The sequence below is a fragment of the Triticum urartu genome, chromosome 5, assembly GCF_003073215.2.
Source record: "Triticum urartu cultivar G1812 chromosome 5, Tu2.1, whole genome shotgun sequence".
NCBI lineage: Eukaryota > Viridiplantae > Streptophyta > Magnoliopsida > Poales > Poaceae > Triticum > Triticum urartu.
The window spans coordinates 453754522-453826610 of NC_053026.1; the positions used below are offsets into that span (position 1 = coordinate 453754522).

The 72089-nt window shown below is 46.3% G+C and overlaps 2 protein-coding genes, 2 long non-coding RNA genes and 1 pseudogene across 6 annotated transcripts; 2 read left to right on the plus strand and 3 right to left on the minus strand.

Annotated features, from left to right (window-relative positions):
- Positions 1-8587: 8587 nt before the first annotated feature.
- On the minus strand, positions 8588-12048 carry LOC125509756 (plant UBX domain-containing protein 10-like). Its single transcript, XM_048674792.1, has 4 exons — positions 11006-12048; positions 10642-10851; positions 10384-10554; positions 8588-8915 (listed from the first exon to the last, which is right to left on the minus strand). Exons 1-4 carry the CDS (start codon positions 11585-11587, stop codon positions 8688-8690), a joined length of 1191 nt encoding a protein of 396 aa, XP_048530749.1. The 5' UTR covers positions 11588-12048; the 3' UTR covers positions 8588-8687.
- Positions 12049-19901: 7853 nt separating this feature from the next.
- LOC125507131 lies at positions 19902-26086 on the plus strand (annotated as a pseudogene).
- Positions 26087-36906: 10820 nt separating this feature from the next.
- LOC125509757 lies at positions 36907-46568 on the minus strand. 3 transcript variants are annotated; one of them, XR_007284214.1, is made up of 4 exons: positions 45191-46562; positions 44998-45102; positions 43321-43512; positions 36907-37803 (listed from the first exon to the last, which is right to left on the minus strand). It is a non-coding gene; the product is annotated as an uncharacterized LOC125509757 (long non-coding RNA). The 3 variants fall into 3 exon arrangements; XR_007284213.1 differs by lacking the exon at positions 36907-37803 and adding an exon at positions 40277-41158 and having other exon boundaries at positions 45191-46560; XR_007284212.1 differs by lacking the exons at positions 36907-37803; positions 43321-43512 and having other exon boundaries at positions 44794-45102; positions 45191-46568.
- A 19609-nt stretch (positions 46569-66177) lies between these two features.
- Positions 66178-66817, plus strand: LOC125556246. The gene has a single exon (XM_048719018.1). It carries the CDS (start codon positions 66263-66265, stop codon positions 66623-66625), a length of 363 nt encoding a protein of 120 aa, XP_048574975.1. The 5' UTR covers positions 66178-66262; the 3' UTR covers positions 66626-66817.
- Positions 66818-70463: 3646 nt separating this feature from the next.
- On the minus strand, positions 70464-71979 carry LOC125509760. Its single transcript, XR_007284215.1, has 2 exons — positions 71510-71979; positions 70464-70956 (listed from the first exon to the last, which is right to left on the minus strand). It is a non-coding gene; the product is annotated as an uncharacterized LOC125509760 (long non-coding RNA).
- Between the last annotated feature and the right edge of the window lie 110 nt (positions 71980-72089).

Here is a 72089-nt window from a genome sequence, read left to right on the forward strand (position 1 = left end):
CAAGGGCACCAGCCCTACTAGGCCCATGCGCCTAGGGTTTCCATGGGGAGGAGTCCCACTAGTGGAAGGCACCCCTAAGTGCCTTGGGGGGAAGGGAAACCTCCCCTGGCCGCCGCACCTAGGAGATTGGATCTCCTAGGCTGCGCACCACCCCCTCCTTGGCCCTCCTATATATAGTGGGGGAGAGGAGGGATTTCATAGACCAGCCCCTGGCGCCTCCCTCTCTCCCCGTTATGTCTCTCTCTCGTAGTATAGGCGAAGCCCTGCTACTGTGACGCCCTGCATCCACCACCACGCCGTCGTGCTGCTGGATCTTCATCAACCTCTCCTCCCCCCTTGCTGGATCAAGAAAGGAGGAGACGTCATCTGTTCCGTACGTGTGTTGAACGCGGAGGTGCCGTCCGTTCGGCACTAGGATCATCGGTGATTTGAATCACGACGAGTACGACTCCATCAACCCCGTTCACTTGAACGCTTCCGCTTAGCGATCTACAAGGGTATGTAGATGCACTCTCCTTCCCCTCGTTGCTGGTTTCTCCATAGATAGATCTTGGTGATACGTAGGAAAATTTTGAATTTCTGCTACGTTCCCCAACAAAGGGACCATGGGGAGATATCACATACAAAGGTCTTCAGCCCAAATCACAGTCCGAAGCTATTGCTCAAGGCTTTTACCCATGCATGCTTCGTGGACCTCAGCCTGCTAATGCCGACCCATCCTCTCTGTTATGGTGTCGCGAAGACAATCTCTTCAAGTGCAACTATCAGTTTGCACAAAACTCTGCCAAGGAAAACAAGAAGTCATTGGGATTAGACTTCAACCCAGGCCCCTCTGCGCCACGTGCTGATGGCACACGAGAAGCTGAACCCAATCTGGTTGGGCCCTTCTACAACCTAGAAGGTCTCATCACTCATATTATGGTTCAAGGGGCAGTCGTGGCTCAACCTGCAGATGATGCTGAATCTGACGAAGCACCTGCACCACCGAAGCCGCAGAAGCAGAAGAAGGCTAAAGCTTCAAAGTCTGCCTCAGCACCAAAAATCTTACGGGCGAAGCCACTGGCTACTGCACCTCCTGAAGACAGTGTGCAGTCTGAAGATCTCTCACGTATCTCTAAGAAGATTGAGATGAGAAAGGATACTGATCAGGCACTGACTGCTGCTGCTATTCTGCGCAATGACGCCATTGATCTGTCCAGCAATGAAGAGCTTGCAGATGACGCTCTTACGCAACTGATCAAGAGCAAGGAAGAAGCAGAGATCTTCAATGATTTGCCTCTCTTTGATGTGGCAATCATCCATAACTTCATTGATGAGTGGTTTGACACGCCCAACCTCAGCTTTGAAGATCTGCAACTTCCAATTGGCCTCAGTGTCGCCTTCACTGGCGCCATTGCTTCAGAGCTAGCTCTAGCTCAGCGCATCGTTGAACTGAAGCAAAAGATCGACTTTGAGAAATCTCAGTTCAAGAAGCACATGGCCAAGCTCAGCGTGCAAGATGTGAAAAACTTCAAGATTATGCTGCACGAGCTCAAGGAAGCCTTTCTCAAGAAGCGTGAAGAAGCTAAAGGTTCTCGTGAGCGCAAGAAGAGCCTGGCTGACAAGTGTGTGCAAGCCTACAATGAGGCTGAGAAGCGCAAGGCTCTTGGTCATCCTGGCATCGACCCAAGAATGGCTCCAAAGAAGAAGAAGCCATCAATAGACCAATCTGCACCTTCAAGGCGGGAAGAGCCACGCATAGTCTTTCCAAGCAGCATGACTGGCTCGAAGCCAAAGGTCCGGTCAATCGCTTCAGAACTGAAGAAGACGAGGACTGCTGAGGCTGAAGCCAGAAAAAGGAAATATCCTAATGCTTGTGATGTTGCTCCCTCCAAGAAGAAGCGCAGAACCAAGAAAGATCGGGCTGCTCCCACAGAACCTCTTGTTGTAGAACCCATCTCTGTTGCTCGCCCTGATTCCTCGCATCAAGAATGACGGATAGTAGTTCATGAGCCTGCTTCCACAGAGGCTCCTGAAGCTGAAGACATTCCAGCAGCTGACCTCACCGCTGCTGAAGACATTGGTCACCATGACAATGTTGAAGATAATGAAGTCCTTCCTCAGATCGACCACCAACTGGTATCATCGCCTGTGCTCACGCACAGCGAACTCATCAACATTGGTCGTCCTTTGACGCCAACTGCTCAGGATGCATCGTGGGCTGATCACCCACAGAGACAAGACACTCCAAGCTCTCCCCAACTGCAAGCTACCCCGACAGTGCAAGATGATGATGACTATGAGGCCCAGCACACTCCATCTCCACAAGCGTCGCCCGTGTTACGCAGGCTTCGCAAAGGATCAAGGCCCCAAGTCACTCCCACAATGCATGTATCTGAATCCGAAGCCAACATGGCTGAAGATGTTCCGGCTGCATCAGCCGATGAAGAAGAAGCCCCAAGAGTTGCTACACCCCCGTCTCACCAAGATGTTGTTCTCGAGGAGAACGTGACCGACCCTCCAGCTTCTGCAGTGGAGGTTGAGAATCGTGAGGCTGCCACCACTGACACCACTGAAGCCAATGATGTGGTCATGGCTGAAGACACTGTGGAGCCTGCACCTAACACTGTGCCAGAGGCCAATGAAGCCAATAATGCACCAGCAACAGATGTGCAGCCTGACGCCTCTGTTGATGCCACTGCTCCTATTCCACCACCAAGGTCACACACTATCGAGCAAGCATTCAACTATGGCCAACTTCTCACTGTCAAATGGCCTTTTCTGACTCCTCCGCCTGCTGCTGGTCCTCAGTTTGACTATCACGTTGAGCACAAGCCTCAAGTACAGAAGCCAATGCCAAGGTTGCCCAGGTTTCCAGGTCCTGCATCGGCACCCGGATCTTTTAATATCAATGGCTTCAAAGCACACAACACCTTCTTCAATAGAGCCAAGAACCCCTACTCAAGGGCAAGAATATCTTCTGATCGGTTCTGGAGCTATCAGCAGCGCAGTTATTACTCATGCATTCTGTACAATCAAGGTCGCATTTTCCCACATATGCGTCTTGACACTGAAGCCATAACTGGTCTGCCTTGCTTGGAAGAAGCTCTGGATTGCTTCAAAGAGTCTGGATTGTTGCCGTTCGTCACCGACAAAGAGCACTGGAACAAAGAATTGCTGCTCCAATTCTATGCCACTCTTCATATTCGTGGCTACAACAGAGATCCGAAGACGTGGGTCCTTGAGTGGATGACCGGCAATGTTCATCACGAAGCCAAAGCCTTTGATATCATTGAGCTCACTGGTCTGCCCACTCCAGGAGATCTTTATGAACCTAGTTGTCAGCTTCATAGTGCAGCTATGGAGAGCATTTTTCAGAAGCCTGAACCAAACATGAGTCAGATGCTCAGCGTGATGAAGCCTTTTCCTCCAGATGCTGCATATCCTAAGGAGTTCTTTGTTGAAGACCTTGAGTATCTGCCACGCACTATTTATCACATTATAAGGCAAACTCTCTGGCCCATCAAAGGACATTCTCCACATGCAAAGCTGGAAGGTGCAATGAAGACTTTGGTCTTCCATATTCTTCATGGCAAATGCTTCAATGCACAAGACTTCTTCATCCGCCTGCTGCATCAGGATCTGATCTCTTTGGCTTGAAGTTTTACGCTCCATGGATTATGCGGCTGATCAAACTACACTCAGCTGTCACCTATCAGCCCTCTGCTCGCAATCATCGGATCTTTATGCCTGACGTCGATATGTTAGTTGAAGCCATCTATCCAGAGCCTGCCAAGGAGCCCCTTAGTCTTCAAAATGTTGAGAATCAAAGCTTCTCTCAAAACATTGAAGGAGTTCAAGCAGTCACTCGTGTTTATCCTCTGGCTGGTACTACACGTGCACCTCATCGTGCCCTCACTGAAGCCACTGAAAGCACCATTGCCCAACGGCCCAAGAAGCGATCTCGTGTTCTCAACGACCGAGAAATTCTGGTTGCCCTTCATCAGAAACAGGATAAGCATCATGACTGGCTGAAGCGCCAAATGCAAAGCCTCTTGGTGGACGTAAACATGATTCGCAACCTTGCCACCAAGAATGCCTTTGTTGCCCATGAAACCTGTCGGCATACATGGAAAGGGCTGACGCTTATGTGTTCTGAAGATGATCTTCAAGAGGATGGCTTCTCTGAACGCTTCAAGTTTGACTCAACACCTCCAAGAAGGACTGTGCTGCGACATACTCTGTCTCTTGAAGACTCTGAGTTCTCCTCCTCTGCTGCAACAGTGAATGCACGTGTCATCGATGATGAAGATGATGCTACTTCACCACCTTCAGCACGAATCAACACTGCACCGAGTTCATCTGCACCGCCAACCAACACCGAAGACCTTGCTGCTTCACCAACTCCTCACGGAGATGAGTAGGTGCTCTATGTCTTCAAACCTTTTTGGTCCTTACTGACAAAAGGGGGAGAAGCATATGAGTTTGATAGTCTTCAAGCGGGTTCATATGGGCGGTAGTTTTATATTTTGCCTAGTGTTTACAACTCTCACGTCTTGATACATTTGGTTCTTTGAGTTGTAACACTCAAACTCGATGGTCGTCTGCTACTTATTTGCTATTCTGTGATGCGATGATAAATTCCGCACTTAGATCATTTTGCAGACGTCCATTTTTCATTGTGCATGTCATTATCTTCACATACTTTTTATGCATGATAAATTGTCATCATAAGTTGAAGAGGATCTCCACAAGTACAACCTACCATGTGCATTTGCATACCAAAAGCAACTTACTTATATGCACATCTTCAGGGGGAGCCTTTGCCACTTATGAAGACAATAACCTATCCTTTACAATTTCACATATTTTATTCCCCGTTGAAAAATTCAACTAGTTTGTCATCAATCACCAACAAGGGGGAGATTGTAAGTGCATCTAGTGCCACCCCTAGTTGGTTTTGGAGAATTGACGACAAACCTAGTTGAGGGACTAATGTGTTTGTGAGAATTGCAGGATAACACAGGTAGAAGTCCCTCATTGATTCAGTTTTCCTACCAAAGATGACCCCTAAAAATGAATGAAGACATTGAAGTCAAAGGTGGTATGTGAAGACATTCACATTGAAGACTATGACAAGAGAAGACATCGCATGAAGACTATGGAGCGTGAAGACTTAGTTCTTTCATCGTTCTTTTTCTTATTTGTTGAGTCATAGGAACCACCGTACTGCTAAGTGGGTTCCAAGAGAACCAGTCAGAATGACTGAAGTGATGCTTAACCAAAATCATATGTCTTCGAGTGAAGACTATGAGAGCAAATCTTGTCCAGAGTTGGATAAGTCAGCTTTGCTTGTAGCCCAAGTAAAGTTGACGTGTGTGTTTGAAATCTGACCATTGGAACACGTGTCAGTTCCTTAGTGACCGAGGGTCATTTCGGACAAATAGCCCACCCCCTACAACCATAAACGGTTGGCTGCTCAGAGTTAGAGTATGGCTTTTGTCGTTTGAGAGCAACCCACCTCGAAGCCTTTGAGAGAGAATTCCTTGCGAGGATAAAGCCCTAACCACCCAGAGCCAAAGAGTGTTAGGCATCACTTAAGTCTTCCTGTCTGTGTGATCTGAAGACTTATTACACTTGAGGACTGTGAATCCTCCAGCCGGTTAGGCGTCGCGCTCTGAGCATCCAAGAGTCATTGTGGATCGCCGGTGAACGAAGTCTGTGAAGGTTTGGAAGTCTACCTTGAAGACTTACCAGAGTGATTGGGCGAGGACTGGGTGTCCTTAGCTCAAGGGGAATAAGGTGAAGACGAGGTCTTCTGAGTTGAATCTCAGCCTCCCTAACCAGACGTATAGTTGTCACAGCAACTGGAACTGGTCTAACAAATCATTGTCTTCAACGAGTCACTGGTTTCATCCTTCTCTTCCCTTTACTTACTGTTGGTCCTTGTGAAGTCATTGTACGATTGCATCACCATTTGGCTTCACTGAGTGATTACTTGTTCTGATTGGCTTCACTATATCTTCCTACCTGATCCTTACTGCCTAGCTGCTATTAGTCATTGTGCTTTCACTTCATTGAATACTTGACTATGGTTTGCCTAGTGTAGTCTACCTTCCGCTGCATGGTAATAGGTTTATTTCTATCGTTTGTCTTCGAAACTTCCATGTTTTGAAGACTTTCATAAAAATCGCCTATTCACCCCCCTCTAGTCGATCACTAGCACTTTCACCAACCCACCAATAGATTCCCTCCGGTTCTACCCGACGCGCATGATTCCCCCCTCCAAGTGACGTCGGCTCTGCCGTTCGTAGAGGGGGGCACACCTCGAAGCCCAAGAAGGGCGTCTATGCATGCAACATCACTTTCACACACACGCTTCAGGACCCGGTACGGTGTTTCGGTGGCATTGCTACACCTGGTAGGCCACCACGAAGCCCAGTTGACCCGATGATCTAGCCCTTTGACTTTGTCGGACGGGCTTTGACCAGTGTACTCTTCCACCTGGTTGCGATTGGTCAGCCCATAGGAACATCCTCAAATAGGGTTGGACCGAACCCACCAATAGATTCCCTCCGGTTCTACCCGACGCGCATGATTCCCCTCTCCAAGTGACGGTGGCACTACCGTCCGTGGAGGGGGGCAACACCCCGGAGACCCAAGACGGGCGTCTACGCATGCAACATCACTTTCACACACGCTTCAGGACCCGGTACGGTGTTTCGGTGGCATTGCTACACCTGGAAGGCCACCACGAAGCCCAGTTGACCCGATGATCCAGCCCTTTGACTTTGCCGGGCGGGCTTTGACCAGTGTACTCTTCCACCTGGTTGCGATTGGTCAGCCCATAGGAACATCCCCAAATAGGGATGGACCGAACCCACCAATAGATTCCCTTTGTTCTACCCGACGCGCACGATTCCCCTCTCCAAGTGACGGAGGCACTACCGTCCGTGGAGGGGGGGCAACACCCCGGAGACCCAAGACGGGCGTCTACGCATGCAACATCACTTTCACACACGCATCAGGACCCGTGCGTTGTTTCGGTGGCATTGCTACAAGGCGGTGCGAGATTATGATAAAAAAGGCATTTAAAAGTTGTCCAAATCTATGGAAGTATCAATTATTTGTGATTTTTACTAAGTATAAGGACCTATATGCAAAATTACATGAGGTTACATTTTAAAGTACTCAAAAGTAAAAACAAACCGGATATTCATAATATAGGGAAAATTCTGCCCGAATCCATATATAATTTCTGTATGTTTAAGTCTATATAAATTAGATTTAAATTAATCAAGTCTAAATTTTAAAAATATGAAATGAGAAATAAAAAACATATAACATATATATGCCGACGGTTTGGCCGTCGGCATATATAGACCACAGATATGCCGACGGCCAAGCCGTCGGCGTAGATAGCACACGTGTTTTCTGACAACTAAAAAAAGTGTACTAACTATGCCAACGGCCTCCGTCAAGGCCGTCGGCATAGTGGTGACAGCGTCAACTCCCCATCCGGTCCTGGGTCGGCGGGCCCACATGTGTGCCGATGGTCCCCATAGGTATAGTGGGGGAGATGCCGGCGGCTAATCTACGCCGACGGTGCCCGTCGGCATAGACGAAGATTTGCCGACGGCTTCTGTACGCCTATGGTGTTTCCTCGGTCGTCGGCGTATCTCCATCTATGCCGACGGGGGCCGTCGGCATAGATAACACCGTCGGCAGCGTCATTTATTCTGGTAGTGGAGCTGCAGCAGCGTCCCGGGCTCCCGGCTGGTCGGTTAAAGTGGAAGCCACGCACAAATCCCCCTTTGACGCCTTGCAGGATGCGGCAATGCTAGCGGTTATTAGGATGTGGTTGCATTTCCCATGCGAATTCCAAGACACTCCGTTTATGGTTCTACCCCTGGTGCCTGGGCAGAGGAGCCGACCAGACTATCCCGCAGTCGGCACCGGTGCTGTGGCTGCCACTTCCATGGGGGTTGATTGCAAGGATGTGGTATGTCTTCAGCGGGAGTGTTTCACGTCCTATTTCCGTGAACGTCGTGAGTATTGCGACAGTTTGAGGGAGCATACAACCTGAAGAAACGACAACTGATCGCGCAGATTATTCCAGCCTGGCGGAAGAGTTTATTCTGTGCCCAGCTGGAACGCCGGAGATGAGGCACAGAAAGACGGATCTATCAGAGAGGATTGGCGAGATGTGGGTAGTTCCTGACGATGTTGTGCCGGGAGACTCTGGTTGGTCTGTGTTCGTTTCGGCCAAGGCGCTGCAACAGAGAGAGGCACAAGAGATGAAGCAATTGGAGGATGGGATGCAGCAGCTGACATCTCCAACTGCAGCGTCGTCCAGGGCCAGGCTGTGAGTGAGATGCATGCACCAGTTTCTGTGGATCAATAATAATGGTCACAATCTAACCAAAAACCTGTGTTTTTGTTGTAATTCATGTAGCTTTTGGACTAAGATGGTTTGATTTCAGGACTCGGGGGCATCGCGCCGCGAACTCATGTTGTTGTAATCTGAGACCCCTTGTGTTGTGAACCGATGGATGCGTTGTGACCCTACTATATATGGTGGCTGTTAAGACTTATGGCAAATGGTGAATTGGTGATCATACTGGCTGCACGCCTTCATGTCTTGGCATGTTTGTATTACATGATTTGCATCAAATATACATTCAGTCTCGTAGTTACATCATGTTTTACTAAAGTTGCTCAATGTACAGTGTCACACTCGGATGGAAACCTGCATCTCCAAGATTCATCTCCAGCTGCTGATGCCCGTAGGTTTTCCTTGGGTAGCTCCTTACAAGTTGATACTTTCCTATGCCAGGTATGCCCAAGGAATTAGCATACTTGTAGATTTCCCTTATTGTGTCCGTGTGACGGAAGCTCTGCTGCCTTCTCTCGCCGTTGGGAAATCTTATCATTACCTGCACATAAAAGCAGTGTTCAGTAAACTTCTATGCATAATTTGCAACACTTTCTATATATGTAGGCATCTGAAAAGCAGACATAGATAAACAAAGATAGACCCTCCCCCTCGCGTCGCCTCCCCCTGAGCGACGCCAGGGGCCCCTAAACCCTAGCACCGCAGGTCGCCTCTTGCGCCTCCTTCTGCCTCTGCTGCCGCCGGCGTGGGCCGCGGTGGCGGTGGGCCCGGTGCCGAAGGCACCTAGGTGGGTGGATGCTGCGGGATCTCATTTGAGGCGGCAGGGGCGGCACCTCTCATGGGATCCGAAGGCGGCGGCTGGGGCGGCGATCCCATTCTGTGCGGCGGTGGCCCAAGCACCATAGTCGGCGGAGCGGCGGCCCTGAGATGGACGGCGGCGGTGGCAGCGCCCCATCCGGCGGGGTTGGCTGATCTGTGCGGAGATGGTGACGGCGGTGACTGCGGATCCAACGCCCCGATCTGATCCGTCGCGGGGTGGCCTTCCGCCGACCGGCGGCGCTTGGAGGGACCGGTGAGGAGAGGACGGATCTCCGCCGGATTACCGAAGGCGGCGTTCATCTTCGTGGCGAGGCTCCGCTCGGTTCCAGCCAGTCGCAAGATCGGGACGACGTGGCTTCCGGTGAAAATCGCGCCTGACTGCGGTCATGGCGGCGTCTCAAACGTCGTTCCCTTCTCGAGGCATCGTCGTTGCAGGTCACGTCAACCTGATTGGGAGGTTCCAAGGGAAACCCTAGATCTGGGTCTACCAGATCGGACGATGACGACGTTTTTGATGTCGTTCTCTCTCCTGGGGGCATCGTTTTGGAGTAAGTGCTGGCTGGAGGGGACAAGAGGAGGAGCGGCGTGGAATCTGGCACGTTGACAACAGCGGGTCTCAACGGCATGGAGCAGCGGGGTCTCGTCGGTGGGCGTGTGATGATGGACGAGCGCAGGATGGTGGCACTGTCTGACATCGTGGTGGCCTTGACGGCAGCTAGACCGGACAAGATAGACGCAGCAATACAACACTAAAGATGGATTCGTGGCAGGTGGTTGTGGCGGCCTCATACCCGGCAGGCGTCCTGGTTGAGGAGTGCGTCGGACTCGTGGTTGCCCCATACCCGGCAGGCGTCCTGTTTGGGACCTCGGGTCTTAGATGTTAGGTTTGGCTGCGAGGTCTGTTTGGTATTAAGCCCAGACTATCAGCATCCCTTAATCAACTGGATAGGAGTAGCGACAGATATTGCCTAGACGGTGGCTTTAGTCTTACTATTGTATGACTTTGTAAGGCCTTGTGTGAATAATTAATAAAGTGGATGCATGCATCGTCCAGGGGGTCCTCCTTCATTTCTATAAAAAATAAAAAAAATTAGGCATCCGAAACTCCCCTGCTCATGAGTTTTGATATTATCTTGTTGTTGCTATCTATCTATCGCGAGTGTACCCGAGAATTCGTTTAGTTTTCATACCTTGGTGTTTGCTTCCGTTGTGTGTGAAGGTACAGTTTCCTTATGCGCAGGTGCTCTGATCTGGGTTGTCCTGCTAGTTTCTCTACCTGCCTGGCCAGGATATTTCGTGCTTGGCTTTGGCTTTGGCCTTGCGGTTCCCTCCTGAAGAGTCCTTTTGGATCTTTCTTTTTCCTGCACTGACACAGCCAATTGAGATGTCCAAGTCTGAGCAGGGCATGTACTACATTGTACAGCACAGAGTGAAAATTGCTACTGGACCTGATCCTTCCGAAGTGACTCGAGGTAAGCTGCGTCCTGCTCTTGCCGCAGCCGTAGAGCCGATCTCCTCCTCTCTTCCTCCTCAGCCCTAGAGGCTCTGAATGCCGCAGCATGGTCGTCAGCCATCGAGGCTCGAAAAGCAACGCGTTGCTCGTCGATGGTTCTCTGCAACATCTCCACGAGCTCCGACGGCGTGACCGGCCCTTCTACCTGCGAGGAGACAAGATATACTGTAGTTCTCAATAAAAACATGAAAAATTCAATTGTACTCCCTCTATAACCTAATACTCATACGATGGAACGCTAAGCTCCATCTGTTTCTTGACACTGTGAAGTCCAATACTATCGGCTTCGTAGTTCGTACCCGTTGTAGGACTGTGATGCTTTCGCTGGAGACCGGGGCGACGACGGCGCAGAACGGGAAGCTGCCGGGCTGCAGCGACGCGGCCATGCCCGACCCTTCCCCTCTGCCGGTGACCGCGCCCCAGGACACGAAGTTGGCGTCGAGGAACTCCACCACCACGTCCGAGCAGAGCGTGCCCCGGCAGAAGGGCTCGGTGTACGGGTGGGCCGGGTCGTGGAGGTACACGAACACGTGCTTGCCCTCTCGCCGGGCGATCGCCAGGACCTCGCTGAGCCGGCACCCGTAGAAGAACGGGTGGTGGCCGCCGTACTGCTGCTCGAACGCGCTGAAGAAGAACAGCTCCTCCGGCACGAAGGGCGGAGGAGTAGGAGTGGCAGCTGGAAGAGGAGGCCACTGCGGCGGCGGCTGGTGGTGCTGGGGGACCTGGATGCCCTGCGGGCGGCTCCTCGGAGCCCGGCGGGCTATCGACCTCGACAGCCCTTCCACGATGCTGGACGGGAGCCTCGCGAGGTTCCTGGCGAAGCCGCTGCGGTAGTTCCGCGAGCTCCCGCCTGCGCCATCCCTCGCCGAGCTTGAAGACATGCTGCAGCGACAACTCCTCTGTGGCTACCAGAGGATTGTTCAGGAAGCTGAAGTGAGGCGCTTGCTGAGCGTCTCCACTGTGTGCATTTTGCTCTTGCCAATTAAATTAAAGCGGCTGCGTGCACTCCGGATTAAGAAAATGATATATGCTTTGCTTTGTTAAAGAAGGGAAATAAAGGGAGCACATAGGGTTTGCTTTGTGCTTTGTCTCATGCACTTTGAAACAAAGGACATCGGATTCTTCACAGGTGTGTCGATCCTTTAGAGCAGCAAAGTAGGAGATTTGAGACGTGTACGACAAGCTAGTTGCAATGCCGAAACATGTGTAAGCCGAGATTCATCATCAAGATCCATAATGAAATGGTGTCTTATGGCCAGGTGGATGTGGAAGTTACTACAAGGCCAGGGCAGGCTTTGTAGTAACTTCATGAAGTTCAAAGAAAACTTCATGCATGAAAATCATGTTTGAAAGTTTCAAAAAAATCTGAAAAATAATTCGGGATGTTAAGAGGGTGATGTTCTATGCTAAGTTCAAACACATTACCATTTACGAGCTATGAAAAGAAGAAATTCAGTGATGAATAGTGACGTTTTTTCTCTTCGGCATTATTCAATATTGATTTTGTTTTTTCCTCCCTCGTAAATGGTAATTTGTTTGAACTCATGAATTTCATGTACTAATAGAATATCACACTCTTAAGATCCCTTTTTTAGATTTTTTGAAACTTCAAACGTCGATTCCATGTGGTTTCCACCGAAACTTGATCTCCATGTGATATTCTCTCCCGTTTCAAACGCTCCTTGGGCCCGTTAGACCTGACCGAATGCGGCAAATGGGACAGGTTGGTCGGCCTGCTGGTAGGGAGGCGCATCTTCAACGGACATGATTTCGCCAGCAGGCGCCTAGAGTTGTTGGGCCATTTCTCTATGGGGTCATTATACAAAGAAATCTTCAAGAATTTTGAAGTATGTGACACTATAGTTATTTGGAAGGCGTGTATTCCAGCTAAAATCAAGATTTTCCTTTTGGCGGATCACTCAAGACCGCGTCCCTAGCGGGGATCAGATCCTCAAACAGCATAGGACGGACGATGACAAATGTGTGTTGTGCGGACAGGATGAGACCTGTGACCACATCTTGATTCAGTGTGTAGTGGCACAAGTTGTGTGGAGTGTTGTTCGTGAAGCAATCGAGGCATCATGGCAACCATCCAGCTGTGTGGATTTTCACTCTCTTGTGACGGGAACTCAGGGCAGCAGTTGCAAATTAGCTTGGAATGTGTTCACTGCTCTTGCTTGGTCCTTATGGATAGATAGGAACGAAGGCTCGTGGAGGGGATTGCATTGAACGAAGTCGTGTACGATGTGCCGGGTCTTCAAGGCGGCGCCTTCAAGAAGAAAGCGACACCGAAGCGCCACCACCGCCTGATCCAAGAATTAAGGTTTCTCTCGAAGCAACATAAAGGAAGAAGAGTAACCATGGCGTCGCCTTCAAGAAGGGAATAACACCCACACAGGCGTCGCCGTCGTCGGCCTGGCAGAGCCAGAGCAGGTTTAACCCCGACAAGCACTTCTCCTCTGAGACGTAGTACAACAGGCCACATATGCCCGCTGCGCCAACGCCACCGACCCTAGCACTCTGGCCACCACGTCGCCCACACGACCATGGCACCAAGGCAACACCCGAGTCGCGAGCTCCGCCCCCAATCACTACGGCTCCCACCACCAAAGCCGTCCGCCTCGGTATCCATAGCTCCACCGCCACCCTCGCCCCACGCTTACAACCAAGATGACAAAAGAGAGAGTGATTGACAAAAAGCTACCACTTTAGGGGTTTTTGTCCCACAGAACTGCCACTTTTTAAAAAGTGGTCAAAAACTACCAAAAATTCTTAATTTTGTGACTAAAAACTACCGCTTTCGAAAAATGATCAGTTTAGACGATTTAAACAGGTTTATGACATGCGGGACCCACCCGTCGGAGCTGACGTGGCTGCAAAATCCCCAATCTCAGTCAAAAAAAGTCCACTTGCTGCCCCGTACCTTTGCTCTCGAGCCCGCACCGTCGCTCGATCCGCCCGGCGAGGCAGCCACTGGCCGCCGGAGTCGCGGGATCCGAAGGGCACCTGTCCCTCCATCTTCCTAGCGAGGCAGCCGCCAGCGCCGCGGGGCCGAAGAGCACCCGCCCCTCCATCTCCTGGCGAGGAAGTCACCGTCGCCGGGAGATCCGGCGAGCTTTGGATGCTGCTGCCGTCCCCTGCCTCGACGACCTCGACTCAGATGGCGTCGTCCTCGTCGGCCTCCCTTCGAGCTGGAGCGCGAGCAGCTCCTGCAGCACCACGGCGAGCAACACCACGGCGAGCGGCTCCTGCAGCGCGAGCACCTCGGGTAGGGAAGGCGCGCACCTCGCTGGCAGGAGCGGCTGTTACACGACGGGGTGCTAGAGGCCCGGGGCGACGGCGGCGAGCGCCGGCGTCGGGCGATGGCTAGCAGCGGCAGCCCGGAGCGGCAGCAGCAGGCAGCATCGTGGGCGGAGCGGCGTGGGACGGCTGCGGCGCAAACGCAGGCGGGCGGTGGCGGCGCGGCTCGGCAGGCGTGGCTCGGCGGGCACGCCACCGGAGTTTGACCTCCTTCCCTCCCATGCACAGAAGCTGTTTGTGAAAATGCCAAAGAAAGATAAAGAGAGGAGGAAGAAGAATGACGTGTGGGTCCCACCTGTAATAACAGTCAATTGAACGGTCAACATGTTTAAATCGTTTAAACTGTCTATTACCTAAAAATGGTAGTTTTTAGTCATAAAATTAAGAATTTTTGATAGTTTTCGACCACTTTTTAAAAAGTGGTAGTTCTGTGGGACGGCGACCACTAAAATGATAGGTTTTTGTCAAACACTCCAAAAGAGATGGGTTGGGAAGGGACCTCCTTCCCCACCCCTGCACAGCCCCCAAGTCCATACCCACCCCCGGGTCGGCTAGATTTGGTCACCACCGCCCCGCCATGCCCCTCCCGGGCAAAGCGAGCTCCCCGATAGCACACCGCCACCAAACGGGAGGCCGGGACGATGCCGTGGCACCCCTGCCAATGGATCATCCCTCAACGGCAGGCAAAGCTGGGAAAAGTCCAACCCTTTGGGCATCCTGACACATAGCTTGAGGACGGAGCGGACCTGCTCTCGGATTGGTGCCTCCACCGGAAGACCATGCCATCCACCACCGCTACACATGCCGGAAGCAGCAGGTGCTGCACCGCCCGCGGCAAGGACGACCACGGAGGCAGCAACAGTCTCGCAGCACCCAGATCTGGGCCGCCAGCCCCTGCCGCCACAGCCCCGCCCCGACAGCACCTGGGCCCCTCGGCGTCGCCAGCCCTTGCCAGCCGCCCACCAAGGACCACCACCACACCCCGCCGCCAAAGCCCACAGATTGGGAGCTCGCATCGCCGGGTCGCCGCCATGCCATGGAGGCCGGGAGAACTGGGTGGGGGCTGCCCAGGGAACCGCCCCGCCGCCGCCATCATTGGAGCCCTCCGGGCTTCGCCGGCGGCGGCGCGACGAGAAGGGGGGTGGGGGGAAGCCGCGTGGGAGTCGCCCCAGTGTCGCCAGAGAGGAGGGCATATTTGAGTTCAATGAATTATCATTTAACAGTTTTGCTAAAGTACATCTAGATGTGCCATAAGTATTGCACATCTAAATTATATATCATTAATCTTACATTGAGATTCGTATGAATATTTTCTTTCTCTTTTTCCTTTTTCTCTTTATACTTGATTCACTCACTTAGATGTGCAATAACTAGAGCACATCTAGATGTGCCCTAGACACAAGCTGACCTCGGAAAGGAAAAAATAAAGGAAAAAGGATGATTGATCTTATAGATGGGAACAAAAACTTCACGAAATCATTTTGAAATGATGAAAATAAGCAATAGCTTATTTAGAACCTTAGCTATCTAGACCATGCAAAGTGTTGCTAAATTAAACTGAAACAACCTTACCGCAGTGGATGTTATGGAGAAGTATGGTAGAGATTAATTTAGCAATGGCATGTTGCAAGTGTCCGAGTATTACATGAGTACCGTCTTGTGTCCATATATAGACAATATCGTTCCATCTATACAATAAAAATGAATATGAACCTTGACGTTGGCTAGCAATTAGTGAAACTGGAAAAGCAACAACAGCACTTGATTGCAAAGTTACTTGTATGTACGCTTAAAAACTTCGCTTGATTGATCAAGATGCCGAAGTTTCGTTTGCCCGACCTATATGTTCCTACACGCGCAGAGCAAATTATTTTTCAAATCAAGGAATTAAAGTAGAAAGAAGAATATCATGTTGTTCGTGGCACTTACAAGGTCTGCCATGCTACGGTGGCATCATGAGAAATATTCTTCAGAGATACCCATTACTAACACAATCGCGCACATAATAGTCCTTGGCTGATTGATTTGGCTGGTTGCAAACACAAGCACACAAAACACAACAATTCAGTTGATGGTCACACGTATGCATCGTTCTCATATCAATTCTTTACTATATTCCAATTGAGGTGCAGTTCGTGGCACCTATTCGCCCTGTCCGCTCGGCCGTCGCGGTGATTGCCTGCTCGCCACTGGTGCCGACCGCTCACCACTGGCAGTCTCCGCCGGCTCCCTGTCACCTCTTGCGCGGTCGCACCACTCCGCGTGTTCCCTGGTCGCCGCTCGCCCATCTCGCTCACTGCCCAATGTTGTTGGTTAGAATGCAGGCCTGCAGGTAATCCATGGACAGATTGTAGTTCTGCTTGGGATCAGTGTTTGGTAGGAGTCAATCCATCTAGCACACAGAACATATCCACTCTCGGATAGAAAAGTTACATAAACTCATTTACGAAATACCCTGCTCTAAACTAACTCATGTGAAAAAATGAATCTAGTAGAAGTGCAAATTAGCAGCAGTAAAAATTGTAAGAAGCCCAGTGACGGAGCTTGAGCATAATCCAAGATGGGGCCATCAGCTGAAGGTAGGCAAATTAACAGGAGAGGAGGGGCTAATCTCTAGTTTAAACACTAGCTAGTTGGGCCTAAAATAGAGCATATTCTACAATGGTTGTAAAAGTTAATTTGGGGGGGGGGGGGGGGGGGGGGGGGGGGGGGGGGGCATTGCCCCCGTTGGTCTACACGAAGCTCCGCCACTGAAGAAGCCCTCAGCTCAAACTATAATATAGCTAAAAAAACTAATTAATTTAACAATTGTGTTATATATGAATTAAACAACCACTTGATCGAAGATTCAATAATTGGAACACTGCAATTTTATTTAGGAATAAGTATATTTTTTGTTCCTTAATTCTTTTGGAAGTATAGAGATGGTCCCACAACTCCAAAACCAGTAAATTTTAGTCTCTCAACTTTCAAAACCGGATAAAGTTAGTTCCTGCCTCGGTCAAACCTGGTTTATCTATGACGTGGCATGGCAAAGCGGTATTGAACAGTCCATGTAAAGCACAGCCGGCAACACTGGAGACAGGTACGACACGGAGTGAGGCGCCCCGTGCTTTTCCTGCTGGCTGCACCCTCCTTGGCGCTCCATCCAGTGGCGGAGGAGACGGGCGATTTGTTGCATGACGGCGACGGCGGCGCTCCAGCATGTGGTGAGACGGAGGCGAGTTGTCGCACGTCGACAATTTCCAGCGCAGGCACGACAATGGAGGTCATGGGCGCATCTATGGCAGCAGCCCCGTGGAGGATCCTCGCTTCCTCGGCCCCGCGGAGGCCTGAGGTGCAGAGGCCGTTGCATGGCGCTGGTCTACTCGGCAACAACGGCCGTGTGCTGTAGATGGGCTTGTATCCTGAACCTCATATCCACCCACAAGCATGACCCCCGCTCCTCCACGTTCGTGCAATCATGCCTGGGCTGCTATCAGGAGCATCTTCAACATCTGGAGCTTGTACCAATGTACCATGCATGTACTCGTCAAAAAAAAAAAAGTACCATGCATGCGCGGCCTCATGTACACGTCGCTGAGGTGGCCGGGGAGGTGTGGTGCGGCGAGGCGCGCAGGGCAGCCCAAAATGGGGCGTGGCTTGTCAGTCGTTGGTGATAATCGGTCGTGGCAAGCTGCAGCAAGCACGACTGTGTACATGCAGACATTGCATGCTATGTGCTCGATGAAATGGTACACACTTTAGATAGATGAAAGGAAAGAGAAATATTGCCACATGGACCAAAGACCGGTCAAACATGTATGACGTGTTTGGTTTTAGTCAAAATCATGTGCATGTCGGTAGGAAACCACTTGAAAGCGGTATGAGGGACTAAACTTATCCGATTTTAAAAGTTCAGGGACTAAGCTTTGCTGGTTTTAAAGTTGAGAGACCATTTTTGTACTTTAAAAAAAATTGAGGGACGGGAAATATATTTTTCCCTTTTATTTATATGGACATATACTAAAGACAATTTAGGCATGGAAGAGAAAAGCATCACCTCCAATCATTAACATTGCATTATTCCGACGTAGAATTGGCACTGACTCCTCTAGATGAACAGCGATTCCAATGTACCTCTTACAGGAATAGCAAGTCCAGTGTCAACGGCAATATACAATAGTAAGAAGCATCTGAAATCTCGAGGTCCGTAGCAATTAGAGTCCTTCTTAAGAACTTTTCCTGCTTCGATAACCACATATGAGCTGGCCAGAGAAGCGTGAACAATGAATGCATTACTGGTCACATCTCTCTCTCTCTCTCTCTCTCTCTCTCTCTCTCAAATAGAGCACTACATTCCACACCAATTAATCAGTGATTGCATCACAACACAGTGGATTATCTTGATCAACTCCTAACAGGATTCAAGTCAGCATTGGAATCTGCAGGAGGACCGTGGATCAGCAATCTGAGGAAGGAAATAGTCGTGACAAAAATAATAAAGATGCTGTAATCACTTGATATATAAGCATGCCCATTACATAATAGTGTAAAATAACTGATTAATTAGAACAATACGAACAGAACTGAAAATATCCTGTTAAATTAGGAAATCAGAAACATTGTTCAGCTTACTAAAAATCAAGCTTCATTTAACAACATGAGAGCTCAAACTAAGTTCAGATGGCTTCTGTTCAAGAAAACGTTCAGCAGTGTAGTGCTATTGCTCTATGCTAAAATACAATTCCCAAGCAAGAGGGAATTCACACAACTTTGATGATTCAAGATGCTGCCGTTGAAGCCATTCTTGTCCCGTACTACAAAACAAAGATCAAAGCAATTCATCGCCATAACAAAAGAGGTGCAATGTGTAATTATGCTACCAATAATAGTTCAAACTGTCACCAGATCATGAGCATAGGGTGTAACACAATTTAGGCAGTGTTAAACCCCGATTTTCTCATGGCTTGTGAGAAATTCAAACAATAGCCATCGGCCATTGCCATGGAGTCTGATATCTCCTACCCTGAAAAATCTCATACTAGCAGCTCCAGGTGCGAAAGTGCCTTTCTGTTCCCGAGCTCATTTGAGCTCGGTGAACAGTAAAATCAAAAAATCAAAAAAAATCAAAAAATTCCAATTTTTTTTTGGGAGAAACATTGACAAAAGTTCTAAGTGCTTGCAAAAATTCATCATGAAATCACATTCCTGTAAAGCGTGGCAAAAAAAAACAAATTCAGTGCTCCAAAATGCTTTTGAAAGTAGCTTTTTCAGAGTACTGATTTTGTTTTTTTTTTGCCACGCCTTTTAGAAATGTGATTTCATGGCGAATTTTTGCAAGCACTTAGAACTTTTGTCAATGTTTCTTCAAAAAAAATTGGATTTTTTTAAATTTTTTTGATTTAGTTTTGATTTTACTGTTCACCCGAGCTCATTTGAGCTCAGGTGCAGAAACTCAGGTGATGATTCAACACTTATATTTAAGAAATATTCCTAAGCCAACGCAAATCAAGATGATCGGGCATCGACAGTGTCGCCGTCTCCGAGGCGTTGCAGGTGTGGTTGGTAATGAGGCCCACTATCGCGTCCCCTCGCCGGGCCTCCGGACAATGGCGATGAGGATCTGGCGGGATGAGATTCACGCAGCAGCGAGGAGGATCTAGTGGGATTTCGGTCGCCTGTATGCGGACAGCCGAACCGCGGATCCGGTGGAGGTTGCCCGATTCCCAGCGTCAGATCATCTCCCCACTGCCCTGAGGTCGTCCACAAGCGGCCACCTCTGCCCTGAGATTCATCCATGATTCCATGGGACAGAATCGCCGTTGCACGCGTGGTGCTCGACGCCTTGACAACACCGTGTAGGAGGTCATGACAAAGTGCAGAGGTGCCTCCCGTGTGGCGGCGGTCTCGGAGATGGCGGCGCCAAGGTTCGAGAGGAGGGAATGGCAATTTGGGGGCGGTAGGGGGTCTTGGTCCAGAGGCTGGTAGTCGCTGGCTATGAGGAGAGGACGGCGGCGTGTGGGCGTCGAGGAGGTGCAGGCGACGGCAAGACCCTTATGTCATCGGGATCGAGGTCCAGAGCGTGCGTTGGGTTAACGTGCCGGCCAAAGTTGGATGCTGTGAAAGGTGGGCGTGGAATACAGTCAGGCGAAATATAGGAGCGGTGGGAGGAGGATGGGATGTGAGGCGAAAATACCAACTCCATAGGAGTAGAGAGATATTATAATGTCATGTCATAATATTATATCCTTCTTTCCTTATTTAGTTGTATGTCATCCCATCTAAATTGTCTAGTCGGCATGCATGATACTTCATATGATACTCCAACTACGGGAGGTCTAAAGCATTAAGACCCAATATATTGGGAGTGCCCATATGAGATAAACCCTCGTATGTACCAAGAAACATTTGCTTCGAACAAACCAGTAACCATGGGTAACTTTTGCCTTAAAAACATACGACATACGTTACGCATCCATGATATATATTCAACATCCCACGCTAGGGTCCCTCACATTAAATCTCCCTATAGTACGCCAAGTATATTGGTGTTTATGTGCGTGTATCCTCAATGAAAATGTCAATGGCATGCATTACCAGTCCATACTTAATGGCAAGATATAGAGAGCATATGTTATCGGTGCCAAAACATCATGCCCGTCATTATAATCGCTAGTTTTCATATAATTTACGGTCCACAAGGGTGTTTGCTTATCATCTATTGCTAAGTTTGCAATAGCACGTACCTGTGTGTTCACAAGACTATTGGCTTAGCTTCTTGTTTCTTAATTTGTAGAAGCTTGAGCTCGTAGAGTTACGTGGAATCTTCTCGCCCAGCATTGCGAATTTGACAACACAATAATGCCTGCAAGATCAAGCATTAATTAGTTATGAAATCTATGATTTGTTCCTCATGAAAATGGTGTACAGATAGATCTCCAATAAAAATGGTTTTGTTATCGTTATTGTCACATATCTTCATTTCAGGTTTTTAGATGATAACAATATAATTGAAGGAATACCATAGGAGATTGGGAATCTTTCAAGTCTGACAAATCTTAAACTTGAAAATAATCAATTCAGTGGCTCAATATCCGATTCTCTTGGCCGCTTTTCAGAACTGCAAAATCTATAAGGCAGACTATGACTTGTGTTATCTCTTAGAATTACGGTACACTAACAAACATAAGGGTGTGGTAACTTCAATAAGGATCTGAGCCAAAATCTTCTAAGTGGAAATATTCTAATCTCTTTGTCAAATATTACATTTTTGAATTCCATGTAAGTTTTCCTTTCCATGCTGATATAAGCAGAAAACTGACTAAATGTTATTGTTGTCATTGCAAGCCTTGTATTCATTTTAATAAGCGAATAAGACCATTTGAACTCAATTATGTGATGATCTATGGTTTGTGTTTTGTAACAATCTGGCATAAAACAATCTTAGTGGTAAAATACCTGAACAACTACATGTGTCCCTATAAAAGTATGGCCTACCTGAACTTTAATAATCTCTCCAATCCGAATTAGTTGAGACAACCTCTATACAATTTCTATATTACATTGAATAAGGAATTTTATGCACTCCTGCAATTAACATAATGAGTGTAATCATGTGGTTCTAGGCTTCTAGCTATACCGTCAACCACTTAAATTGTGGTTCACACTTAATGTCATGCAAAGGAAACATCAACAATACAAGTAATCCAGAAACCTACACGAAAATCGATATGGAACCCAACATTCGGATTGAAAAACACATGTTTGCATTTCATACTAAACATTTATTAATAGGTGGATCAAGAAAATCCACCATAAAGGTGGTTCTCAGAAGCATTGGTGGAGCAATAGTTCTCCGTGTTGCTATGTGTTTTCTAATCTTGCGAAGAATGCCTTGCTGGAGTGATTTGTGTTTTGATGTTCCGGGTTAGTTAGCATTAGGGGTAAAATTATTTTTGTTCATGCATGTTTACTGTATTGAAATTTTCACCACGAAAATAATTTCCCATCTATTTTAGTGGAATTCCACAAAGAAAGGCTTTTTTCAACTAAGGACATGATAAACATGTAAATTAAATTTAAGATGAGCATGCTCTAAGCCAGATCTTGGGTCGGCACAATAATTCTTGTTGCACCATCTCATGATTGCAAAAATAAATTTGAGTTAAAAAATCTTGGAAAGGGCTCTTTCACTAAGATTTACAAAGGAGTTCTTCCAGGCCGAGACAATAAAGCGATTGTCGTCAAACGATTGGCTAAAGTAGAGAATCATGGACATGATATGGCTTTCAAATGAGAGGCTGAAGTTATAAGTGTGACTATCCACAAGAACTTACTAAAATTGATTGAGTATTGCATGGCACCAAGGGATCACTTCTTGGTTTATCCTTTCATGGAGAATTTGAGACTTTCTTCTAGTTTAAATAATCACATAGATATGCAGGTTTAAAACCAAATAAACCAACATTTGATTGAACAAGAAGAATGAAAATTGCTCTTGGCATTGCTCGTGGTTTGGAATACCTTCATGATAACTGCAACCCCTCGATTATCCATGGTGATATCAAGGCTACCAATGTCCTACTTGATGGAAATTTTGAAGTTGTGTTTGGAGACTTTGGACTGCCAAAGTTAATGGACCAAGGGAAGGAAATAATGATGATAGAGATCCCGGGAACATTGGGCTACATGGCTCTAGAGTACAGGAAAGACATCAACAAAAATCGACATATATGGATATGGTGTCTTGATATTAGAGATTGTGACGGGAAAGGGTTCAGACTTCCATGTTAATCTAAGCTTCTCTATCCTATTTTTATTTACAAGTACTAGTGTAAACATGAGGAAAATGATATTAATTTAGTTTGTGAAATCGGAGTAGTAGAAGCGATTTCATGCTGAGTTTTTCCACACAGGCTAGTTATATAATATTACAGTTCATCAATTATTACAGATGTAGTTCGAGCAAATTTTTCCAAGAAAACAATTATTAAATACTTTACGATATGACCAAAACAACAAAACAGGAGCCAAAAGTAAGAAAGAATTGATTTACATGATTTAGCTTGCACAATTTTAATTGATTTCAGTATGATAACAATTATTAATTTGTATGATAAATCTAAAAAACTAAATACATTTTTTAATTATTTTGTGTGAACATACAAATTTGAAAATAAGTGGTAAAAAATCTGTATTGGAGATCATGACAGTCTAGCAAACTATGTGTATTCACCAATGTACAGAGTAAAAATAGAACATATCTAACAATTTATCTTATGAGCAAAAACTAAGAATTTGTTTCAGCAACATGGTGTGTAGTATCTAGGCCACATGTGACTAAATTTAACAATGACTGTATCATTTTAAAAGAGTTTTCTTTAGCCTCTACAAATTTCAAAATATCTCACTTATTTTTCTGGGTGACCATTTCCACAAAGAGAGCACTACTTCACATGTTCTCTAAGGTGCCTAAGTAGATAATACTATCATTCTAACAAATAAAGTTTTAGAACTCGAGGATGACATAGCCTCCGTCCCTGGTCTCAGGTTGTATAGGTGCTCGACCGGAGATCGTGTGGCGTCCCGGAGTTAGGGATTGATAACAACAACAATCAGACTGTGACTCAGATTACTTTGGGTTTAATTCATTACTTGATTTTTGAAGTAACAATCTCTATGAATATATAACCATAGTTTACAATGACTTGAAAGGTAAGAAACTCTTAAAAGCACTCCTAATAGACTTGGACTCTTAACATACTTAGATAAAAGTCGGAGTGACCTTATACGGGACTAAAGCCCTATCATACCAAAAGCCCTAAACTCTCAACAGAAAGAAACCTCTCAAGTGCTAATCCCTAATCTCATGTGTCCGTGTCGACATTTTTTCCAGTTTTATCAGACAAATTAATAATTATTATCCTACTGAAATCAATTAAAATTGTGTGAACTAAATCATGTGAATTAATTCTTTCTTACTTTTGGCTCATGGTTTGTCGTTTTAGTCAGATCACAAAGTATTTAATACATTGTTTTCTTGGAAAACTTCAACTCGAACTACATCTGTAGTTATTGATGGGCGTTAATATTATATAACTAGCCCGTGCAAAAACTCAGCATAAAATTGCTTCTACAACTCCAATTTCATGAGCTAAATTAATATCATTTTTCTTGTTTTCACAAGTACTTGTAAATAAAAGTAGGATAGAGAATCTTACATTACCATGGAAGCCTGGACCCTTTCCTGTCACAATTTCTAACACCAATACACTATATCCATTTATGTCGGTTTTCGTTGATGTCTTTCCTGTACTCTAGAGCCATGTAGCCCAATGTTCCCTGGATCTCTCTATCGTCATTATTTCCTTCCCTTGGTCCATTAACTTTGGCAGTCCAAAGTATCCTAGCACAACTTCAAAATTTCCATCGAGCGGGACATTGACAACCTTGATATTACCGTGGATAATCAGGGAGTTACAGTTATCATGAAGGTATCCCAAACCAAGGGCAGTGCCAAGAGCAATTTTCATTCTTCTTTCCAATCCAATGTTGGTTCATTTAGTTTTATACCCTCATATTTATGTGATTTCATTAGTTTCATCGACGATAGTTCGAAGCAAACTATAATGATATAATATTATCCAAGAATGACTTTCTTGTTATTATTTTGTGTCTCATACAAGTAGAGATAATTCAATTATCTTTACTTTTGACGATGTCAGAGATTTATATTTCATCATCCACAAAAATAAGACATTGTGTCTGCCAAGACTAATAGACTGAATATTTCAACTGAGCAAAAGCCATCAACAAGATATGTGCATAGAAAAATATATAAGAAAAGAATCTACAATGTGATATTACTTTCTAAACCAAGAAGCACTCCCTTGTGCCATGCAATACCCTATCAATTTTAGTAAGTTCCCATGGACAGCCACACTTATAACTTTAGCTTCTTATTTGAAAGCCCTGTCATGTCTATAATTTTCTACTTTAACCATTTGTTTGATGGCAACCGCCTTATTGTCTCGGCCTGGAAGAACTCCTTTGTAAACCTCAGTTAAAGAGCCCTTGCCAAGAAAATTTTCTTTACTCAAATTTCTTGCTGCAATCATGAGATGATGCAATGAGAATTATTGTGTCGGCCCAAGGTCTAGGTTGAGACAATGCTCATGTTGAATTTAATTTACATGTTTATCATGTCCTTAGTTGATAAAAAAGCCTTTCTTTGTAGAATTCCTCTATAATAGATGAAAAAAATATTTTCATGGTGAAAATTTCAATATGGTAAACATGCATTAACAAAAATACTTTACCCCTAATCCTAACTAACTTGGAACATAAAAAATAAATCACATCGGCAAGGCATGCTTCGCAAGATTAGAGCAAACATAGCAACAACAACTATTGCTCCACCAATGCTTCCGAGAACCACCTTTATGGTGGATTTTCTTGATCCGCTTATTAATAAATGTTAAGTATGAAATGCAAGCATGTGTTTTTCAATCCGAATGTTGGGTTCCATATAGATTGTCATGTAGGTTTCTGGATTACTTGTATTTTTTATGTTTCCTTTGCATGACATTAAGTGTAAACCACAATTTAAGTGGTTATTTGCTTATTAAAATAAATACAAGGCTTGCAATGACAACAATAACATTCAGTCATTTTTCTTATTGTATAAGCATGGAATTCAATGATGGAATATATTTGACAAAGAGATTGGAATATTTCCACTTAGAGGATTTTGGCTGAGAACCCTATTGAAGTTACCACACCCTTATGTTTATTAGTTAATTGTAATACTAAGAGATAAAGCAAGTCATGGTCTGACTTACAAATTTTGCAGTTTCGAAATGCGCTCAAGAAAATCGGATATTGAGCCATTGAATTGATTATTTTCAAGTTTAAGAGTTGTCAAACTTAAAAGATTCCCAATCTCCTGTGTTATTTCTCCAGTTGTATTATTATCATCTAAAAACCTGAACCGAAGATATATGACAATAACGATAGTAAAACCATTTTTAATGAATATCTATCAATATACCATTTTCATGAGGAAAAAATCATATATTCCATAAGTAATTGATGCTTGATCTTACAGTCATTGTAGTGTTGTCAACTTCGCAATGTTGGGCGACAAGATTCCACTTAACCCCGACGAGCTCAAGCTTCTACAAATTCAGAAATGAGAAGCTAAGCCAATAGTCTTGTGAACACATGTACATGCTATTACAAACATAGTAATAGATGATAAGAAAACACCCTTGTGACCAAAAAAATATGAAACTAGCGATTATAATGACGAGCATGATGTTTTGCACCGATAACAAATGCTCCTTATATTTTTACCATTATGTCTGGACTGGGAATGGATGCCATACACAATTTCGTTGAGGATACACACACATGAACACCAATATACCCGGCGTACTATAGGGAGATTTAATGCAGGGAGGCCCTGCTGGCGTGGGATGTTGAATATCATGGACGTGTAATGTGTGCCGTATGTTTTTAAGGCAAACGTTACCCATCATTAATGGTTTGCTGGAAGCAAATGTTTCGGGGTACAGGCCGTTGAGGGTGTGTCCCATAAGGGCACTCCCAATGTATTGGGTCTTAACGCTTTAGACTTCCCATAGTTGGAGTATCATATGAAGTATCATGCATGTACACTAGGCAATTTAGATGAGGTGTCATACAATTAAATGAAGGAAGAAATGATTCGATATCATGATATGATACCATAGTATAATAAATGGCGTGTTAATATGTGTCGTACAAAACAGTAAATGAGGTTATCTATGATACTATGCACACTACGCGCAACCTTGTGGGTAGTAGATTTGCTTTAGAGACAAACACCACAATGCATTATATCTTACATATTGTATCTAAATGATATTGCATTTAATTAATTCAGGGGTTATATTTATATCTCAATCTTGTGGCGTAATTCGGAAGAGAAGGTAAGGAGTGAAAAATACGGAGATATGTCACACAAAAGTATATTACACTGCATAGGAAAACCAGCCAAGAGCCATATCTCCACTATCATACAACTCCCCTCTCTCTCTTTTCTTTAAATACAATGCCACCTTGGCATTTTGCCAATGATACCATGCTACTGTGAGAGCCAAGCATTAGGAGTACCCTCAATGATTCCAGCTTCTTAGACCGTGGTGGTAGAAAAAGTGAGTTGAGAATCCAAGAGAAAGAGCAGGATTCGTTGACTGGAAGATGAAAATGCATGTCTGAGGAGCGTTGGGCCTTAGGGACCAGAGGATGACAAATGCACCAGAGATTTTTAAAAAATATTTTTCAGTTGGATTTTTGAAAGTTAATTAACTAATAAATCAGTGCAAATTACACGCTTCACATCAACCTAGAATTCATCACGCATGATTATTCGATATGAGTATGACTAACAGGGACAACCTTTTTAATTTTGTTATTAAAAAACAAAACAAGCACGAGCCCTTTCCGAGAAAAAAAATACAGGCACAAACTCTATCAACAAAAAGACAAAAAACTATAAAACACAAACTAGGCTTACAAGGCTCACTGGATTTTGTGGACAAACTAGGCAAAGTATGATTGAAATTTGAACATGAACATAAAAGTAGAAAAGCTCAGACCAGTTGAAACGAACAACTTCGTTTGGCCAAAACATATACTACGTCTGTCAATCAGGTATTGATGTTGTCACCTCGCCGAGCAACTAAATTAACTGACACTACAAGGGAGGATGTTGAGATCCTCTGTGTATCAAGGAAAAGTTGGTATCAGACACAAAGGGTATACTTTACTCAAAATGTGCGAGATTATTTCCTCTGTTCAAAGGATAGAATGTAAACATACTGTAACTGCCTTTGGCAGGGACTGGTTTAGTGCAGTTACACAAGAGATGATTAGGTTAGGCTTCACTTACATTTCGACCACGTTGCCGTCAGGATCACACATGACAATAGCAATAGTACTACATGCAGTATCTAGATGGCGATTCCAGTCTTCTAGGACACCACGACTGTCATTAAGCAGCATCTTCACCTCAAACAGAGCCTGGACTGGAGAAAGGCAAGTTTTATTAGTAAATAAAAGGTAGATACTCAATCAAAGAGAACTATTAAGTTTGGTGAATAGTTCTGGCGAACATCTATTGCATGTTTAATATGGACCGTAACTGATGTAGAGCTTGCAAAAAGATATAATACAATCGTAAAACATATAACACGAAAAGGTCAGGTCAGGCAATAAACTGATTAAGAACCATAAAAAAACTGATTAAGATGTTTATTCTCTGCCCTCAGGATAACCAAGGGAAGCTCATGCTTAAGCTTGTTCTACCACTCAGAAGCTCATGCTTAAGTGTCTGCATTTTTAAAGACTATCCCATTGCGCGAAGCGAATGTGCACCAGGGCACTAGAATGAAAATGCTGTGATTTCACACCAAAAAAAAAGGATATGCATTCATCTCTTCTTATGGTTGTTTTCTCGACATTGCTAATTCACACAATTGACAACGACACGTGCGGGGATCCAAAATCCAGTTAAGTGTTTATATTTTCGAAAGAGTCTATTCTGCAGCCCCTTGAAAAGAAAAGTCTATTCTACATCACTTTTTTTTTGCGTCACTACTAATGTGTGACATCTTCTGGTCAAAATTCTCAAACTGAATATGCAGTTCACTTGTCCAGTTACTTTATGTGCTGAAGGTCAAAAAACCCAGTGTAAAGTTCTTACCCTCTTGATCAAACATCTGATATGCAACAGACTGTAAGAACCCCAGGAAGATTAATTCATAAGCTAGCTTCATGGTTTCCGAAAGCTGATATCAGCTTTTTCTGGATAGAAGAACAAAGGATCGCTGCTGATTATAATCTTAACTCTGTTTGCTTCACAGAACAGAGGAATGTGTCAGTGCTAGTCTGCTAAATACCTGCATTATTGTGGATCAAAATAAAGGGCATACGAAACACAGCAGATGATGACATCAACTGAGAACAGTACTCCCCCCTTCAACAATATAGTGCATATTTTGTTTTTTCAAAGTCAAATGTTTCTATGTTTGACCAAGTTTTTAGCATATTAATATCTAAAGTACTGAATAAATAAAATATAAAGTACACTTCATAATGAATTTAATGATACTAATTTGTATTGTCGATGTCGATAATTTTTTCTTGGCTTTTAGAAAACAAAATATGCACTGTATTTTTAGAATGGAGGGAGTATGATAAATACTACAACCGGAAAGCAAGTACTCCGTAAATCAGAGCAGATGGTCGATGGCTTAAATTTATATTATAATGTAGCGACTACGTGCCAACTAGTTATTTTTTGGGAAATTAAAAGAAGAAACTAGAATGGTATATAAAAACGCAACATGGGAGAGGTCAAAACCCGGATCAAAAAAGAAAGGTCAAAGCCCCACCACCATGTCTCACACACTACTAATGCTGCCTTTCTTCCTTCTCCAAACCTAGTGGAGCCATAGAGACCAAGAACAACCGTAAAAAAAGTCAAAAACAGGCGATGAAAATCTGTCTCCCCCTGCATCCATCCACAAAAAATCTTATGTCTCTATGAAGTATTGGGAGCTTACATGCGTGGAGGATGTCCTGCTGCTCAACCTCGGCTCTGTTTGAAGTGAAGATGATGCTTAATGACAGTCGTGGTGTCTTAGAAGAGCCAGGCGACTATGTCTACGCTGGCCATTAAGCATCGTCTTTGCCTAGGACACCACGACTGTCATTAAGCATCGCCTTCACCCCAAACAGAGCCCAGAATGGATCCGGTAGCCAGGCGACTATGTCTACGCTGCGATGTGGTACCCTTGCTTGATGTCTACGCTGCAGCTAGTTTCTGAAGTTGGGTTCCTTTTGATTCAGGTTACCAGTTCTTCATGGACGAGGATGCGGATCGAGTGGCAGAGCCGGCCTCGATGTGGTGCTCACAATCGCCGGTTCGCGCCCCGGTTGGATTCTCGCCGGCCGCGCTCACCGGCGAACCTAGGGGATTTATCTGTTGTTGCCGTGTGGAGAGGAGTGAGAGAGTGAGCGGCGTGGGTGGGTGAGATGTGTTCTCTATTCTTGCACACTAGGTGCTCCTTTTATACTAGTCTCTCCCGTCCGCGAGGGGCACCTCCAGCAGTCAGTATGGCTTCTGGCGCGACTCTGTATTGCATTTTGCTGCAACTCCAGCAGTTAATCTAGAGTGATTAAGTTACGGTCACCTTTATATCACTTGTATTGAACTCAATGTTGTTGTCGTAGGCAGTCAAATTTGTCAGTTGGCTGTCTAGCCGGACTAATTTATCGCACTTGTACTGCCTAGTATCATTCGCCATTTTTATTCATGTTAAGTCGCAAAGCAGCTCTCTGCCTTTTTAGAGATTTCAATACGGACTATATACGGTTGTATATAGACGTATTTAAAATGTAGATTCACTCACTTTGCTTCGTATGTAGTCCCTATTGAAATCTCTAAAAAATCCTATATTCAGGAACGGAGTAATTAACATTTGGTCGCTTTCTTACTATAATCAGGTGGATCATGCAAGCCCTGGCCACGTGGTGTTGGTAAAACTGTGTATTTCTCTTCATTAGTTTTTCTTTTGCTGGGGAGAGGGATCATGTAAAACGGACAGCGATACATACCCTACTCTCTCAAGGGCGTTTATTCCTGGTTGTAGATACAAGAGAACAAAGTGAACAAAGAGAGCAAAGTGTATACACGCGTAGCTATTTTTTTCGAAAAGGGGGGTCTCCCCGGCCTCTGCATTAGAGCGATGCATACGGCCATCTTATTAATAAAAAAAGGCAAAAGTGCCAACAAGGTTCCACAATCTCCAACTAAATAAAAGGATAAAAAATAATGCAGCTCACACAGAGCTACAGACGGCTAGATATACAAACTAGCCTAAAAAAAAGCCACAACCGGCTGGCTAACAATAGATAGGGAAACATTGCCTATCCTATTACATGACCGCCATCCAAACCGGTTGAAGATATCCCGAGCGACCATCTCCCAACGGATAGATCCAGTAACCAAATGCTCCCTGGTCTCCATCGGAGTGAGTAGCGACCACGAACGGATCAGTGCCGTAGCTCGGAAAATAACCTGCAAGAAATGAATCCGTGATGTTCTGTTAAAAACCAAATCATTTCTGCAATTCCAGATAGTCCATAACAAAGCGCAAACTCCAACCCGAATATGTCTTGCGAGAACAGGCCCGACCCCATTAAGCCATGTCCCAAATAAAGCATTAACAGAAGTCGGTGGAGTAAGATTAAAAGCAATATGGATCGTCCGCCAAAGAACTCTAGCCAACGGGCAATCAAAGAATAAATGCTTAATCGTCTCATCCCGATCACAGAAACTACACCTAGTAGGTCATGTCCAATTGCGTTTAATCAAGTTATCCTTTGTTAAAATAACTTGTTTATGGACGAACCACATAAACACTTTTATTTTTAAAGGCACCTTGACAGCCCAAACAAACTTGGAAGTTGGAATAGCAGTTGAATTAATAACATTAATATACATTGATTTAACTGTAAATACTCCAGAACTAGTCAACTTCCAACGCAATATATCGGGTCGGTGAGAAAGTTGAGCCTCCATCAGTCTCCTAACTAGATGAATCCATTCTTCCCAACGATTGCCCGCTAGCTATTTAGTCGTTTAGATGCTCATCTACAGGAGAACAAAGTGAGCATGCATCGTAACTATCTACTCCCTTCGTTCTGAAATAGTTGACTCAACTTTGCACAAAGTTAGTACAAAGTTGAGTCATCTATTCTGGAACGGAGGGAGTAGTCATTTAGATGCTCATCTACAGGAGAACAAAGTGAATCGTTTAGATGCTCGTCTACAGGAGAACAAAGTGAACCGTCTAGATGCTATCTACAGGGGAACAAAGCGAATCTTCTAGATGCTCATCTACAGGAAATTAAAACAAAGTGAATCGTCTAGATGCTCATCTACAGGAGAACAAAGTGAATCGTCTAGATGCTCACCTATAGCGCTATGTGTTGCAGATTCTCATCTACCAGAGAACATATATACTCCAAAAGACACAAACCACGGCAGTAAAGCCACTTGTTCAAGCCCACACCAACATAGGCGGATAGGCACATCAGACTTGCATTAACTGGAGTCGCTAACTATAAATGTACTAAAAGCTCTTGATCAATCAACGCAAATGCAAGCCCACGGGTTGAGGCAAAAATATCTTATGTGCGTGTTGTGTTCCAGCCAAATCAATCAAGCGACGAGATGTGAGGCTGCTGTATACGTGCATGTTAGCTAGTCCAAACTAACTGCACCGTCTTGAGGCACCCGGAAATTTCAGTCAGAAGCTCTTGAACCGGAATCTCACACGGTGCACGTGTAGACTTGGCATTTGAGAGAATAATGAGAGGGCAGTGGTCCGAGCAGGAGGTGGACACCACGTGCTCTCTCATTCTTGTGAGCTGGTGATCTGCAATTTTGTCAATTGTTATGTATAAACATTATTTTGTCAATTGATAACATTCCTTTACTGATTCGCTTTAGCCAGCCAGATTTGCACCAATGATATACAGACCAGGAAGGTATATTTGCACCAATGATCGATATTCAGACCAGGAAGGTATCGATTCCAACCTAGCACCTAGCTAGCTAGGAGATATATAGCTAGCAGAGAGAAAGAGTGGTCGATCCATCATACATGCTTGCATGGTCCATACATACAGTACACATGCACGCATATATGTATGTAACATAAGCATCTCAACTTTACACCTTCAATTCTTTTGGCCGGCATAACAAAAAGATGAGACATTTCTTTTTAGCTCATCAGGCAGCATGCCATGCACGCATACACACACAGTCTTCAAGCTCGATCGTGTGTGTTGTGCACCAGAAGCAAGCGATCGATGGGCACCAATGCATATAGCTGCAAGCCCTTCAGGCATGCAGGCAAGCTAACTACTCCCTTTGTCCCATAATATAAGATCACTTTGTAAGCTAATAAAACAGCTGTAGCTTGCATGCTCTTGTACACATGCATATAGCTACAAGCCCTTCAGGCATGCATGCAAGCTAACTAGTCCCTCCGTCCTATAATATAAGATCGCTTTGTAAGCCAAAACAGCTTGCAAAACGATCTTATATTATGTGACGGAGGGGTAGCTTGCATGATCTTGTCCTGCCTGCCTTTGATAAAGCCTGTCTAGCTATCTCGCTATCCATCTCTCTGTACCACTCACACACACTTGCACGCACCTTGTCTAGCTTGCAAAACGATCTTATATCATGAGACGAAGGGAGTAGCTTGCAAGCTCTTGTCCTGCCTACCTTTGATAAAGCCTACCTAGCTATCTCGCTATCCATCTCTCTCTGTACCACGCACGCACCTTGTCGCTTCCTTTGATAGCATGCTCCTCCTTTGATATCATGCTCCTGGTGTACATCATGCTTTATCAAAGTGCAAGCATATCATTCACAGAAAATTTCCCGCTATCCATTATTATCTGAGTTTGATATGCTTTGTCTCTCCCTCCCTGCACCCTTTTGCACTTTGTTCCTAGACTAGATCAACGGTGGTTTCGTCTTACTTTAATTCCCCAGCCGCATGCCTGCCTCTTTTGCTTTCTCATCTTCTAGCCCTGGTTCCTTTTCCTCTCCGCTTTAATCGTACGTGCATATGGGGCGGGAGCCACACGAGTACGCATCTGATTAATCTCTAGATGGTCATATATCTTCTGTTGCCGACCGAATGGAAAAATCGCCAACATACGGCTTTACATTCATCCTAGGTGAAATCTAGGTTCGGTTACCTTTACAGACACAGGGAGGAATGATCGCTACTGCACTAACTATGGCACGGAGGGAGTAGCTTGCATGCTCTTGTCCTGCCTGCCTTTGCTAAAGTCTACCTAGCTATCTCGCTATCCATCTCTCTCTGTACCACGCAAGCACACTTGCACGCACCTTGTTTCTCCCTTTGATATCATGCTCCTGGTGCACATCATGCTTTATCAAAGTGCAAGCATATCATTCACAGAAAATTTCCCGCTATCTGACTTTGATATGCTTTGTCTCTCCTTCCCTGGCCCCTTTTACACTTTGTTCCTAGACTAGATCAACGACCGCATGCCTGCCTCTTTTGCTTTCTCATCTTCTAGCTTTGGTTCCCTCTCCTCCTCTGCTTTGATCGTACGTGCATATGGGGTGGCAGCCACACGAGTATGCATCTGATTAATCTCTAGATGGTAATATATCTTTTGTTGCCGACCGGTTGACAAATCGCCGACGTACGGCTTTACGTTCGTCCTAGGGTGAAGTCCAAGTTCGGTTACCTTTACAAACACAAGGAGCCGTACGTCGAAAAGATACATGCATGCGGGAAATCGAAGGAGGAATGATCGCTATTGCACCATGACAAAGCATATGATCATGGACATGCATTGTCCACAAGGTATGATGATCACCTGCCCCCCTTGTGGAAAACGAGGACCTTAAAGGATTTGATGCCACCTGGCCGGTTGGCATATCTGATCTTGATTTTCCGTACGTGGTACGACCAGGCCCCTCTGCTGCACAAGCAAAAGGAAGAAAGAAAAACGGAAGTATCACCTTCTTTTCTGTATGAAACACGGGAGAGGTCAGGAGAAAAGGTATAGGGAACAAAGCGTGCAACTCAAGAATCAAAGGCCGGCCTATCTATCCATCCACACACTTTTCTTTAGTGGGAGTCCATCTGGCATGCAACAGATTCTGTATGAAACACGGGAGAGGCCAGGGGAAAAGGTATAGGGAACAAAGTGTGCAACTCAAGAATCAAATGCCGGCCAATCTATCCATCTACACATATTTTCTTTAGTGGGAGTCCATCTGCCATGCAACAGATTCTATATGAAACACGGGAGAGGCCAGGGGAAAAGGTGTAGGGAACAAAGCGTGCAACTCAAGAATCAAATGCCGGCCTATATATTCATCTACACATATTTTCTTTAGTGGGAGTCCATCTGCCATGCAACAGATTCTATATGAAACACGGGAGAGGCCAGGGGAAAAGGTGTAGGGAACAAAGCGTGCAACTCAAGAATCAAATGCCGGCCTATATATTCATCTACACATATTTTCTTTAGTGGGAGTCCATCTGCCATGCAACAGATTCTATATGAAACACGGGAGAGGCCAGGGGAAAAGGTGTAGGGAACAAAGCGTGCAACTCAAGAATCAAATGCCGGCCTATCTATCCATCTACACATCTTTTCTTTAGTGGGAGTCCATCTGCCATGCAACAGATTCTATATGAAACACGGGAGAGGCCAGGGGAAAAGGTGTAGGGAACAAAGCGTGCAACTCAAGAATCAAATGCCGGCCTATCTATCCATCTACACATCTTTTCATTAGTGGGAGTCCATCTGGCATGCAACAGATTCTGTATGAAACACAGAAGAGGCCAGGGGAAAAGGTATAGGGAACAAAGCGTGCAACTCAAGAATCAAATGTCGGCCTATCTATCCATCTACACATCTTTTCTTTAGTGAGAGTCCATCTGGCATGCAACAGATTCTGTATGAAACACGGGAGAGGCCAGGGGAAAAGGTGTAGGGAACAAAGCGTGCAACTCAACAATCAAATGCCGGCCTATCTATCCATCTACACATCTTTTCTTTAGTGGGAGTCCATCTGCCATGCAACAGATTCTATATGAAACACGGGAGAGGCCAGGGGAAAAGGTGTAGGGAACAAAGCGTGCAACTCAAGAATCAAATGCCGGCCTATCTATCCATCTACACATCTTTTCTTTAGTGGGAGTCCATCTGGCATGCAACAGATTCTGTATGAAACACGGGAGAGGCCAGGGGAAAAAGGTGTAGGGAACAAAGCGTGCAACTCAAGAATCAAATGTCGGGCTATCTATCGATCTACACATCTTTTCTTTAGTGGGAGTCCAACTGGCATGCAACAGATTCTGTATGAAACACGGGAGAGGCCATGGGAAAAGGTGTAGGGAACAAAGCGTGCAACTCAATAATCAAATGTCGGCCTATCTATCCATCTACACATCTTCTCTTTAGTGGGAGTCCATCTGGCATGCAACAGATTCTGTATGAAACACACGAGAGGCCAGGGGAAAAGGTGTAGGGAACAAAGTGTGCAACTCAAGAATCAAATGCCGGCCTATCTATCCATCTAAACATCTTTTCTTTAGTGGGAGTCCATCTGGCATGCAACGGTTTCTGTATGAAACACAGGAGAGGCCAGGGGAAAAGGTATAGGGAACAAAGCGTGCAACTCAAGAATCAAATGCCGGCCTATCTACCCATCTACACATCTTTTCTTTAGTGGGGGTCCATGTGGCATGCAACAGATTATGTATGAAACACATGAGAGACCAGGGGAAAAGGTATAGGGAACAAAGTATGCAACTCAAGAATCAAATGCCGGCATATCTATCCATCTATACATCTTTTCTTTAGTGGGAGTCCATCTGGCATGCAACGGATTCTCTATGAAACACGGGAGAGGCCAGGGGAAAAGGTATAGGGAACAAAGCATGCAACTCAAGAATCAAATGCCGGCCTTCTATCCATCTACACATCTATTCTTTAGTGGGAGTCCATCCGGCATGCAACAAATTTGGTCTGAATCACGGGAGAGGCCAGCGGAAAAGGTATAGGGAACAAAGCGTGCAACTCAAGAATCAAATGCCGGCCTATCTATCCATCTACACATCTCTTCTTTAGTGGGAGTCCATCTGGCATGCAATAGATTTTGTATGAAACACAGGAGAGGCCAGGGGAAAAGGTATAGCGAACAAAGAAACCCTAAGGCCGACCTTTCACGATTTGGAGGGGATCCTATGAAGAACACCAATAACACGAGGTGAAACACGAGGTGGGAAATACTCAAATCAACGAGAAACGATCACACATGTGCTAGATCCACGAACATAAAGAATGATAAAATATCCAAATGCAACAAAGGACGATACAAGAGGCGGTAGTTCTTCTCCATGAGGAGGTCTTGAGGGGTCTTCCCGTGAGGGGTCTTGAATCCACTTGGGGGATCTTCTCCATAAAGGTCGCGGTCTCCGAAGGAGAAAGTATCAAGTGGATGAGCAAAGCTCTATCTCCAAAATGAGCTATCACATTGCTAACCCTAGAAAAGTGGAGGAATCATATATATAGGCTAAGGGGACAAAAGGGTACATTGGCCTCGGCCCAACACACACGCACAGGCAGGGGTCCGAATGATCCGGAAGGGGAGCCGGACGATCCGGGCTTCAGGGACCCGGATGATCCGGGAGATGGTCTGGATGGTCCGGACGTGCCGAGGAGGCAAGCGGCGGCCCGGATGTCCGGAGTGGGGTCCAGACATCCGACTAGGTCCGAATGATCCGACTTCGCGAAGAGGCCTGCTGTGGTCGAGGGCGTTGTAGTCGAATTGTCCGCGTCGTGGTCCGGATCGTCCAGGCTGGGGTTGGATCGTCCGGACGACGGTCTGGATCATCCGGGCTTCTGCTGTCTTGCCCTTTCTCTTCTCCGTCTTTGCATATGCCCTCCTCTTTCGATCCTCCTTGCTCCTTAGCTTCTCCATGGCTAACTCCTTGGTACTTGAGTATGCAAAATGTCTTTGTTTGAGGTAGTAGCCATGTCTCAAATGATTCGAAAGGGAGTTGCAAGAGGAGTGATGTCACCTCGGTTTTGAGAGCTCTTGCACGTGCTCGTGTCATGGGTCCACTTGGCACTTGGTGAGATGATGATAGGTCTATGGGGATGACCTTAGAATGCTCCACATGAGGGAGTCCATCTGACATGCAACAGATTATGTATGAAACACGGAAGAGGCCAGGGGAAAAGGTACAGGGAACAAAGCGTGCAACTCAAGAATCAAATGTCGACCTATCTATCCATCTACACATCTTTTCTTTAGTGGGAGTCTATCTGGCATGCAACAAATTCTATATAAAACACGGGAGAGGCCGGGGGAAACGGTATGGGGAACAAAGCGTGCAACTCAAGAATCAAATGCCGGCCTATCTATCCATCTACACATCTTTTCTTTAGTAGGAGTCCATCTGGCATGCAACAGATTCTTTATAAAACACGGGAGAGCCAGGGGAAAAAGTATAGGGAACAAAGCGTGCAACTCAAGAATCAAATGCCGTCCTATCTATCCATCTACACATGTTTTCTTTAGTGGGAGTCCATCTGCCATGCAACAGATTCTCTATCGGGGGAGGCTACGGGGAAAGGTATACGGAACAAAGCGTGCAACTCAAGAATCAACTGCCGGCCTATCTATCCATCTACACATCTTTTCTTTACTGGGAGTCCATCTGGCATGCAACAAATTCTGTATGAAACACGAGAGAGGCCAAGGGAAAAGGTATAAGGAACAAAGCGTGCAACTCAAGAATCAAATGCCGGCCTATCTATCCATCTACACATCTTTTCTTTAGTGAGAATCCATCTGGCATGCAACAGATTCTGTATGAAACACGGGAAAGGCCAGGGGAAAAGGTATAGGGAACAAAGCATGCAACTCAAGAAACAAATGTTGGCCTATCTATTCATCTACACATCTTTTCTTTAGTGGGAGTCCATCTGGCATGCAACAGATTCTGTATGAAACACGGCAGAGGCCAGGGGAAAAGGTATAGGGAATAAAGCGTGCAACTCAAGAATCAAATGGTGGCCTATTTATCCATCTACACATCTTTTCTTTAGTGAGAGTCCATCTGGCATGCAACAGATTCTGTATGAAACATGGGAGAGGCCAGGGGAAAAGGTATAGCGAACAAAGCGTGCAACTCAAGAATCAAATGTCGGCCTAGCTATCCATCTACACATCTTTTCTTTAGTGGGAGTGATGTAGGGTGGAAGCCCTATGGCCGGTCTTTCACGATTTGGAGGGGATCCTACGAAGAACACCAAGAACACAAGGTGAAACATGAGGGAGGAAACACTCAAATCAACGAGAAACGATCACACATGTGCTAGATCCACGAACATAAAGAGTGATACAGGATCCAAATGCAACAAAGGACGATACAAGAGGCGGTAGTTCTTCTCCGTGAGGAGGGCCTTGAGGGGTCTTCCCATGAGGGATCTTGAATCCACTTGGGGGATCTTCTCCTGCGGTCTCCGAAGGAGAAAGTATCAAGTGGATGAGCAAAGCTCTATCTCTAAAATGAGCTATCACATTGCTAACCCTAGAAAAGTGGAGGAGTCGTATATATAGGCTAAGGGGACGAAAGGGTACATGGGCCTCGGCCTAACACGCGCGCACAGGCGAGGGTCCGGATGATCCGGAAGGGGAGCCGGACAATTCGGGCTTCAGGGACCCGGATGATCCGGGAGATGGTCTGGATGATCCAGACATGGCGAGGAGGCAGGCGGCGGCCCGGATGTCCGAAGTGGGGTCCGGAGGTTCGGCTGGGTCCGGATGATCCGGGACTCCATCTGGATGATCCGGCTTCACGGAGAGGCCTGCTGTGGTCGAGGACGCTATAGCCGGATTGTGCGGGCCGTGGTCCGGATCGTCCGGGCTGCGGCCGGATCGTCCGAATGGCGGTCCGAATCATCCGGGCTTTTGTTGTCTTGCCCTTTCTCTTCTCCGTCTTCGCGTATGTCCTCCTCTGCATCAGAGAGTCCATCTGGCATGCAACGAATTCCATGTGAAACACAGGAGAGGCCAGGGGAAAAGGTATAGGGAACAAAGCAAATGTCGGCCTATCTATCCATCTACACATCCTTTCTTTAGTGAGAGTCCATCTGGCATGCAACAGATTCTGTATAAAACACGGGAGAGGCCGAGGGAAAAGGTACAGGGAACAAAGCGTGCAACTCAAGAATCAAATGCCAGCCTATCTATCCATCTACACGTCTTTTTTTAGTAGGAGTCCATCTGGCATGCAACAGATTTTGTATGAAACACGGCAGAGGCCAGGGGAAAAGGTATAGGGAATAAAGCGTGCAACTCAAGAATCAAATGGTGGCCTATTTATCCATCTACACATCTTTTCTTTAGTGAGAGTCCATCTGGCATGCAACAGATTCTGTATGAAACATGGGAGAGGCCAGGGGAAAAGGTATAGCGAACAAAGCGTGCAACTCAAGAATCAAATGTCGGCCTAGCTATCCATCTACACATCTTTTCTTTAGTGGGAGTGATGTAGGGTGGAAGCCCTATGGCCGGTCTTTCACGATTTGGAGGGGATCCTACGAAGAACACCAAGAACACAAGGTGAAACATGAGGGAGGAAACACTCAAATCAACGAGAAACGATCACACATGTGCTAGATCCACGAACATAAAGAGTGATACAGGATCCAAATGCAACAAAGGACGATACAAGAGGCGGTAGTTCTTCTCCGTGAGGAGGTCTTGAGGGGTCTTCCCATGAGGGATCTTGAATCCACTTGGGGGATCTTCTCCTGCGGTCTCCGAAGGAGAAAGTATCAAGTGGATGAGCAAAGCTCTACCTCTAAAATGAGCTATCACATTGCTAACCCTAGAAAAGTGGAGGAGTCGTATATATAGGCTAAGGGGATGAAAGGGTACATGGGCCTCGGCCTAACACGCGCGCACAGGCGGGGGTCCGGATGATCCGGAAGGGGAGCCGGACAATCCGGGCTTCAGGGACCCGGATGATCCGGGAGATGGTCTGGATGGTCCAGACATGGCGAGGAGGCAGGCGGCGGCCCGGATGTCCGAAGTGGGGTCCGGAGGTCCGGCTGGGTCCGGATGATCCGGGACTCCATCTGGATGATCCGGCTTCGCGGAGAGGCCTGCTGTGGTCGAGGACGCTATAGCCGGATTGTGCGGGCCGTGGTCCGGATCGTCCGGGCTGCGGCCGGATCGTCCGAATGGCGGTCCGAATCATCCGGGCTTTTGTTGTCTTGCCCTTTCTCTTCTCCGTCTTCGCGTATGTCCTCCTCTTCCGATCCTCCTTGCTCCTTAGCTTCTCCATGCCTAACTCCTTGGTACCTAAGTATGCAAAGTGTCTCCGTTTGAGGTAGTAGCCATGTCTCATATGATTCGAAAGGGAGTTGCGAGAGGAGTGATGTCACCTCTGATTCGAGAGCTCTTGCACGTGCTCGTGTCATGAGTCTACTTGGCACTTGGTAGGACTTGGGATGCTCCGCATCAGAGAGTCCATCTGGCATGCAACGAATTCCATATGAAACACAGGAGAGGCCAGGGGAAAAGGTATAGGGAACAAAGCAAATGTCGGCCTATCTATCCATCTACACATCCTTTCTTTAGTGAGAGTCCATCTGGCATGCAACAGATTCTGTATAAAATACGGGAGAGGCCGAGGGAAAAGGTACAGGGAACAAAGCGTGCAACTCAAGAATCAAATGCCAGCCTATCTATCCATCTACACGTCTTTTTTTAGTAGGAGTCCATCTGGCATGCAACAGATTCACACAGGAGAGGCCAGGGGAAAAGGTATAGGGAACAAAGCGTGCAACTCAAGAATCAAATGTCGGCCTATCTATCCATCTACACATCTTTTGTTTAGTGGGAGTCCATCTGCCATGCAACAGATTCTGTATGAAACACAGAAGAGGCCAGGGGAAAAGGTATAGGGACCAAAGCGTGCAACTCAAGAATCAAATGCCGGTCTATCTATCTATCTACACATATTTTTTTAGTGGGAGTCCATCTGACATGCAACAGATTCTGTATGAAACACGTGAGAGGCCAAAGGGAAAGGTATAGGGAACAAAACGTGCAACTCAAGAATCAAATGCCGGCCTATCTATCCATCTACACATCTTTTCTTTAGTGAGAGTCCATTTGACATGCAACAGATTCTGTATGAAACATGAGAGAGGCCATCGGAAAAGGTATAGGGAACAAAGCGTGCAACTCAATAATCAAATGTAGGTCTATCTATCCATCTACACATCTTTTCTTTAGTGGGAGTCCATCTGGCATGCAACAGAATCTGTATGAAACACGGGAAAGGCCAAGGGAAAAGGTATAGGGAACAAAATGTGCAACTCAAGAATCAAATGCCGGCCTATCTATCCATCTACACATCTTTTCTTTAGTGGGAATCCATCTGGCATGCAACAAAGTGGGGAGAGAGAAAAGGTTGCAACTACTGTTTGATTTAGAATTTTAGATCAAATCACGCAGAGCAAACACACGTTCGTGCAATGCTGGCTTGGAAGCTACAGTAGCAAGCAAGCTGCTTAATTGATTTCTTTATCAATAGCACACGTCGTTTCAGTAGCGCACTTTGCGTACGTGCAACTCCTGTTCGGAGAGAAAAGGTTGCAACGTCGTATCACTAGCACACTTTATCAATAGCACACTTTGCTTGGAGAGAAAAGGTTGCAACTCCTGTTTGCTTTAGAACGTTGGATCAAATCACGCAGAGCAAACAAACGTTCGTGCAAAGCTGGCTTGGAAGCTAGCAAGCAAGCTGCTTAATTGATTTCTTTATCAGTAGCACACGTCGTATCACTAGCACACTTTGCGTACGTGCACCTGACCTCGGTAAGCTTCCTCTGTAGCGTTTGGATCAATTGGATCACGACAGAACGTCTCGATGAGAACTCGCAAACTTGGCGATGGCAAACAGAAAATACTGATCGGAAGAATTTTTGGTTAGCCACAGGGGCATATCACTCATGGCTTTCTTTATTGCTTCTCAACGATCTGGTGTTTACAAGGGGCTCTATACACATGTATAAATAGTAGCTAGGACTAGTAATCTAACCTACACGGCTAAGACCTCCAATCCTACTAGCTGATGGAAACCAACACGGACTCATATGTCGTGTTTAATTCTAATAACTCCAAATTTTCACTGTTAAGATGCTGTCAATGACAAGTAGCTAGCTAGCTTTATCAGAGTGATCGATTGATGGGAGGTAAAAAGCTGTGTAAAAAATTAGCTACCATATGTGTTACTACGTACTACAGCATATGTGCCACTCTAGCTTTGTGTCTCACGCTAGCTTTGTGTCTCAATCACTCTAGCTTTGTGTCTCACTCTAGCTTTGTGTCTCAATCACTCTAGCTTTGTGTCTCACTCACAAAAATAACTAGACACGCCCCTCTGTGACTTATAGCTAGCTGTGCCACTCTAGCTTTGTGTCTCACAAAAATAAAAGAAAGCTAGAGTTACATCAATTCAAACCGTTCATGACCGGTGCACTGCAAACTGAGGGAATTATATTAGTGTAGGATTAGATGCTGTGTTGTTCTCTCATGTCATGTGATAGAGCATGCATCTACCAGAATACAAAACGAGGAGTACTAATACGGAAGCTAGCTATAGAAATGGAGTATATATGTTGTTACCTGGAGGAGTTGTTGCTCCGGAGAGCGCACAAGTTGGATCCATGCTCGTTCCCATCAAGATTTGATTGCTGAACGCACAAGTTGGATCCATGCTCGTTCCCATCAAGATTTGATTGCTGAACACACTGGTAGTGTTGTCCATGTCCAAAGAGCTTTTGTCAGGGATGTCCATGATTGTCGTCTTTGCTTGTCCTGCAAAATAAATATTCCACTCACTGCTAATCCAATGGTAGTATATCTGTGTCTGTCTCACACTTGTATAAGAGTATGATTTCTTTCTGAGAGCTGATCTGATCATACCATAGGATGATCAAGACTTGCTTTGATCGTTGTCAAATGAAGTGCTCATGATTTAGATGCAGTGGTGAAGTCCGCACAGTACCTATATATAGTTCTCTGAAATATACACCCGTTTCATGTGGCTTCAGTGTTTGGGCCTTTTGGGATTTAGAGCAGTGGTGATATTATTATGTACGCATGGTCTGAATTTCTTTGTTCAGTATGTAACTGGCTATTCCTTTTCAGTTACACCTGAACAAGTGTCAGAGATGTGCAAGAGTGTCAGCTCATCCTTTTAATCAGAAACATGTCCATTTTTCAGGAGTCAATATACATTGTTGGTCCCTTTACTAAATGCATTAATCTGCAGGCAGATGAACCAGACTGGTCTGAAAAAAGAGCAGATGCATTACGAAGCACCACTGACAATTACCAGGGCCAATGTACTCCTAGACTGGTCCCTTTTGTCTTTGAGAAGTAGGTCTTCCTAGCGCATGGCTGCTACTGCCGCATTGATCAGAAAATTCAGAGTACCTTGCCTTGTTTTGCTTGTTCAGTATACACTTGTGCCTTTTCATTTAGACGTATGGATTTTCAGTTAAACATCCGAACCAGCGACACGGCGCGCGAGAGTAACGGACGGAGCAGTGTTATATTTGGCTAATGATTTTTCTTACGTATCCACCAGTTTTGCACGCAGCTCCCATCGGATGGCTGGGCAAGGAATTATTAGCGGCATATATAAGCATGTACCACAGTTCTGCCGTGCCATGAGGCACATCAGATGAGTCGGCTCACTCGTAAAGGTGGGAATGTTTTTCTCACCCGAGCAGAGCAGGAGGACCTGATGGGCTGAGTTGCTCGGTCGGCTGTACACTGCCCGAATAGATTTTCATCACGCTAAATGGGCTGCCACAGAAACGGGCTGGCTGAGGTGAAGAGAGGCCCGATCAAACAGCTTACTTCAAATTTTCCTCCAGAGTAGCTGCCCTCAAAATTGTGATCAATGAGCCCACGAAATTGCACAAATGGCCCAGGCGAGAATAGAATTGCGATCGGACGGCCAAGGATTGTGAGAATGCGAAATCAAACGGACTAAACTGCTCAACGCGTGAGACGGTGAGAGGGCTGGCAAGGAGCTCGGTTTTATAGTGTCCTAAATAAAACACTGGTCTACTGCAAGAGATACTTTAATTGAAACGGTTACACAAAGCTTTGATTGCAAAAGAAAAAGTTACACAAAGTTGGGAATTGACTAGAAATAACCGAATGGAAACACTATTAGTTTCTTTGCTTTGTTTTATTTTTTCAATGAAAGCACGATCATTTCTTAGTGGCTAAATCCAAAGCTATTTTCTAATATCCTTTTGACTCTTACTGGCAGTCAATTTGTCTTACAGATCAGGCCAATAAGCATATTTCCTTGCTGGATCCTTGCTCCTAGTTGGCTTCTTGAAGGAGATATCTCCAATGGCGTAGACTTTGCAGTTCAGACCTAAGGGTCTTGAAATTGAGGCAAGCAAAACGAAATAAGGAAGAGGGCAGGGGGGAAATCAAATCAAAGAAGGGAAGGGGAGAAGGGAGAAATTACTATGCTTGCTTGCTTGCTGCAACCTGGCGGATGAGTGGATCCAGTAGCCAGCAGATGCAGGGAGAGCAGGAGCAATGGAGGGAAAGGGCCAGAGCGCAGTGGCGGAGAGGCGGTGGTGGGTGGCAGCGCCGGTGGGATAATGGGTGCAGGTGGCGCCTCTTACCAGACTCCCAGGCAAGGCAGCTCAGAGCGAGCTGGAAACCTAGGAGATGAAATTTTCCCTCCCACAGGCTGCGGGCTGGGCGGGTGGCTCACTTATCCCCTCCCAATCCCTAATTCTTTTTTAGTCGAACGACTCAAGGTGCATGACTGGTCCTTCGACTGCTCGATTCGGCGAACTAGTCTACACGAGATTTCTAGTCGACACCCAGAGTGTGACTCATAGACTAGTCTAGCCACTAGTCTCGACTAGTTGCTGTCTTGAGTAGTAACTCAACCCGTAATCAATGCTCTGGCCAGATAACCAGCTACCTTCCCAGTGACATTGTCATGTTTCTTAGCCACACCAAGCGGTACAAGGTGTTCTACTGCAACACAACGGCATTCATGACATCAGTCACTGTTCTGATCCTGTTTCTGGTCAGGGAGCTGTGCCGGAATGCAATTTGGCTCCATTCGCTGCAGTTCGCGATGTTGCTTGACCTGCTGGGACTTATGGGGGCCTATGCTGCTGGGAGATACAGGGAGGTCAGAACATCCGTTTACATTTGGGTATTACTTGTTGGCATCTTCACATATGTCACACTTAATGTAGTGTTCTTCCAGCATCTAGCGCCTGGATGGCTTCGAGAAATTTTCAGGGATATCCAGAGGTTCTGAGAGGATTCTATATAGCACAAATTTTCAGCAGAAGGAACAACATAAGAGATGATCCAGATGCTCCTCTCCATGACAAAGAGGAGGAACTGGAGCGGAACCATAGTTTCTTGCTGGTTGCAGCTACATTGGCAGCAGCAGTGACATATAGTGCAGGGCTAAGTCCACCAGGTGACTTCTGGCCTGACAACGAGGGTAGCCACATTGCCGTTGACCCGGTGCCTCGAGATCACTACCCCCACTGCTTCAAAGCATTCAGACGTTACTGGCTTTCAGTTGATGATCATGATTAAGTTCCACCTTACCCTCAGTTATGATAATTGCATGGTTAAGCACTAGATGTGGCATACAGTATTAAAGCCATTGATCATGTTTTAGTCGTTTATTGTTTCGGTTAAGGCTATAATTGCTAATGGTCGGTGCTGATAAGATAATTATGATATTTAATCTATTCAGTTAGAATTGAATGTTGAAGGAAATCCAAAAAATATTTCCCCAATCCGAAACACTAACCCTGGACGGCAAACCCAACTTGCAAATTCAAACCCCCAAAGTTTGAAGCCCAAAATGATGAAATTAAGATGAAGAGAAAGGGATTCGGGGCCTACCTACTGACGCTACGACGCCGCCGTCTCTCTTGATGGCCGGCGGGAAGAAATGGCTGGCGGCGCCGCCCTATCGGACGCGAATGTTGTGTGGCCCCGCGCCGCACACGTCGCCGGCGCGAACAGGCTTCCGATATCGCCATGTGCTCAACACGGCTAGCACCGTTCGGCAGAGGAGCGCGCGGCCTTGAGGCCAGGCACGCTGCTCCGACGAACGGGGCTGCCGCACCGCCATGGCCGGCGTGCTTAGGGTTTGACCCGGCGCTGGTATTGGTCGATAGGAGCCGTCGGCTCGATCCAACGTCGGAGACCGGCGCCCAGCTCCGAGTGGGCCTTTGGGCATTAACAGGCCGAATGTAGCCGTGGGCTACGGCCCAGGCTGTACTGGCCTGGCTAAAATAAAAACGCAAATCTTATATACGCACCTTATAGGCGGTCCCAGTTTTTAGAGGTGCTAAAAAAACTAGTTTTTAGAGAACCAGTTGTTGGCCGCCTCGCGAGCTGTCCCATCTAAGTTGCTCGCCATACTATCCCTCTTTGCAACAAAAGTTTTGTTTCACAAATAATCGTGACTATTGCAACAAAGAGTTCTGTTTCAGAAACATCGATGACGTTGTCAAAAGCATCTCTCTGTATGGTTCCTCTTTGAAACAACAACATTGTTTCACAAACATCACTGACTATTGTAACAAGACCTTTGTTCAGAAAACATGCTTCACTGAAAAACACCATGCGCCGCAGGAGCATCGTGAGCCGTTGTCGTTGCAAGTACCTATTGTGACGCTCGCCATCAACCCCATCGGACCTCGCCGAGACGAGCCCCCACCTCCTTTCTGTGGGTCGTCCTCGTTGGATCCGGCTGGAATCCTCAATGTCGTCACCCTCCTAGCCGCACAAGTCGTCGCTCCTCACGGCTCTCGGATGTCCCCGCCACCCACCTGCGTGCCATCCTCGTCGGACCCGACGAAATTCCTCGCCTCCATTGTCCCCCGGTTAGATGAGTCACCGCTGCTGTAAAAGAAAAAGCCATGTAGTTGTACATTTTCTTTTTTTGGAAATAACTGCTCAGTTGTGTACAGGGAGGTGGGTGTGGGGTTGCTCTTGTCCGTCTGATTAGCAGACGATCTAACGGATACGGAACTGACGGACGCACCCACACGATCGGCCGGTTGAAGGTATTTTTTAAATAATTTTTGGATAAGAAAAACTTGGTTTTCATAATACCCAAAAATTGAGTTGTTAGAAAAACAACTCCGAGACGTTTTTGTGCAAACGCATAATGAGGAAAGCATCAAAAGGTCATGCTTGATGTACGATAGGCTAATCCCTATCCAACAAAAAATTATACAACGCCAACTTATTACTTTCCTAACCCAACCGCAATTTTCCATACATCCGTGATTGATAAAAAAGTTTGTAACATGGGTTTTGCCAAAAGTCCGCTAAAAGCTAATTTTCTATATATATCAGCTGCTAACGCTTCCAAACAACCTCTAAGCACGGGTTGTTGTTCATTCTGCAAACCGGCGCACACCCCTGCTCAGTTATGTGCCTGCTCATTTTACATTTTTTTTCTTATGTTTAAACAAAAAAGAAGTGTGACGAAAAGGTTTGAACTCGCGGCCTCTTCATTGTGAGGAAACCGCAGTAACGACTAGGCAGTTTTCCCCTTGTACAGACTTTTTTTCCCTTTTTCCTTTCTTCATGTTCGTCGAAGCCCTGGTTTTGGGAAGCTTCCCAAATCGGGTTTTCCCGGTTCGCTGGTCAGTTTTCGAGCAGTTTTATTCGGTTTTTCTTATCCCTTTTTCTTTTTTGCTTTTCTGTATTTTTTCATAAATGCATTCTTTTCAAATTCAAGGACTTTTTAAAAAATATATGAACTTTTTCAAATCCTCAAACATCTTCAAAATTGATGATTTTTTTTCCTAAAACTGGGTTGAGCAGGTGATGCCATTGATCTACAACACAAATATGCAAAACATTAAGACATGTATTCATCAAGAGTAATTCAAATTAAACATTTTAATATGAATAATACTCCCACTAAAATCAACAACACTCCATTGATACTTAGTGATTCAAGATCCAAGACCAACATGTCAACTGTTCATGAATCTCAAATTTGAAAAAAAAAATTATTCATGAGCTCTCCCATGTGCGGGCGTCTGGTGCCCCTGTTTTCTTGTTTTCTTCTTTCTTTTTTTATGTCTTTAGTTTTTATTTTTTTTCTTACTTTGACAACTGTTCATGAGTCTCAAACTTGAAAAAAAGATTGGTATTTAAAAAAGTTCTTAATTACAAAAAAGTTCATGATTTGGAAAATGTTAATGAATTAAAAAAGGGAGCTGCTAAGCGTCGGCCGGCGGATGTTTTCTAGAAAACATCCGCCGCATGGAGCTTCGTTGGATCAGCGCCCTGATAGCCATCGGATCTAACCACCGCGCTCGCGTGACCACCTCCTTACGTCCTGCAACAACACCTCAGTTTCGGAAACAAATTCCCCTGTCCGCAGGGGAACTAATCCTTCGGCGCAAAATCCACTGTCTCGTGAGCCATCCGATTCGATGAACCTCGTATTTCTGCAACAAGACTCTTGTTGCAAAATCTCCACCTATATAATTTTCTGTAACAAGACGCTTGTTGCAAAAACTTATCTCTCTCTAATTTCTTGCAACAAGACCCATATTGCAAAACTCTTTCTTCCCTAATTTTCTGAAGGAAATATGCCCTAGAGGCAATAATAAAGTTATTATTTATTTTCTTATATCATGATAAATGTTTATTATTCATGCTAGAATTGTATTAATCGGAAACATAATACATGTGTGAATACATAGACAAACAAAGTGTCACTAGTATGCCTCTACTTGACTAGCTCGTTGATCAAAGATGGTTATGTTTCCAAACCATAGACATGAGTTATCATTTGATTAACGGGATCACATCATTAGGAGAATGATGTGATTGACTTGACCCATTCCGTTAGCATAGCACTTGATCGTTTAGTTTGTTGCTATTGCTTTCTTCATGACTTATACATGTTCCTATGACTATGAGATTATGCAACTCCCGTTTACCGAAGGAACACTTTGTGTGCCACCAAACGTCACAACGTAACTGGGTGATTATAAAAGTGCTCTACAGGTGTCTCTGAAGGTACTTGTTGGGTTGGCGTATTTCAAGATTATGATTTGTCACTCCGATTGTCGGAGAGGTATCCCTGGGCCCTCCCGGTAATACACATCACTTAAGCCTTGCAAGCATTGCAACTAATGAGTTAGTTGCAGGATGATGTATTACGGAACGAGTAAAGAAACTTGCCGGTAACGAGATTGAACTAGGTATTGAGATACCGACGAACGAATCTCGGGCAAGTAACATACCGATGACAAAGGGAACAACGTATGTTGTTATGCGGTCTGACCGATAAAAGATCTTCGTAGAATATGTAGGAGCCAATATGAGCATCCAGGTTCCGCTATTGGTTATTGACCGGAGACGTGTCTCGGTCATGTCTACATTGTTCTTGAACCCGTAGGGTCCGCACGCTTAACGTTACGATGACAGTTTTATTATGAGTTTATATATTTTGATGTACCGAAGGTTGTTCGGAGTCCCGGATATGATCACGGAAATGACGAGAAGTCTCAAAATGGTCAAGACATAAAGATCGATATATTGGACGGCTATATTCGGACATCGAAAGTATTTCGGGTGATTTCGGAGAAAACCGGAGTGCTGGAAGGGTTACCGGAACCCCCCGGGGAAGTATTGGGCCTTAGTGGGCCTGAGGGGAGAGAGAGGGCAGCAGCCCAGGAGGTGGCGCATCCCCTTCCATGGAGAGTCCGAATTGGACTAGGGGAGGGGGGCGCGGCCCCTCTTTCCCTCTCCCTTTCCCTCTCTTTCCTCCCCCCTTCTCTCTTCCTAGTTGGACTAGGAAAGGGGAGTCCTACTCCTAGTAGGAGGAGGACTCCCCCCTCCTTGGCGCGCCCCAAGGGCCGGCCGGCCTCTCCCCCTTGCTCCTTTATATACAGGGGCAGGGGGGCACCTCTAGACACACAAGTTGATCTTCGTGATCGTTCTCTTAGCCGTGTGCGGTGCCCCCCTCCACCATAATCCTCGATAATATTGTAGCGGTGCTTAGGCGAAGCCCTGCGATGGTAGAACATCAAGATCGTCACCACGCCGTCGTGCTGACGGAACTCTTCCCCGACACTTTGCTGGATCGGAGTCCGGGGATCGTCATCGAGCTGAACGTGTGCTAGAACTCGGAGGTGCCGTAGTTTCGGTGCTTGATTGATCGGGCCGTGAAGACGTACGACTACATCAACCGCGTTGTGCTAACGCTTCCGCTTCCGGTCTACAAGGGTACGTAGACAACACTCTCCCCTCTTGTTGCTATGCATCACCATGATCTTGCGTGTGCGTAGGAAATTTTTTGAAATTACTACGTTCCCCAACAGTGGCATCAGAGCCAGGTTTTATGCGTTGATGTTATATGCACGAGTAGAACACAAGTGAGTTGTGGGCGATATAAGTCATACTGCTTACCAGCATGTCATACTTTGGTTCGGCGGTATTGTTGGATGACTCCAAGCGCGTTCCGCACTACACAGTCGTCGTTCGCCACCGTTCCGCAACAACGCGGTTGTTGCAGAAACTCGCCTCAAGACAGCGGTGAGGTTGATGTTGCAAGAGGCACAACAACCGTCTCGTTCTCGGCGCTCCGGCCACCGGTGCCCGTGTGAGCCGCGAGGCCATCCCAAGGCTGGGTGATGCTGCTACTAGAAGCTAACTTTGGGAGAGAGAGAGGAAGCTTGATTTTGAGAAGGAATATGTGTGCGGAGGAGAAAGATGCTGGAAAAGATAAGGTTGACAGGAAGATGAGATTGGTTAGTTTAATTGATCCAACGGCGCATCAAGCGGCGGATGCAGCGCCTTGATCAGTCAGTTGATGCTAATCTTTTCCCATTAAAAAATGTCACTAATTTGAAAGATGTTCGGGATTTCATAAAATATTCGTGAATTCAAAAAATATTCATGAATTTTTGAAAAAGTGATCACAAAATTCAAAAGGTGCATGTAAATTTCAATTTTCATCCCCAAATTTCTAAAAGAGTTCATCCATGCAAAAAATATTTGCTGATTCCAAAAAATTTCATGAATTCAAAAACGTTTGTCAAAACAAAAAATATTCATGAATATAAAAAATTGTTATCAAATTTCGAAAAATGTTTGTCGATTTAAAAAATGTTGACGACTTTCAAAAAAATGTTCATGATTTCCAAAAATATCACAAATTTGTAAAATGTGTTTCTGAATTAAAAACATGTTCACAAATATGAAAAATGTTCGTGAATTGGAAAATGTTCAGGATTTTAAAACAATGTTTGAGGATTCATAAAATGTTTGCAAAAATGGGAAAATAAAAATGGAAAAGAAAGAAAAAGGAAAATGGAACAACAAAAGAAAGAAGAAAAAAAGCAAACTGAAAAAATAAAGAAAATAAAAAATGCAAACTGAAAAAATAAAGAAAATAAATAAATGAAAACTTTAAAAGAAAATAAGACAGAATAAAATAAAAACTGAAAAAGATAACAGAAAGAATAAACCAAAAAACAAAGGGAAAAACAGTTCACGGAAGGTTCTTCATGAGGAAGGCGGATTTAATGCGTGTGTCTAAGAACATGGTGGTGACATCAATTGGCACTCTTCCGATTTATATGCGGTGTGATATTGGCAGAGGCGAAAGCTGCACCCATACAAATGTCAACATCATTGACTGAACTGCAAGCGGGAGTAAGAGGTCTCACTGAAACTTTCACCCATGCGAGCGGCTGCGAATGAAGGCTGCTCTATACCAATGCCCCCAACATTTAGATATGGAGGCTCACCAACTTGCTTTAGAACACGCTTTAAAAATTACGCTGGTCGAGAAGTATACAACTACCCTGTTTTTTTCTTTCTAGAATCATACAACTACTTTCCTAAATATCAGTCGACTGAGACTTAATGAAATCTCAGCCGATGTTATATCCGTGAGATCTTACGTGAGGATCTGTGCAATTTTTTTTATTTTTTTCTTTCTTTTATTAATGTTATGTCGCGCCCTTCTTAATTAGTACTACTCGGTTCCGCATCTTGGAAGTCACAGAGAGACAGCTTGGCGGCTGAACGTGATTATAAATTAGTGATTCTTTTTGTGTACACATATTGGCAGGCCATCTTGTCTAGCGACATGCTCTCATGCTCTTTATGTTGTTCTCGAGGTCTCAGAGTAGGCGTGTACTCCCTCCGTTTCAAAATATAAGTCTCTCTAGAGATTTCAATATAGACTACATACGGAGTAAAATGAGTGAATCTACACTCTAAATTATGTCTATATACATCCGTATGTAGTCCATATTAAAATCTCTAAAAAGAATTAGAGGGTGCTTGGATACGTTTTAGTCCCATGACTAAAAGTAGTGGGACTAAAACTTGCTAGCCTCATCCATGCTTGGATCCAAATACTAAAGAGACTAAAATCAAGTTATTGAGCATTTATTATCCTCCAAACCCTCCAATTCAGAACTCGCATGTGTTAAAGGAGAGGAATTAAATGAGGAGAGAGAGGGCTAATACATATTTTAATAGGTTTCCTATGACTAAAAACTTTTAGCATCAAGACTAGTCCTAGCCTCTCTTTAGTCAGGGGTGCTTGAAACTTTAGCCTCTAAAAGAGACTATTTTTAGTCAGACTAAAAATAGTCCCTTGGATCCAAGCACCCTCTTATATTTAGGAATGAAGGGAGTACTAAGCATGATTGATTGAGAAAGTTGTGTCTGTTTGGTTATGTAGGCACACTCTTATCTAGAACATATATGGAAGTACATGATTGATTATACAGAGTATATCAGCTAAATTAGTTATATATTTTTTCACACATGTTTGTGGTGTTGTATGCAGTGTGTAAATATTCATTATAAAGTTTGGCCCATCTCCGAGAAAAATTAACAGAGATGTTCCTTTCCGAGAAAGATTAACAGAGATTTCTGTTAGAGGAGAGGTTTGCACATGCTCTCCACAATCACTGTTGCCTTGCCTCAATTGCCTGTGTTTGATCCACATCGAAGTTACGTGTTGCTGCTCTTGAACTTATAATTATTGCAAATAAAATGAATTGGGAGTCTGAGGCTGATCTAATGTGTACAGGACTTGACGTGAGATTCTTCACACAAATGTTCCGGTCAGAGTAACTTTTTTTTTATATAAATGGTCAGAGTAACAATTTAATTGCTTGGCAATCTACAATGTAGTGCAGTTTTTGTTCCTGTTGTAAATTGCAGATTTGATAAACTAGTTTTAAGGTTCAATGTGAATAAGCTTGTTGTCAAACCATTTATGCTATAGAAGTATTAGCACGGGCTCTTTTTGGTTCTGCATCAAACCTTTTTTATGCTAAATGATTGACTTGCCTTAAAAAACGTCCTAAGGGCCGCCGTGGGTGGCGTCTCAAAGCTGAGCAGCCGGCGTGCGTGCCGGCGCCCCGTTTCGGAGTTCGGTCTCCGGCCGGCTCAGGCCTTTGGACTGAACCTCCTCGACCACCTCGTGACGGGAGTCAGCTTGTGAATGCTCTGACACAGGGGGCTCCAGTCCGCTCACCATAGCGAGCGAAGAGGAGGAACATGTTGTGGAGTTGCTACCAAGCCTTAGCCCCATACCCGGAGTGTCACTACTGGAAACAGAGAATTTGCCATCAGTCAACCCTTTGCCGTCTGATAGCGGACGACAAAGAAGGCCTTTGTCGTTTGCTTATAAAAAACAGACGGCAAAGACATTTTTTTCGATAAAGGGCTTTTCATTGAATTGAACTATCGAGATGATACAACCGCATCAAAGATAACCCGGCCTCTGCATATCTAGATGCACACAGCCAAAGTACCAGATCCCAAAAAACAAAACAAAAAGGCGGAACGCCAGCTGTAGCGAAAAAAGATAAAAGAGGCCTAAGGTGATGCCGGGCCTATCCGAAGGTCACACCGCCATCCATGGGGGTAGAAAATGTCCTTGGCCGAGCACTCCAACCGGGTAGAAGCCATCATAAAAAAGTCTCTGTCCTCCGGCCTCTGCAGGATAGACCACATACGGAGCCATCGCGAGCATATATGAATTACCTGCATAGGAGATGAAACACTTTTATGATTAAAAACAATATCATTCCTGGTTAGCCACAACGCCCAACATAAGGCAGCCGCCCCCGCAAGAATGTGCTTAGAAAATTGTTTATCTATTCCCCTCAGCCAATTCCCGAACATATTCCGTACGCTGCGTGGAGGGTATAGATTCGAAGCAATTTGGACCATTGCCCATACCGATCTAGCGAATTTGCAATCAAAAAATAGGTGTTTAATAGATTCATTATGATTGCAAAAAACACATTTTTTGCTGCCTTGCCAGCTTCGTCGAGCTAAATTATCCCTAGTTAAGATAACACTTTGTTGAGAAACCAAAGGAAAATCTTCACTCTTAGAGAAATCTTAAGCTTCCACAATTTTCTATTATCAGATGGAACCTCGTTATGAACCAGTGCATCGTACATGGATTTAACCGAAAATCTTCCGTTCAGATGCAGGTTCCATTTAAAGATGTCCGATTCAGCCGACAGTTGGACAGCTTCCAAACGAGTCAGCAGATCGTTCCATGCATTCAAACGAGGTCCAGAAATCGTTCTGCGAAAAGAAATATCCGGATTTACTTGTCCCAATACCTGCTTAATCGTGACAAACTTATGTCTAACTATTCGATATAAGCTTGGGTATTGCACATTTAGAGGAGTAGTCCCTAGCCAGGTGTCTTCCCAGAATCGAATTTGGGAGCCATCCCTGACCGAGAAGGTGCCAAATTGGAAGAAGAATTCCTTAGCTTTCATAACCCCACTCCAAAAATGAGAGTCACCTGGTTTCCAGTAAACCTGGGAAATTGCTTTGGACCCAACGTATTTATTACGAATGATCTCCTGCCAAACACCATCCTCAGTGAGTAATCTGTATACCCATTTGCTGAGCAATGAAATGTTTTTGATCTCAAGATCCTGGATTCCGAGTCCCCCTTGACTTTTGGGCCGACATATAATATTCCACCTAGCCAAGCGATATTTCTTTTTTTCATTTTCACTCTGCCAAAAAAACCTTGATCTAAAATAATCAAGGCGTTGGAGAACACCTTTTGGCAGATGAAAAAAAGATAGCATATAAAGAACCATGTTGGTAAGTACCGAGTTGATAAGAACTAGTCGGCCCCCATAGGACAGGAGTTTGGCCTTCCAGCTCGCCAACCGTTTCTCCAGTCTTTCTTCAACATGTTTCCATTCAGCGATTGTCAAACGCCGATAATGAATAGGAATACCTAGATATCTAATCGGAAATTGGCCTAAATGGCATCCAAATATCTCCGCATAATCTTGTGAATTTTCTGCGGCTTCGCCAAAACAGAATAGTTCACTCTTATGAAAGTTTATCTTCAGGCCCGAGAGCTCCTCAAAAGCACATAATACCAATTTGAGGTTTCTGGCCTTTTCAAGGTCGTGATCCAAAAACAGAATTGTGTCGTCCGCGTACTGCAAAATTGAGAGGCCTCCTTCTACTAGATGAGGAATGACCCCGGTGATTTGTCCAGCTAGTTTGGCCCTCTCGATGAGAGTAACTAGCATATCAGCCACGATGTTGAAAAGGATAGGAGATGCGGGGTCGCCTTGACGAAGCCCCTTCCTAGTCTGGAAATAATTGCCTACGTCATCGTTGACCTTGATAGCCACACTACCTCCAGACACAAAACTCTCAACCCATCGGCACCAAGTGTCAGAAAACCCTTTCATGCGAAGAGTTTGGAGCAAAAAAGGCCACTTCACCTTATCATAAGCTTTCTCGAAGTCAATCTTAAAGATGACACTGTTCAACTTTTTACGGTAAAGCTCATGAACTGTTTCATGGAGAACAGCAACACCGTCTAAAATGTTCCGTCCTTGCATGAAAGCCGTCTGAGAAGGTTTCACTACATGGTCAGCGACCCCATTCAGACGGTTGGTCGCGACCTTGGTGAAAATCTTAAAGCTCACGTTTAATAAGCAAATCGGTCTATACTGTTGAATCCGATTGGCATCCTTTGTCTTTGGTAAAAGAATAATTTCACCAAAATTTATTCTGGAGATGTCTAGTCTCTGAGCATGCAGTTCATTAAACAATTGAACTAGATCAGACTTTAACATATCCCAAAAAAATTGATAAAACTCCGCCGGAAAACCATCCGGTCCCGGAGATTTGTTATGATCCATTTGGAAAACCGCAGTCCGAATTTCCTCCTCAGTGAATGCAGAGGTTAGGAATTCATTTTCCGCAGCCGAAACTTGCTGAATTTCATGACAAAGAGACTCATCCAACTCCAGCGTAGTTTCCGAGGACGGACCAAACAAGTCGTTATAGTATTTTGTAATAAAGTCCTTTAGCGGACCGTCCCCCTCAATGCGGCCCTCATCCTGATCCAGGGTGAAAATTCGTTTCTTTCTATGTCTACCATTGGCTAACATTTGGAAGTACTTCGTGTTATCATCCCCAAGTACCAACGAGTCAGTCTTGCACCGTTGGTACCATTTGATCTCCTCTTCGCGTAAGAGGCGGGCTAGCTGCTCATTGAGATGACTTTTTTGTTCAATCTCGTCCGCAGATAAAAGCCTCACCTCCGCGGTTTTATCTAAGGAGTCTATCAAGACAGATAGTCGCAGCTTCTCTTTCTTATAAATCCCGACAGTATGTTTAGCCCAGCCACGGAGGAATTGGCGCAACGCCCTAATGCGATTGTTCCAACGCTGAATCGGTGTATCACCCCGTGTTGGGCGTAACCACACCTTTTTAACCAAATCCGGGAAGCCCTCTCTAGTGAGCCACCCCAGTTCAAATTTAAACTGATGGCGGCTCGACGTGGTAGCAGGTTGGCCAAAATCAGTGAGCAAAGGAGTATGGTCCGATAAGGCCTCAATCCTCTCCAAAGCTCTTACTGATGCTAATGGATATTTAAATTCCCAGTCTGTAGTGACTAGGACCCGATCGAGTTTTTCGAAAGTCGGGGTAGATCTATTGTTGGCCCAGGTAAATTGAAGCACCGAGAGGGAGAGTTCCCGCAGATCAAGACTGTCAATGACCGCATTAAAAAGAAAGGGCCATCGAGTGTCGAACCTATCATTGTTTTTATCCTGCCTATATCGCAGAATATTGAAGTCCCCCCCAAGTAACATAGGGTGAGGATTTTCTCTGCAGGTGTTGACAAGTTCTTTTAGGAAGGCCGCTTTAAATTCATCTTGAGCGGCTCCATATACGGCAACCAGACTCCAAATGAAATTATCAGACTTATTTCTCAGGTGGAATTTAATAAGATACTCCCCCTTTGAAGTTGACAGAAGTTCCAAGTAAGTAGAGTGTATTCCTAAAAGGATACCTCCGGACCTCCCTGAAGGCGGCAGGATATGCCATTCGTAATCTTTGCCACATGAAAAATGGTCCAAATCACGCGATGGAAAGTCGCGCTTACTGCACTCAGAGATTGCCACGAAGTCGAGGGCATGATCTCTAACGCAATCGGAAATATGTTTGTACTTAGCCAAGTCCCCAAGACCTCTGCTATTCCAAAACATTCCTTTCATGGGGAAACTTTGTTACGTTTGGATACTTTGGTCTTCTTCTTAGGGCGACCCTTTTTACTGCCAGAGTTAGACTTGTTCTTACGAACCGATGCAACGAGCTCATAAAGCATCGTATCACGCATGGTGTCTTCAAAGTCTACCTCTATAGAATCATTAACCAGATGAGAGAGGAGTCTGCCTCCAGGGTTGGCATCAGACTCCTCATCCTCCTCATCTGAAACTAATGGGTCCGCCGTGAGAAGCGTTTTAGGAGCAACCGTAAACCGGTCGACCTCCATTTGCTTAAGAGCTTTAACTGAGAAATCAACTACAGCATCATTTTTACCGCAAGATATACCAAGACTAGCAATATTTGAAGACATTTTGGCTTTATCAAAAGATAGAAATGATTTGCATGAAGACGTACCATCAAAGTCGAGATTCCGCGATGCCGTTCTACGCATGGCCCTCTCCATGGAATCCTCATCGGTGGCAGAGGCCCCATCAGCCCCCGCGACGTGGCGGCCGCTACGTCTAGGCGTTGAAGACAGCTCCGAAGCAGCCCGCATCCCAGAGACCGGAAGGGAGGAGTAGACGGCTCCGGCAACACAACAGTAATCGAAGAACAGAGCCGATCGGCCTCCAAAACAGGGGCAGCAAGAGCGCAGCCTCCTCGTCCCCCGGTGGCGACGCTTGAGACAGCGCCGGCCCCGGCGATGGAGAGGGGGACCATGAAGGCTGCAGCTCGCTCTCCAGGGCAGCGATCGGAGGAGCAGCCTGCTCAACCTGCGACGGCGGTACTGAAGACATCGCCCGAAGCATCGCCTACACCGACTCATGATCTGCACGCACCGCCGGAGAAAAGATGACACCCCGACGACCTGAAGAGCGGGAAGAAGCTGATGTCGGTGTCGTGAGGTGCTCGATAGCATCGTCCGCCGGTGATCCCAGCGCCAAGGGCGTCGCTGGCCCAACCTCCCGTGTCCGAATAGCTGCCATGGGCATAGCCTCCGGTTGAGAGGGTGGTGGCGGCGCAAAGCCAGCAGGCGGGGAAGGGATGCGGGACGGCTCAAGCTCTGAAGCCGCCGGAGGCTCCCCCAACGAACGTCGCGATGTGAAGCATGGAGGAGTGCTGGCATAAGCGGGCACGGAAGCGGTGGTTTGCATCGGAACCACACCTCCCGAGGAAGAGGATGCCGCCGCATTGGCGGACGCCGAAGACGCTTTCGGCCTCTTGCTCTTATCAACAGCCCCAGAAGTGTCCTCTCGATCGAACTCCTTGTCCCCATCCATATCATCTCCATGTTCCCACACACGAGGCACAAAGTCAGCATCCACACAGAAATTATCATCTTCCAGGGTGTACCGGAATTCATAGCCCTTCTTCTGAACAACCACATCCGACGTGAGGGAGTTAACAGGGCTCATCTTAAAAGCATCAAGATTTAGCACTCCAACCTGAATCCTCACGATACCTCGACGGCGCAAGCATAGAAGGTCAACGTCAAGGGTGGCACCAATGACAGAGCCAACTGCCCAGAGACCCAAGAAATGCCGGAGTGCATGAGGAACTCCATGTACATGCACCCAAACTGGAAGAAGCTCAAAACGATTCGATATTTCCTCGGAATGACAAACCTTGAACTCCAAAGTGACATTGTGCGATTTGATGAAGACCGTGAAACCAGAAACTCTCAGAAGCACCTCGTCGCTGGGAAAAGACATGATAAAGGCATTCTGGCCATGCGGAATAGCCTCCCACGTCCATTGTTGCTGATATTGAGCGATCTTAGCAACCTCGGCCTCCACTATGCTTGAAGAGATAGAGCCTCCCGATATCGTAACGATGGCCGTTGGTGAGGATTGAGGTGCGAGGTCTGCCCTGCAAACGTTGTCAGGCATCTGAAAGAAGGCCATGCTCTCAGTCCCGTAGCCACAAAGCATCGCCGCCGGCTTCGGCATCTTGAGAGCTGGGCACCGCCTAGTAGTCATCGGGTGGTTCGCTTTGTTGCAGATGAAGCAATACTGCTGAGTTACACAATCTGAAGCCACATGTCCAGCCGACTGACACTTAGTACACCATAACTTGGTCAGTACCGTGTTCGCCCCGGGAGCAGGTGCAACCTGAGCCGCGTCCTGTTGCTGTTGAGACGGTGCCATAGAAGGAGCAGCATTCACAATAGTCCCCGGGACCGAGGCCGTAGCGCCTTGCACAGCATGATAAGGAAGAGTGGGAGGAGCAGCGATAATCGGGGCGTTTCCGGCACGATTCTTAGGCCGGTTACCTTTTCCACCCTTCGGTTTCCTAGGACGGATAGTTCCTGTCTGGACTCCGGTCGCCGAGTTTGCCAGGCCGACGTTAAAAGCCATAGGCTGGACAGCATTGGGGCCTTGGTTCTGTTGCAATGGAGGTCTGGCTGGTTGATATTGGTACACCGGTGCCATCTGCTGCATATACCCCGGCGACGCATGATACACCGGCTGCTGCTGAAAAAACTGCTGCGGCATCTGGTACATGTGCTGTAGCTGCTGCCCCGGCGCTGTAGGCTGTTGGGGAATCGGCATGGGACCTGTAGAAGAGGAAGAAGGCATGACGGGAGGGAACACCCCCGGCGCGAAGCCAGGGGCGCCACCCGACGAGGAACCGTCAGCGGGGTTGGGCGCGGCGGCTGCAGGTCGAGGCAACGCGGAGCCTGGCGGTGCGGACGCATCACGGGCCATCCCCGAGCAGACGGCGGCCAGGAAAGAACGAGGTAGACTAGGGTTGGATCGAAGCTTGTCCCTGTTCCACATATGAGACAGCCAACGGTTGAGATTAACCATGCGTAACGAACGGTTAGGATGCGACGTACCTGAGGTTGGGAGTGGGCCCAGGCCCATCAATCACGCCGACTCTGCCGGCGAAACACCAGACGACGGCGAGGTCAACGTCGCGGGCTGCATGAACGTCGTCGCCCTCGCCAGACTGGCCAAAGGCAAGGCATCGCCCAGGGTACGGGTGGGAGAGATTCTGGGGGGAGGAAGAGGCCCGACCCATGGCCGAACCAGAGATTTGGATGTAGCCGGCGCCCTCACGAGATGACGAGCAGCCGCCGGTGACCCCAACGAATGAGAAGCCGGCGAGGTCGAGGGGCCGCTAGCCTCCAGAGCGCAGGTCGTCTGGGCCGAAATTCGCCGAGAAGACGGTCGCTCCCAAACACGAGAGGCCGGAGTAGGATACCCGATATCCGCCCAGAACTCGGCGGCCAGCTCCTCATCGGTCTTGCGCCGGCGAGATGCCTCAGATGTCACGGCTGTGGAGGAATCATCTTCGCCATCCTGAGCGCGAAGACAGGAGAAGCGCGATCCAGATCCAGCAGGCGCCGGCGCAGACCACTCCGGCGCCAAGGTCAGACGCCGGCGGGTGGAGACCCGCATCTCGTCCGCCTCAATCTCAAAGACATGGCTGGCGGCAAAGATACTATTTGCCATCAGGACGGATACCCTGTATTTACGAGTTTGGCCAGTGGCTAAAACGCTCTGTTTCTCCACAAGTGAGAAACCACACAAGACAAGAGGATTTTTATACAGGTTCAGGCAGTCATGGTAGCGTAAAACCCTACGTCATATTCTTATTGATACCAAAGTGGGGGGGGGGTGCAAGTATCGGAGTGTTACAAAAGAGGTGGTCGGGGTGTGACCAGTGGTGGTCGAGTCCTAGCTAGAGTGCCCGATCACTCCTAAGTCTACTCTTCTTGGATTCTCTTGGGCGGAGCTTGAGACTAGTATTCTTCTTAGGATCCGTGGGTGTATGCTTGTGCGTCGAGTATTTGTTGCCCCGTAAGCACTACTGGAAAAAGACTTATAAGTGGCCTCAAGTATTCATTGCCCCGTAAGCACTACTGCAAAAAGGTTTATAGGTGGCCTCAAATTAGTGGCGGGCGTTGCCAGGAATCCGCCACAACTATTTTGGAATAGTTACAGTAGTGGGTAATAAGTTGTGCCTTCCACTACGACTTGATCTCCAGTGGCGAGCAGTTCTTGCCACCCGCCACTCATAAATTCTTTCAGAATGGAGTCATTGGCAAAACTCTTCAATGGCGAGCGAAAAAGGGCCTACCATAGGTCTTTGTAGTCTAGCTTAGCTGTGGTGGGCAATATTTATCACCCACCACAAGATATCCTTCCGCACGGGCCAAAGTTTGCAGAAAAATGGTTGTGGCGGGTTCCAGTTTCTGCCTGCCACTGCTAGGACAAACAACAATGGCGTGTACTTGTTTTCGCCGCCCACAAGATATTTTCTTGTGCAAGGCACAGTCGACAACACTTAGCAGTGGCGGGCCATACACGACGCCCGCCATTAATTAGGTCGCATAAGTGGGCACAACTGATATAGTAGCTCCCCTCCTCAAGTTTCTTCTTCCTCTCCAACAAGCTCCTCTCTTTCTTCCTCTTACTTCTCTCACCATTGGTTATCCTAGCCACTCTCTCACTTCCTTAACCTTACGGTCCCACTTTTCCATGGCATAGCCAATCCCCGACCCATCCTAATTAACCCCTCCATTAAATAAGACACCCCACCACCCTTTAGAGCATCTACAACAGTTTGTATGTTCAATCGTTGGTATAAGTATCCAGATCAGCAGCCATCAGCACATCATACATGCTCTTCAATGAGGCATATGTTAAGCGTATGTTAAACAAACAGGCGGTGCCACTAAATGTTGAAGATATGAACATGCTTGCCTTGGAGCTTGTGCCTCAAGCGTTGCTTCAGGTTCATATGATTTCATTCTCTTTCTTCTTTTATTATGTGTCATGTCATCAAAATAGTCTGGGTGACAATTTTACAAATGATGATCATACGACTGTTGGAGACGCCCTTAACCCTCCTATCTAGGTAGGCCCGCCAACTTAAACACCTCCAACCGCCACATCCTTTTGATTTCATCATCGCACACAACATCGAACAAGTGTGTGGAGCCATAGGTTGTGATGTACTTCAAAGTTGGACATGATTAAATAAAGAGCTAGCACTTCAAAGACCTGGAGGCACTCGATGGAGTTCTCACCAGAGGACTCTGAAGAGTTTGATTGATTTGTTCCCTACAATTATCAAAGTTCTAGAATGTGGAAGAAGAAGATAGGGATGACGCAAATAGATGGCAAGCATGTGGTCTCTTATTTTTCCAATCAGTTGATTTTGTGTTATATCTGCAGCTTATGTCCACTATATTGACTATCACAAACACGTTATCAATGCCCCTACAAAGAAGAATCAAGACATTGTAAATGTCGTATATTATGTGCAGTCAACCAAAAACTCCTTGAGCAATTTAAGGAGGAATGAATGGAATCAGTCTTGGGTGAAGTGTATGCCTTTTGTGACAAACAAGAGATTTTCATGTTGGTGGAGACGGAAGAGCAATATGACAATCCAAAGAAGGCACGTCAAAAAATAGGTATCACTAATTAGCATCATTATGAAGTGGATTGTTTCAGTGATGTTATTGATTTACTGCTTCAAGAACATGATAGCCGCTTTAATGAGAAAAAAAATCTAAGCTACCAATATGCTTAGTTTCTTTGAGCCCAAAAGAATCATTCAAAGGTTTCAATTTAGAGATTTTGATGGATCTAGCTAGACTTTATCCGAAAGATTTTGATGATGGAGACCCGAGGGACCTTACACATCACCCCATCTTTACATTGCCAATGTTCGAGTAGATGATCGATTCTCTAGCACAAAAAATATTTATGAGCTCTCTCAAAAAATGGGGAGACAAAGAAAGTTATTGTGTATCCCTTGGTTTGCCGGCTCATGAATCTAGCACTTGTACTGCATATTGCCACTGCTATTGAAAGTTGTTTTTCAGGCATGAAAATTATGAAGGCATTTTTGCGCAATTGTCTTAGTGATGATGCATTGAATCACAACCTTGTTTGATATGTGGAAAGAGAAAGAAGAAATGAGAAGAGTTACCAATAATGCGGTCATTGTTCGCTTTGAGATCATGAATGAACGTAGAGGCTATTTGAAAAGGTAATGCTCTTAACTAACTGCATAAGTCTATTTAATATGTGCTATACCACCATGAGTACACCGAATTTGGGTGGAAGGGTGGGGTTTTACAACAAAAGCAAGGTGCTTTATAAACCATCGACTGACCAAACATGTCTTGGATAAAATCACCACCAGCAACAACTCAGGAACCGCATCACCGCCTAGATCGGGAGAGAAGAGAAGGATTTTAGGCACCTCCAACTCCTCTTCGGCATGCAGATCCGCTCACTGCGGAGGACTAAACCAAGCTCTAAATACCAATTGTTAGAACCAAGGCGGTGATCAGAAGAAAAATTTACAGTCAACCACCACAAAGTAGTAAAACTTAGCACAAAGTAGTAAAACTTAGCAGCCTGAAGCTTAATTTCAAGAAACTTAGGAGGCGGATTTAAAATACAGCAAGGGTTACTCAAAAACACTGACATCTAGAGTTTACCACAATATAAGTAGAACGAGTTCGAAGACTTTAGATCATTGGCTAAGCTTTGCCAGAACGAAAATCCAAAATTTGGCTCTAAGGAGCATATGCTCCTACGCGCCCAAAATGAATTTTGTAAATGTCTAAAAAAATATGTTCATTGTCACACAACAATGCTTGTACCTATAAATTTTTAGGCGAAAACCTAAGCATTTTGATCCTAAAAAAATAAATTAAGGGCGACGCTACACGTCGGCCGGTGGATAATAAGAAAATATCCGCTGCCTCGCTAACCATTTGATCGACACATTAATGACCGTCAGATATACCTGCGTAAGTAGCCACTTCTTTGCAATAAGATTGGTGTTGTAGAAGACCATCCGCGACAGCAAGCTTCTTGCAATCACTCGAGCCTATATGTTTTTATTTTTCGCAACAAAGGTCTTGTTGCAGGAATTTTTGCAACAAAGGTCTTGTTGCGGGAATTTTTGCAACAAGGGTCTTGTTGCAGAAATTTAGGCAATGTATTTTATTTTTTATTTTTTGCAATAGAGGTCTTGTTGCAGATTTTTTTTGCAACAAAGGTCTTGTTGCGGAAAATGTAAAGATCGATAGAATTCTTTTGCAACATGGTCGTGTTCCAGATTTTTTTTGCAATTAGGATCATGTTGCAGTTTTTTTTTGTTTTTTTGCAAATAAAGACCTCGACATGATGGAGAAGGTTTCGGCAGCAGGAGGAGCTTGAGGTGGTGGCGCCATGGCAGGCTACGGCCGAACTGGCCGTTGACGTCAGATGGCAGCTACCTGTGTTTTAGACGTCTCGTCAGTCACGATTGTGGTGTGCGTGGTGGTGCAGCTCACAACTTCAATACTCCAGGCACGTCACTCACCGCCGTTATCATGGCCGGTTGCTGGACTTGGGAAGTCCATCATTGCTAGCAAACACCATTCGTGCTTTGTAAAAGACGACTGATGCAAGCGGTTGCAAATTAATAAAGGGAAGAAATGAGTAGAGGAAAGAGCTTGTAGAAGAGATAAGGTTAGGAAGAGAAATGGACCATGAGGACACGTGTTGTTCAGCAAAGGTGGAGGACGCGTTGGAGTTTTCCGCCGGCTGGAAGGGAGCTTTTCCCATAAATTAAACGACAAATGTTACCCACAAAGATTACACTTAATTTTTGTTTTTTTTCATCTGACTCAACCGGTACAGCGTCGTCGCCCTGGCGTGTGCGCCGTTTTCTGCGGCGCAGATCAGTGTACCCGGCCTAGTCGACTCGAGCTACGTGTCGCCCAAGCACCGTCGCACGCCACGCGTAGACGTAGCCGCACCCTCCGCTTGCCACCGCGTGTCCTGCAATGGCTTAGGTGGCCTCGGGACCTGCAGCAGCTCACGTGATCAGATCGACTCCACCGTCCCATGCCTAGCTCGTATAAATCCATGGGCGACCACGCCGTGTTGGATAGGGACACAACTCACTCGCTGTCATCAGATCGAGCATCCAATCCAGAAAAACCAGAGCAATCCGCACGTGAGCAATGGAGGCGGCGAAGGAGAGGCGGGAGCGGAAGGCCGCAGGCGCCGGCGCCGGCGAGGGAGCCGACTCGGTGCAGCTGCCGACGGAGACGAGCCCGTACGTGCAGTACAACAAGGACGACGGCCTGGAGGACTACAAGATGCGTGCCTACGGCGCGCAGGGCCACCTCCCCGTCTCCGACGTCCCCCACGGCTCCGGCACCGACGCGCCCACCATCCCCGGCACCGCGCTCCCGACTCAGCACCTGAATCTGCACGGGCGCCAGCAGCCGCAGCGGGGTGCCCAGGGAGGAGGCGCTGGCGTTCGCCGCACCGACGACGACGAGGCTGCCACCGACGCCATCAACCGCCACGGCGTGCCGTAGTTCATGGCTAGGCTGTCTAGCTAGCTCGAGGAGGTTATCCACGTAGTGCTCAGTGCCGCGTGGGGAAAAATGAATAAAGTGGTAATGTAAAATCGCTGGCAAAGCTTGTCTACAGCATAGTGTAACACTGTAACAGTTTGCGTCCAGAAAAAACATCTTCCAAGAGCTTTGAGCTTCCAACTTGCACTGGTTGTATGTCCTCGTTCGGGTCGCGTACGTGCTCCTAATGGGCTCAAAATCTAAGTGCTTAAATTGATTTGATCTACACTCATCGGCACCTCTGATGCAGAGGCCAGACTAACGAAAGCTTGCACCGATCTAAAACAACACCAATTAAGTCGGCACGCCACCTCGGAGATGTCAATACGCGATTTCTTGTGCGAGGATAGATTCCATCGACCGTATCCGTCATGAATCTTGTCTCCTCTTCTCGTCTCATGCATGCAAGGATTTATTTACGCGGATACAATTCCGGTTAAAGTTCCACGCACCTTGCTGCAGATAAAAAAAATCCAGCGAGAGGAAGCATAAACAATGGACGCCGATAAGTGTCACACGTGTGGACGTTAGGGAGTCCGTCCACACATTTTGTGTGGTGTATAAAAGAAACAACCCACACATTTACGTGTGGTCAAAACAATTACCATCCACATGTTTTTTCCCCTTTCGATCCCTCTCACACGTGTGCGTGTGGGCGAAGTTGATAACGCCCACACGCCCGTATGTCAGGCCTCGTACCTCCTGGTCCCGCACGCCACGCGTGACGGTCACCGCGCGCTCGCAGTTGCCATGGTCCAGACCCTCGTCCATGTTCGTTTAACTGCAGTTGCCATGTCGCTGAACTACGGTTGCCATGTCGGACAACTGCAGTTGCCATGTATGGTCTGATCTAATGTAGTTGTCATAATTTCATAACTTTAGAAGTTGCCACATACTAACGCTAGGCAGTTGAAAGAGTTGTCATGTCCTTACAAACATGTTAGAGCAGTTGCCATGTAAAAAGGAGAAGTTGCCATCTGCTTACGTGCACGTTAGGGCAGTTGCCATGTACATGCACGTTAGGGCAGTTGTCATGTATCATGTAAAAATATATGGCAACTCGGTAAAAAAAAGTTGCCATCTGCTTACGTGCGCACTAGGCAGTTGCCGTGTACCCTGCAAAACACATGGCAAACTCGGGTAAAAAGAGAGAGTTGCCACCTACTTATAAAGCACACTAGGAGCAGTTACCATGTGCACTGCAAAACACATGGCAACTAGCAGTTTGATTGTGGAAGAGAAGACGGACGTGTGGGCGAGATGGCAAATGTCCACACACTAGCCCTTGTGTGTGCGTATAAAATGACGTGTGGACGAATTGCTATACGCCCACACACCAGCCCCTCCTGTGTGATGAAACGGCCGTGTGGGCGACCGGCTGAACGCCCACACACCAAGCCCTACATGGCACTAAATACGTGCCAAGATTCGTGCGTTCATAAACGGATACGGATCCACGCGTGTGAGCGAGATACAAACATCCACATGTATGAGCGTTAACATTTCCGTAAACAATCAACCTGTCACAAATCAGAGAATCTACCTCGCAACTTCCAGCCATGAAGACCACCGGCATCATCGTTAACAAGCAGCAACAAATAGTCACGTATATATGAGAGGGTACGATGAGCAGCATCTCAGCACAAGAAAAGTGTAATGGAGAAAGCACGCGCAGCATTCCTCTTCCTGCTAAGCAGATGGATTCCACGTCGGGGTGATCCTAGACCTGGGATCGCCGGTGGGCAAAGTGGCGCGGACCAGCGTTCTGCTGGCCGTCCAAGATTTCTACGCCGTCCACCGGAACTACAGCACGAAGCTCGTTCTCCATATTAGGGACTCCATGGGCAGCTATGTCCAGGCTGCATCAGCAGGTACGAGCGTCTGTCAGGATTCAGGAAAACCAAAAGGCTTTGTTTTTATTACAATGTTCCCTTGGTAAAGAAATATAAGAGAAAATATACAGTACGCTTAAAGCATCTCCAGCCGTTGTGCTTCAGGAGGCGTTTTTTCGGCCTCTTGAAGAGGCGCCGACGAAAATTTTACATCGAGGCCGAAGATTCTTTCAGCCGCCCCCCACCCAGCACTTCTGTTTCTTCTTCCCCCGTGCGCCATCTCATCCCCCTCACTCCACCGCACCACCACCACCACGTCGGCCTGCTCGCCGCGGCCGTTGCCATGTCGCCCCCGCCGGCTTGCTCCCCGCGCTCGCGCGCCCCTGCAGCTCGTCTCGCCACGCCGGCTTGCTCGCCCTCCGCCGCCAAACTGCCTCCGAGGCCGCCCGCGAGACCGCCTGGCCTCCACCGCGGTCGAGCCGCCGTCCCATCTTGCCCTGCTCCATCCACGACCGCATCCCCGAGTCCCAGCTCGCGTTGACTCGAACGGCGGCCGAGGCCTCTTCTGCGCCTGAGGCTGACGCCAGTTTGCCTCGCGCTCCGCGGGCCTCGGGCCGCCCGCGAAGCCAGCTGCCGGCTCGCCGGTCCACCGCGCCAACTGCCCTGTCGCCTCTGCTCGCGCCCGCGAGCCGGCCCGCATCTGCCGCACGCGACCCTCCCCGTGCTGCCTCGTGCTACCGCTGCCGCGGTCCTCGCCTAGGCCGGCCACGATCCTCGCCCGACCACTGCCTGCAAGCTGCCGCTAAGGCCTGCCCTCGTCGATGTGGTTTGATGAGCCGCTGTTGCTCACTCCGAGCCGGCCCAGAAGCTGCGTCCAGAGCAGGCCTCGCCGCCCGCGCTCGCCCACAGCGTCGCCGGAGGAGACGACGAGGAGGTCGAGGGCGTCCGCCGCCTCCCCACACCGTCCGTCGTGGCCCCGTGCCCCTAGCCTGCACCCCGCACCTCTCGCCCCGCTGCCCGCCCTGCTCCGTCCCTGGGTGGAGAGAAGGAGAAGAGAAGAGAGAAGCACGTGGATGGACCCCGGATGAAAAGTGGGGAGAGAGGGAGTGGGAGGTTTACGGCGGGCCCAACTACATGCAAAACACTCTCTCTCCTTCCCCAGCCGTCCCCCGGGATCCTGGGTTTGGGGTAGGAGCGCCGGCCAGGTTTTTCGCCAAATCCGGCGCTAATTGACGTCATGGGGGCATGAATGGAACATTTTTCGACCACCGGCACTGAAAAAGTGCTCCTGGGGGGGCTTCCTGGGGCCTAGTGAAGATGCTCTTATATTTCTGTCGCTATTTGAAACTATATATTTCAGAAGTACTCTTATATATTTTTAAACTAGACATATACAGGTCCAAATAAAGGTATTTATTACCTGGTTTTAGTCCAGTCTATTTCTCGTTTAGCAAGTTTTCTTGGAAATGAAAGTAAGAAGATTTAACTTCTTTTTGAATCATATTTATATAAACATGTTTTAGTATATTTGTTCATTCATTTTAGTCTGTATCTTATCCATATTGAAATATTCAAAATATCTTATATTTATGAACAGAGGAGAGTATTACTTTTTTTTTACTTAACCATGCATTCAGACGATGCCGTAAATTCGACTTTCAGTCTCTGCATCATAGATGCACACACCCACCAACATACAAGCATGCAAACAGAAACAAACCTGGTACAAATTTAGGATGCTAGGTATTACACATTTATGAATCAATAATGTTAAATGATAGTATAAGCCAAAAGCCCAAGCAAAAAACACATATTTAGGAGCTTTTTTGGTTTTTTTGCCAAAGTGGAAAAATCTACAAAAACATAAGTAAAAGCCAAAACAAACAGACCTTAGGTTCTCACCCATGTTGAAAAAATAACTCCTCCACACAGTTGCATGCATTGCCGCCAGCACTAGCTTTCTGGCCTCATGTCGTTGAAGAATAGACGAGGTACCGAGCCAATACGTATATTTGATAGCCCCTCAACCAATTACCAAACATACTAGCAACCCCTTTGACCAATGATAAGTTAGATACATTTGACCTGGACAACACGCCATCTGGCATGAGCGAAATGACAATAAAAAAAGCATATATCGGATGGCGAGTACTAGGCGCCGGACGACCGGCCCAATTTGGGCCGGTTAATGCACAACCGCCCGATTTCAGCGATTATAACCGTTCGATCTGCCGTTCCCGTTTCGTCCACCTCGCCCCGCACCGGATTGACTTTGTCCCGACTCCGCCTCTGCCTCCCGGTGAGCCCTCCTGCCTCTGCCTTCTCCTCTGCCTCCGTCTACCTCGCTCCGCCTGCTTGCAACTCCGGTGGACACTCCCACTGTCGACGCTGTCGTGCCCAGGTGCAGCCTCGCCGTAACGGTTCCAGCTCTACTTCGACTGGTTGTAGCAAAAACGATTGCTACTTCCAGCAAAATCAAATATGGTTTTAGCAAAAAACAAAATTGTAGCAAAAATCATGATAGTGATGACAACATGTTCTCGATTTGTAGCAAAATAGAGAAGGGGTTCCAGCAAAGATCTTAGGTGGTTCCAGCAATAAAACATGGCGCCACCGTTCATCGCCGCCGGAGCGCATCTTCGCCTACTACAGAAAAATCAAATGCTGGTTCCAGCAAAAATCAAATACGGTTCCAGCCAATATCATATATGATTCCAGCAAAAAACAAAATTGTAGCAAAAAATGACGGCAACCTCCTCTCGATTTGTAGCAAAAAAGAAAAAGGGTTCCAACAAAAATCTTAAGTGATTCCAACAAAAATAAAACATGGCGGGCACTGCCATCGCAGCCCACCACCATCTTCGCCTAATGCAGCAAAGTCAAGAGCTGGTTCCAGCAAAAATCGATGTGGTTCCAGCAAAAAATTGATGTAGCAAAAGAAGTCATGGCAGTGACGGCACCACCAACCAATTGATGTAGCAAAAGAAGCCATGGCAGCGACGGCACCACCAACCTATCAATTGCAGCAAAATCAAAAAAAGGGTTCCAGCAAAAAATGAAGTGGTTCCAGCAACCCCTGGGGTAGTTGATCTTAGCGCTCCCCGTCGCTCGCGATTCCGCAGGCTTGCGGCAGCACCGTCCCGGCCGCGCGCAACACATAGTCTCTCCGCTCCTGCCGCGCGCCACCTGAACGACCAACACCAAGCACCGGCAGCGCCCCGCATCCAGCCTTGCCGGTGGGTCAGCAGCGAGGAACTGGGTATAGAGGAGGAGGACGGTGGAAGCAACGCAATAGCTTTGTGGCAGCCATGCCTCTGTGAGAGATTGGGAGTGAGTGGTGGGGAAGGAACACCGAAGGAAAAGGAAAAGGATAGTACTAGTTGGGCGAGAAATTTCCTGGGTAGAGCGGCGCGCTGTGTATCGTACCATTGCAATCCATCCTGCGGCTCTCGTGAGTGACCGGCCGAGCGTTCAGCCGGTCTGTCGGCGGAAAACGTTTCCCATATCGGATTGATTTGTCATCACTTCAAAAGCTACATTTAGCTGTCCCTTGCCAAATTCATGTAAGAAGATTACCTTTGGTTACTAACGCC

Coding starts and splice junctions, on each gene's coding strand:
- LOC125509756 (XM_048674792.1), bottom strand. CDS start 11,587: ATGTCTTCAAGCTCGGCGAGGGATGGCGCAGGCGGGAGCTCGCGGAAC. Junction 10,852..11,005: donor GCATCACAGTCCTACAACGG/GTACGAACTACG, acceptor GTCTCCTCGCAG/GTAGAAGGGCCGGTCACGCC. Junction 8,916..10,383: donor CAACGGAAGCAAACACCAAG/GTATGAAAACTA, acceptor TTTTATGTGCAG/GTAATGATAAGATTTCCCAA.
- LOC125556246 (XM_048719018.1), top strand. CDS start 66,263: ATGGAGGCGGCGAAGGAGAGGCGGGAGCGGAAGGCCGCAGGCGCCGGC.